This window comes from Eutrigla gurnardus, assembly GCF_963514095.1.
Source record: "Eutrigla gurnardus genome assembly, chromosome: 12".
Lineage (NCBI taxonomy): Eukaryota > Metazoa > Chordata > Actinopteri > Perciformes > Triglidae > Eutrigla > Eutrigla gurnardus.
Window position 1 is genome coordinate 14,237,305 of NC_139926.1, and position 72,089 is coordinate 14,309,393.

The 72,089-nt window shown below is 41.9% G+C and overlaps 3 protein-coding genes across 5 annotated transcripts in view; 2 read left to right on the forward strand and 1 right to left on the reverse strand.

The window, feature by feature from the left end:
* The first annotated feature begins 13,938 nt into the window (after window positions 1–13,938).
* On the forward strand, window positions 13,939–25,099 carry ccdc138 (coiled-coil domain containing 138). 3 transcript variants are annotated; one of them, XM_084023128.1, is made up of 15 exons: window positions 13,939–14,246; window positions 14,647–14,725; window positions 14,941–15,055; window positions 15,150–15,250; window positions 15,727–15,890; window positions 16,065–16,202; window positions 16,486–16,614; window positions 17,115–17,192; window positions 17,435–17,554; window positions 18,121–18,273; window positions 18,408–18,524; window positions 20,095–20,308; window positions 21,390–21,563; window positions 23,713–23,851; window positions 24,739–25,099. In XM_084023128.1, exons 1-15 carry the CDS (start codon window positions 14,169–14,171, stop codon window positions 24,863–24,865), a joined length of 1,926 nt encoding a protein of 641 aa, XP_083879254.1. In that variant the 5' UTR covers window positions 13,939–14,168; the 3' UTR covers window positions 24,866–25,099. The 3 variants fall into 3 exon arrangements, with proteins under 3 accessions (XP_083879254.1, XP_083879255.1, XP_083879256.1); XM_084023129.1 differs by having other exon boundaries at window positions 16,495–16,614; XM_084023130.1 differs by having other exon boundaries at window positions 16,510–16,614.
* A 4,655-nt stretch (window positions 25,100–29,754) lies between these two features.
* On the reverse strand, window positions 29,755–58,509 carry edar (ectodysplasin A receptor). The gene is made up of 12 exons (XM_084022057.1): window positions 58,317–58,509; window positions 48,848–48,913; window positions 46,858–46,977; window positions 43,882–44,063; window positions 42,121–42,206; window positions 38,297–38,365; window positions 38,030–38,155; window positions 37,781–37,855; window positions 35,206–35,278; window positions 33,175–33,481; window positions 33,001–33,064; window positions 29,755–32,565 (listed from the first exon to the last, which is right to left on the reverse strand). Exons 2-12 carry the CDS (start codon window positions 48,896–48,898, stop codon window positions 32,180–32,182), a joined length of 1,539 nt encoding a protein of 512 aa, XP_083878183.1. The 5' UTR covers window positions 48,899–48,913; window positions 58,317–58,509; the 3' UTR covers window positions 29,755–32,179.
* A 5,526-nt stretch (window positions 58,510–64,035) lies between these two features.
* The window catches only part of LOC311021471 (E3 ubiquitin-protein ligase SH3RF3-like), a 79,570-nt gene continuing 71,516 nt past the window's right edge, over window positions 64,036–72,089 (forward strand). The window contains exon 1 of the mRNA XM_084022055.1: window positions 64,036–64,803. Coding sequence (XP_083878181.1) covers window positions 64,399–64,803 — 405 coding nt within the window. The 5' untranslated portion in view covers window positions 64,036–64,398. The remainder of the gene's footprint in view (window positions 64,804–72,089) is intronic.

Here is a 72,089-nt window from a genome sequence, read left to right on the forward strand (position 1 = left end):
ATTGAATTATGAGAAAGTGTATTAATGGCATGGCTGCTAATTAGGCCTCAAAAGAGAAAGAGCATAAATCTTAAAGCCTAGTTGTAGACTATTCAAGTTGAGAGTAAACTTAGCACCGCTGCCAAATTTGGCTAAATGCTACCGAGAGGGCAAGAGATGCATTAGGGAGCAGCAAGGTTAATCTGTGGATATAAAAAAAAGACTCACTTTAATATCCTCATTTTATCCATGTATACCTCCTCACAATACCTGTGTTACTGATAAACGAGTCTGCAGTGAGTTTGCTGTACTGTATTTTTAATTATTGCTGTCCTGTAATAATCTTTTTGGCCTTTATTTACAAATGCACTTACAATTACTTGGACTAATGGTCCATTTACAACATAATAATACCCTACAACACATACAATAATGTGGGAAATGTGTATGAAATATGTTGTATTTTAAACAAGATAAACCCTGTGGACCAACTCCAGTTGTTGGCAGGTTTCAACACTATGTTTGACAAGTGGTGCAATCAGCCAGCAAAGCAGACTGAGTGAGAGCCTGATCCTGTTGTCTCTGGTGAGGCACTGACACTCTCTGGCTCAGTGGTGTAACTACAGTGTTACAAGATGGGAACGGCACTCCATCCCTCAGCCTCAGGAAAATAAGTAGATCGCTTCAGGACATGTGAAAACTGAAAAAGATGAAAATGCCCATTAATAAGTCTAAGCCCAAGGCAGGGTTTAACTCCCTGAGGTTAATCAGCTTACTTACAATAAATATTTAACGTACTACTAAGAAAACACATCAGATGTTATAAGTAGATTACACTTACAGTTTTTCTCAGTCGCTTTGGTTCTTTTATCAGATCAGAATTTTCTCATAACTATTAGTTCAACCTCCACAACATTTAGTCATTTATGCACATCATAGTAGCAATTTCTCCTTCCTCTGAACAAATTGCAAATGCTTTTGGACATGAATTTCTCCTTCCTCTGAACAAATTGCAAATGCTTTTGGACATGTATCAGCTGCTTTCATACAATTCTCTGCGGTTTTATAACATTATCATTTGCTTATGTCATGTCAGTCAAAATGAACTATACTTATAGATGCTGAATAGTTGTTCCCAATAAAACTGCTGGGTGTCCTACTGGGTTCATATATGCTTGCCAAGTGAGGGTTCATTGATCCCTGAGTGACTGTGAACAAGTGGCTTGTCACTGGTAAAGAAGAAGGTATAAGGTATAAAGAAAGGTATAAAATTAGCTTGACAGAATTTGATAACTAGTTCAACAATTTTGTATTTAATGACTCAAGCAATGAAATGAAGACTATTAGTTTTATTGGGAACGACTTTTCAGCATCTATAAGTATAGTTCATTTTGACTGACATGACATAAGCAAATGATAATGTTATAAAACAGCAGAGAATTGTATGAAAGCAACTGATACATGTCCAAAAGCATTTGCAATTTGTTCAGAGGAAGGAGAAATTGCTACTATGATGTGCACAAATGACAACATTTTGTGGAGGTTGAACTAATAGTTATGAGAATTTTCATTCTGATCTGAGAAAAAAACCAAAGCGACTGAGAAAAACGATATCAATCACGGCCTCACAATGGCTGAGGCTGGTCGGAGGGTGCAACCAAATGTTGGAAGAACCACTGTGAATTCAATCATTCAAACATTTCGTAGGGAGAACAGGTATGGATCATATTGGATAGTTATCCAACATCTCATAATATCTTTTGTTTACTGTACATTACTGTAATTTTACTCTGCACCACATAGGATTGAAAGACAACCTCACAGAGGTGGAGAGGGCCCCTTTTCACCCTGCAGCAAGAGGAAGCCATTTGTGCAATGGTGATTGCAAACAATGCAATAAGGTTGAAAGAAATTCAAAGCGTTGTCATAGAGGATAACGATGTGTTTGGCAATATTGAATCTGTGTCAATTGCAACAATTGACAGAGTGCTTAAGCGAAATGAAATATGTATGGAAGCCAGGGAACCACTGCACACTTTCATATACGTTGATGAGGCGGGTTTCAATCTGGCCAAAGGTAGAAGGCGTGGAAGAAATCATATTGGACAGAGAGCAACCACTGATGTCCCAGGCCAACGCGGAGGGAATGTTTCAATGTGTGCAGCCATCTCAGACATGGCGTCCCATATCCCCCTTCTTGGTCCATACAACATCTGCTGATTTTTTAGACACGCTTTTTTCCCTTAGTTTTCAAATGGCTGTACCAGTACTGCTGTCTTGAGCATTTTCAGGTATACAGAGTTCTTACTTTTTTTTTTGCATTGGAAAACACTGAGAGAATGAAAACATGACAAAGCCATTTGAAAATCTTGTTCATAAACGATGGTGTCACGACTTCTCATTTTGATGACACTGGCAGTTTCATTGACATGATTACCTGCTTTTGAGGAATGGATGATCCATTTTGAGCAAGTGACGTGCTTTTGCAGGTTATCCACTAGGTTTTGCAGTTTGCACTAATTGTTTTAAGAAATGCACTCACTGCTGTGCAAATGTTAATAGTGATGTGAGAAAAGCACCAAAGCGACTGAGAAAAACTGTAAGACCTATGTTAGAAATGTACTTGCATACATTCTTGAATTTGAGTTTAAATTCACATATTTCAAAGGGCATTATAGGCATGACCATGAAGACGAATATGGACATGAAGTTACAGTAAATTCAGAACATTGTTGAGTTAAGTGTAACACTGAAATTATTCAACTCCAAATAAAGTGTTTAATTGACTTAGTACAACAGGATGTTTTTTTTATTTTAGCCTATTTACAGTTTTTCTCAGTCGCTTTGGTGCTTTTTTCACATCACTATTAACATTTGCACAGCAGTGAGTGCATGTCTCAAAACAATTAGTGCAAATTGCAAAACCTACGGATATCATCCCTTGCAATGCAGCAAGGAAAGTATCTCCTGGAGTGGCGAATCCACCCTCTGCATGACTCTGCTGTGATGTCGTCACATGCTTCATCCATGGCTGCTAGCAGGGCCATTTGCACATGTGGATGCCGGTCATAAACCTTCCACCTCCAGGCCGAGATAAACCCTCCTATTGGATTAAGGGATGGGGAGTAGGCAGGGAGATATTCGAACAGCATCCTGTAATGTGCTGCAAACCACTGTCTGACCAGATGTGAGTGGTGAAAACCGACATTATCCCACACAACAACATACCTGCTGAGTTGGCCTCCACCCCTCTCATTCTCAGGGACTATGTCCCTGTAAAGAGTGTCTAAAAAAGTCAGCAGATGGTGAGGACGCCATTGTCTGAGATGGCTGCACACATTGTTACATTCCCTCCGCGTTGGCCTGGGACATCAGTGGTTGCTCTCTGTCCAATGTGATTTCTTCCACGCCTTCTACCTTTGGCCAGATTGAAACCCGCCGATAGCCTCTTACCTTAAGTTAAAATAGACCTAACATACCTGGGCCAGAAGAATATTGCAGGGGATTTTTGCACATTTTTGTTGGGCCGCTGCCCACACGGTAAGCTGTGTTGCTCATTCCACGAATGCATGATCCTTACAAGTTGTACCTCGTTGTAAAGGTGACTAATCAGGCTTTCCAACGATATAAAATACAATACCAATTGGTATTATTAAAGGGGAGGAGTAATCGACTGAAATAACGTTTCCAAACTTTTTTTGAGGAGTTTATTTATATATACATTCATATATAGTAGCGCACCTGACCCCAGCGGTTCCTCCCACGGGGGGTGAGCCCACAGGATGGCTGAGGAGCGGTTGCCATGTCGCTTACTAGGTACTCCGTTGCAAGCCCGGCCACCAGGCACTCGCTGATGGGCCCTCCCTCTGGGCCTGGCTCCAGACGGGGGCCCTGGGCTTCCTCTGGGCTGGGTCACTCCTCTTTTTCCTCGATTATTCATGGGGTCTTTTGAACCATTCTTAGTCTGGCCCCTCACCTGAGACCATTTGCTATGGGAAACCCTCCCAGGAGCACAAAGCTCTAGACAACACAGCTCTCAGGGTCATAGGGACACACAAACCTCTCCACCACGTTAAGGTGATGGTTCCCGGAGAGGAGAAAGCAGATTAGCAGAGCAGCAGAGAAGCAGAGCAGCAGAGGTGCAGCAGAGAAGCAGAGAACAGTAGCAGGTAAGCAGAGCAGAGGCACATATTAGCAGAGTGGCAGAGAAGCAGAGCAGAGGAGCAGAGCAAGGCAAGGCAAGGCAAGGCAAATCTATTTATATAGCACCAGGGACTGATTTTGTTGGAGCATTGAATCGTTTTCTTGCTTCATCACGTGATTGTTGTGTTCAGAGCCTTGGGGTTTTTGCTGAACATGTCCTTCTGATTGTGTTTAATTGACTCTTCTGCATCACACGACAATTCCTTGACCTGAAGTTCTTGTTCCAGGTTCTGAGATGTTCTAAGTTCCTCCTGAACTTCATTGGCCTTCTGATTTTCGTGTTGCAAGTCATCACATTTTTGTCTCATGGCCTCTTTTCTATCACACAACTGTCTGTTGGCCTCCTTAAGTTCTAAAGTCAGGTCCAGATTTTGTTTGAACAGCAAATCTTTTTCTTGCTTTGTCACAAGATTCTTGTTTTCGGAGACTTTTAGTTGTCGCTGAACATTTCGGACCTCCTGGGTTTGTTTTTTCAAATCCGTCAGAGTTTTTTCCATGTCATTTGCTCCATTACGCAACTTTTCCTTTTGGTGATGGTTCCCGGAGAGCAGAAAGCAGATTAGCAGAGCAGCAGAGAAGCAGAGAACAGGAGCAGGTTAGCAGAGCAGAGGAGCAGAGCAAGGCAAGGCAAGGCAAGTTAAGGCAAGCTAAGGCAAGGCAAGGCAAGGCAAGGCAAGCTAAGGCAAGCTAAGGCAAGGCAAGGCAAGGCAAGGCAAGGCAAGCTAAGGCAAGCTAAGGCAAGCTAAGGCAAGGCAAGGCAAGGCAAGGCAAGCTAAGGCAAGGCAAGGCAAATTTTATTATATAGCACCATTCGTACAAGCAGCAAATCATAGTGCTTTACAGAAAAAATTAAATAAAAGAATAACATCATAAAAAAGACAACAGAATAGTCATACAATACAGGAAATAAGATTTTAAAAAAGCACATAAAGGTTTAAGATTAGGAAGTTAAGATTACCTGCATGTTGGGTTATGGGAAAGCTGCAGTAAACAAAAGTGTTTTTAGGCCTGATTTAAAAGAGCTGACAGTCTGTGCACACCTCAGGTGTTCAGGGAGCTTGATCCACAGGTGTGGAGCATAAAAACTGAACGCTGCTTCAGCCTTTTTAGTTCTGACCCTGGGTATACAGAGTAAACCTAAGACCTGAGGAGTCTGGGTGCTTCAGATCGAACAAGCAGCTCATAAATGTATTTTGGACATGCAGCAGTGGAATAGAGGAGGAGAGCAGAGCAGAAGAGCAGGTGTTTTTTATGCATTTTTGGATGTATTTTTGTATTTACGTTTTTTATATATATGTTTGAGGGACTGATTTTGTTGGAGCATCGAATCGTTTTCTTGCTTCATGACGTGATTGTTGTGTTCAGAGCCTTGGGGTTCTTGCTGAACATGTTGGAGGTCCTGGTGTTGTGTTTCAAGATCCTTCTGATTGTGTTTAATTGACTCTTCTGCATCACACGACAGTTCCTTGGCCTGAAGTTCTTGTTCCAGGTTCTGAGATGTTCTAAGTTCCTCCTGAACTTCATTGGCCTTCTGATTTTCGTGTTGCAAGTCATCACATTTTTGTCTCATGGCCTCTTTTCTATCACACAACTGTCTGTTGGCCTCCTTAAGTTCTAAAGTCAGGTCCAGATTTTGTTTGAACAGCAAATCTTTTTCTTGCTTGGTCACGAGATTCTTGTGTTCGGAGACTTTTAGTTGTCGCTGAACATTTCGGACCTCCTGGGTTTGTTTTTTCAAATCCGTCAGAGTTTTTTCCATGTCATTTGCTCCATTACGCAACTTTTCCTTTTCTTCCTCAAGTTCTTCATCCAGGTCCTGAATATTTTTGCACATCAACTCACACTTTTGTTCCATCTTGTGATTTTTCTTTTCAGAGTCTTTGAGCTCTTGTTGAACATTTCTGTGATTTCGCTGTTCTGTTTTGAGATCCAGCTGACTTTGTTTTAAGGTATTTTCTCTATCACACAACCTTTTGTTGACCTCGTCAAGTCTTTTTTCCAGTGCCTGATATCTTTGGACCATCAAATCGTTATTTTTCTCCCTCACGTCACAGTTGTTTTTGGATTCTTTGAGTTTTTCCTCAACATGTTCGAGCTGCTCATGTTGCTCTGTGAGATCCTTCTTATTTTGTATAATTGTGTCTTTTGCTTCACGCAACTTTGTGTTGGCCTCCTCAAGTTTTTCTTCAAGGATCAGATGTTTTAAGAGCGTCAAATTGTTCTCTAGCTTCATCTTGTCATTGTTGTCTTCGGAGACTTTTAGTTTTTCCTGAACATTTTTGAGCTCCTGATGTAGCTTTTTGAAATCCTTCTCATTTTGTATCACAGTGACTTGCGTGTCAAACAACTCTTTGTCGACTTTCTCATTTTCCTCTATCAGGGCCTGTTTTTCTTTGAACATGGAGTCATTGTTTTGCTTCAGCTCTTGATTCTGGCGTTCAGCGACTTTGAGTTCTTGCTGAAGATTTTGCAAATACTGGTCTTTATTTTTGAGAGCCTTCTGATTTCTTTTGATCGTCTCTTCTACATCAGCCGATTTTTTTTTGTCTGTCTCAAATCTTTCTTCCAGGGCCTGAATTTGTTGGGACGCAGATTTCTCTTTTTCCTCAAGTGCATTGTGGATCTGTATGAGGTTCTGCATTGCTTCTGCAAATGTTGTAGCACCTTTCTTGTCTACCTGTTCCATCAGTCTTCTCTTTAGCTCCTGAACCTCAGCTTGCAGACTGTCATTTTTCTGTGTCACGTCGTTTTTCCCTGCTGTGTTGTTTTGTCTCAGCTTTTCTATCTTTTGCTGAAACATTTTTTTCTCGGTTTGTAGGTCCTTGTTCTGTTTGTGGAATTCCTCCCTTTCTTGGGAGACAGTGTTCTTTTCACTGAGCAGCAAGTGATGTGATCTCTTGAGTTTATCGACTTGTTCCCGAAACATCTCATTCTCTATTTGAAGGGACCTCTTATGCTTGTTCTTTGAGTACTTGTACTTATTGTTGAGATCTTCAATCTCGTGCTCTTGGTCCACATTTTGTCTTTGGAGTTCCCTGATTTTCTCTCTGAAGCCCTCAATCTCATGACTGAGACAGCTGCTTGTGTGTGGCTCCTCTGAAGACATTTTTTTGTCTATCTATCTATCTATCTATCTATCTATCTATCTATCTATCTATCTATCTATCTATCTATCTATCTATCTATCTATCTATCTAACTCTCTGTCTGTCTGTCTCTCTCTCTCTGTGGTTACTAGTGATTTTCGTTTGCCACTGAGTGATGGTGGATCTCTTTTATAGACTACCTGCCTCAGGGAGGTGTGATGTCACGTGTGACGCAGAAAAGCTTTGATGTCATGACGTCACAAAAGCTTTGATGTTCCGAGAAGGGGGTCACGTGACTGGCTTGACAAAAAGGTTGGTTTAGGATTCCGGAATCCGCCATCTTGTCCCAACTCTCCTATTTGAATAGTTGATCCCACTATTTTTATTTTATATATATATATATATATATATATATATATATATATATATATATATATATATATATATATATATATATATATATATATATATATTAATTTATTAATAAATATATATATATAGAGAGAGATCTTTTAAACATTTATTCACAAATATGTTCTATTTTCTGCCAGCCAGTCCTGTGCACGTATGCAAATTAGCCATGTGCGCCACGTCAGCTGAGTGCGAACCAGGCTTTTCCGTAATAACGGACAACCAGACGCGCAACAGGTTAAGACAGCCTGTCTTCACTTCTGTTTGTGGACCTCAACGGACCTCCTCTGGAGGAATTTACTGTGAATTTACTGTGATCGATGTAGACACAGTAAATTACTGTGAAAAACGTTAAAACGTTAATTGCGCTTTAACCGTGCTGCATTGTGGGATCAAGAAGAGGCAAACTGGTGGATCAATACCGGTCTCTTCCATGGTGGATACTGTTTGGACCCGACACACATACCATAGAAGAACTCAAAAGTAAGGTTAACATCATTGGCCTAAAATATTAGACAGCTTGTCACAACTGTCTATTAGTTGTGTGAGTTAGTAAATGAACTATCTTTTGGATCAAGGTAACTCACTTTATGCTCCACTTTTTTGGCTGTTAAGTCATTTCTAAGCTGTTTTTCTCTGCTTTGCCTCACAGAGAAGTATTTTACTTATATCCTTGGAAAGTTCAAATCATGTGTATTAGTTTAATGGTCTCCGCATGTCGTTAGGAGGTATAGTTTGTGAGTTATTCGACCGGGAATACGCGGCGTTTTCGCCGCGAATTAGCATGGAAGTCAAAGTAAGCTAACGTTAGCCTCCAGCTGCAGCCACCAAGTCATTTCAAAGCTGTTTTACTCCGTGAAGCTCTGCCTCACTGATAAGTAACTTATATCCATGGAAAGCTCAAATTTCATTTGGTGGTCTTTGCATATCGATAGCAGGGATATGCATAAGTATTTGCTTGATTACTAATCTCTTCCACCTTAAAGTATATGATCTGTCACTAATTGCTCGCCATTCTTTTTCAGAGGCAGTTTAAACAAGGACAGTGACAGTGACCCGTGGAGCAGGCTGTTTAGGTAAAAAGAACACATACCCATAGGGGCAAAAAACTGTAATTAATCTGAGAAAATCAAGTTGTTCTCTTTTTGATATTGGGTGATAAAAAAACAGGCATGGGAAGACATAGCGAATCAACTGTATGCTTCTCAAGCCTTCTGCCATCGGTCACCAGCTGACTGCGAGAAGAAGTGGTATAACGTTCTCTCGAAAAGCAGAACTGAAATTGCAGCTTTCAAGGCCTGCTCCATGCGCATTGGTATGTAGTGCTTCTTTTTAATTTGCTTGCATGCCACCCTATTCGCTCATATCTAATTCATTTTTATATTCTTATGCAGGCGGAGGACCACCTGGCAAAGAGTTGAGCGCAGTTGCAGAAGTTGTGCAGCGCATACTTGGAGAAGATAACCCCAGCATCTCTGGGTTGGAGGGAGGCCAGGATCCAGCTGCGATGAAGCTTGAGGGTTGTTTACAAATTATTCCTGTTACAACTCTATAGGGATATTGCGCTGCAGCCTAGGTGCGTTTTGATGAGAGATACGTGCGTAATTGTTGTTGGATATTTGCCAGGCTACTGTTCAGTAAATGTCTAAAATGTGTGTTTGTTCAAGTCATAACCATAACAACAATAGAACCATTTCTGATATTTCAGCCATATTCTTTATTTTTCAGTTTGGATCGAGATGCATTAGAGTCTCCTGTGTCCCGGGGCATCTCCGACGCTCACTCTCCCTGTGCTTTTGACACGGTGCAGCCAGGCCAGAGCACTTCGTGTGAGGCAACGGGCATCAATCAAGTGGTGGGTGAAAAAGAGAGAGAAAAAATCAACTTAAGTTTATCACATCTTGAGCATGCCGTCTCTTTTGTTCTTCAGGCCGAGGTGAGTGATTGTGGCCCTGCAGAGGAGACGGATGATCTGCAGGCACTGCGGAGACAAAAAATTAAGCAATAACAATTCTGCTAACTGATGGTTGTGATGGCCCCAAATCATCAGCGTTACACTGTTGCATTTTCCCAGTGGCGAGATATCTAAGCATTTTTGATGACCTTTAATTCTGCCGTGAAAGCTCTGCTGCGTGATGTTGCTGATGAGATGATGCCCCTTATTAAATCTGTGACAAAAATAATACCCGCTCTGTCTAAACGATACCGTTTGATCAGCTGCTCGTCATCAAACAAAGCCAGGACATCCTCCCGCTCCCGGAACGTTCGCGCACGTCTTTCTCGCCTCAGTGCCATCCCCTGCTGGCAACTCCTAACCACTTAGGACACCTCTGGAGGTCTCTTAAATATCTGCGAGAGTAGGAGTGATTCTTAGACTTAAGAAAGTTGATAAATAGCTTTTATTCTTAAGTTTCAGAGTAGGACTAAATTTCACAAATTCTCAGGACTTAAGAGTAAAATGGCACTCTAAGACGCTTAATAAATACGGCCCCAGATCTCTACCCATTCCCCCACCCACCCCCTCCTCAGTGAATATATTGCCGATCAGTGATTGTTCAGCTGACGGTGGCTGGTATAAAGTTTCTGATTGATTTTCTTTGCTGATAGCCGTTGTGTATTTCATGCCCTGCTAGCCGGTTCATTTTATGCATCTTGTCAGTCAGGTGAACAATGTTCCTCTGTAAATTTAATATGTGTGAGCATGTGTCTGAGACTGTTTTTCAGTTTATTCAGCACACAATGAATGAATATATCGGCAAAATGAAAATTCATGTTTATGTTGTAAAATTTTGTATTTAATAGTTTTTATTAAAAAGTTAAAATTAGTCTTGGCTTTGTTTGTTCTTGTTTTGACTTTTAATTTAGCAAATCCAAAGCATGTTTGTGTGGTAAAATCACAGTTAACAAGTCAAATTTGCAATATTTTACTGTATTTAAATTGTAAATTAACAGTAAATTACTGGCTACTGAGTTGCATTACTTTTACAGTAAAAAAACAATTACTGTAATTTACATACAGCAATATACTGTAATTCCATAGCTACATACTGCTATATCACAGTAATTCCATGGGCATGCCAACTGTGAAGTTACAGTATATATCTGTAGTTGCATTGTATTTTACTGTGAAATATCGACAGTACATTATTGTGAAACGTGCAGTACATAACTGAAATATTTATAATAAATGACTGTGAAATTACTGTAAAAGTAATGCACCTGCATTTATCAAGATCTTTTAGAAGCAATTTAGATCCCAACCAAGTCCATTCTTCCTAAACTGCCGCACGCACACACACACACACACACACACACACACACACACACACACACACACACACACACACACACACACACACACACAACATACATCTTCATTAGTGTCCAGTCATATCTCTTTTCTGCTCACACTTTGTGGCTCCAGTTTCTTTGTTTCTACCCCGTGAATGTTAAAATCTCTGAGTATTAACACTCTGTCATATTTGGGCATAATGACTGAGAGATGCTCAGAGGATTGTTAAGTTATATTTAATCATAGTTATGCTCAGACAGAGAGAGAGAGAGGAACAATGACAAATAAGACTGTATTTCCTGTAATTGCAATGAGTAAAATTTCTGGCAACAATTTTTCCGGACTGATCTCGAGGTTGAAGGCAGATAGCTTCAGCCCCAAATAAAAGATGATCTCTGTAAATATGATCTTCCAAATCTTTTCAGCTCGAAGAAAAACAATTATAGAAAGTTAACATAATTCCATATTTTGTAATCTGTTTGATTCCAGTCGTTCTTCTCCACAGCCTCTTCGTTATTATGAACACTTCCTCGGATTCTGTTTAATCAGAAGCCGCTGTATTTAGCAGCCATTGATCAACTCAATGCTCTCTCCTACTGTTCACTGCTGCACACATTTCCTCTTTAACACAGTACAATGTCGTGAACTGACCTCAGACTTCTCTTGGAACGGAGTCTTCACTCAGTCAACCGCAGGCTAGCTAATTAGTTACCGGGCTAACTGCTGTGTTTGCCCTTGAGGTAAGGCAGCGGTGTAATACCAGGGAGTGAGTGCAGATTTTGGGCAGAATGTGTGTTTTCCTATACATAAGTGTCTGTTAATGTGTGCACGGTTGAGTGTATAGCAATGCAGCCGAAACTGCTACTGACAGATTGTGTGAACTTAAATACGTTTTAGTAGTCAAACTAAAAAATGTAACTGTTGGCTGTTAATAGAGTGATGAGTTCAAAGGTCAATATAAACATGCTATTTTATAATCCCTGTACATTTTAGCTCCACAGTTGTTGAACAGTTAACGGCTAATGTTGGATAACAAACAACACGCTACTTCCTGTGGCTTAAATAAGCCTGTTTTACCTGCTCTAGTGTCCTTAGACTTTTTATTTATTGCCTATTTATTTATTTTGATTACATTTTCTTGGTTTTGTTTCTTATTAATGGGAGCAACAGTGATGGAGGCTCCCTTTGGAACATCAATTCATCAACCAGGTAGATTCTCGCCCACTTTTTACCCGTAAATTTCATAATATCTGGGGGAAAAAATAGCATATAGCCTGGCAGGTTGAACTTCTTCAGCTGCCCAGGAAGTACTTCCTCTGCTGTGTTTTCTTGGTGATGCAGCTGACGGTCCACATGAGGTCCTGGCTGCTGACTGTGCCAGGAAGCGGAAGGACTCCACGGTGTCGACTGGGGAGTCACACAGGTTGACGGGGGAGGGTGGGGCTGCGTTGACCTGAAGAACAGAAGTCTTAGTATAGAAGGTCAAAAAAAGAAGTAATAGAATCATCAATTACAGTTTTTCTCACATCACTATTAACATTTGCACAGCAGTTAGTGCATTTCTCAAAACAATTTGTGCAAACTGCAAAACCTAGTGGATAACCTGCAAAAGCACGTCACTTGTGTCAAAATGGATCATCCATTCCTCAAAAGCAAGTATTCATGTCAATGAAACTGCCAGTGTCATCAAAATGAGAAGTCTTGGCACCATCGGTTAGAACAAGATAGTCAAATGGCTTTGTCATGTTTTCATTATGACAGTTTATTCTCTCAGTGTTTTCCAATACAAAAAAAAGGGTCAGAACTCAGTGACGCTACCTGAAAATGCTCAAGACAGCACTATACACTACTTGTACAGCCATTTGAAAACTACAGTAAAGTTACACATTGCTGTAGTTAGGGGAGTAAGGGAGTACAAGACACAATACGTACGTTTCACATTTTTACTGTATATGTTCTTTGCAATTCTACAGCATTGTGCAAAAGAAAAATACACTACAGTCACTTATTTAGAACAAACAAGTAACACCGTTTTGGTAGAGCTTCAGTTCACAGTGGTTCTTCCAACATTTGGTTGCACCCTCCGACCAGGCTCAGCCGTGATGCTGTGATTGACAACATGGTCCACAACTGTAGCCCTAATTTCATTAGGAATCTGCCGATGTATTTGGCCTCTTCTCCCTCTTCCTCTGTTTTGTCCCCTTCCTCCCCGCATCATCACCCCTCTTCCATGATGCTAACCTTCCATTTCTGTGTCACAGAATTGTAGAAATGGTACACACTATGTCCTGCTCGGTTCATATATGCTTGCCAAGTGAGGGTTCATTGGATTGATCCCTGATTGACTGTGAACAAGTAGCTTGTCATTGGTTACAACTATACTTCACACACCTCCTCCTGAGTGAAAGCTGAAGTTCACCTGAGAGCAATTGTTCAATTTAGGAGACATTTCCAGGAAAAAATGATAAAGAAAGGTATAAAATTTGCTTAACAGAATTTGATAACTAGTTCAACTATTTTGTATGTAATGACTCAAGCAATGAAATGAAGACTATTAGTTTTATTGGGAACGACTATTCAGCATCCATAAGTATAGTTCATTTTGACTGACATGACATAAGCAAATGATAATGTTATAAAACAGCAGAGAATTGTATGAAAGCAACTGATACATGTCCAAAAGCATTTGCAATTTGTTCAGAGGAAGGAGAAATTGCTACTATGATGTGCACAAATGACTAAATGTTGTGGAGGTTGAACTAATAGTTATGAGAACTTTCATTCTGATCTGAGAAAAGCAGCAAAGCGACTGAGAAAAACTGTAAATAGCCACCAAATGTAATCAACTATTAGCCGCAGGCCTCCCCGCTAGAGGGCGCCACTCGAACGTGCTTCAACGTCACATGATCATAAATCCGCTAAATTCGGATTGTGTTTTGTTTCTACGTTTTGTTTCCGTCATAGCCTGTGAACTATTCGTAGTTTGGCGATTGCAAATACCAAACAAACAAAAGCTAAACTATCCACATTCATCACGACGTGGAGGTTTTAATTCGAAAGTTTTAACCGGAAGTGTGTTTTGTTTCGTGATTCTTGACACTCGTGTGGTAGTTTAAGTAGCAACGGAGACACAAGTCTGCGGTTTTTCGACAGTAACTTGGGCTTTAACGTCAACAGCTGACGTTAGCGACATTCGCTATGAACCTGCAGATTCAGGACACCTCTGCTCAAATAATCGAGAAGCTTCAGCAGAAATATCTGGGGAGGAGGAAACAGGTTTGAGTTCAACGACAACTAGTATTGTAACGCAGACTCCACGAGTTTGTTTGATAGCTTCATGGTAACGCAACTAACGCTAAATAGGACACTTTACGTCAAACTTGAATACAACTAAAGCACGCCTTCTTTATAAAGCGACATGTCTACATTTCTGCTTATCACTTCGTGTCAAGTAACGTTGAATGAATGCAAACCTAAACCCCGCTGCTCGATTGCTGTCATCGCCTCAGTTAATAACACAACAAACTTAAAAGTGAAATCTATGGCAGAAAAAGCACCAAGCATCATCAACGTTACTCGACAGATAATTGTACACGGTTGTGACATCCTCTAGTAGAATATAATAAAAATGTCAAATGGTTTCTACGCTGCGCTGAAACATGTCATGATTTTTCAGCTGCCACCTCCAGAAGACGTTGACGTCCCCTCGGGAACCAGTGATGCTAACTGCAATTCACACAGGGTCTCCTACTCGGGTAACCAGGGGTTCTTGATTGTATTCTAGGGCTTCTATTTACATACACTAATAAACCTGTAATGGGACGTGAAGGGCAACTTTATAAACAGACAGGGTTTGTTTCAACTGAGAATTAAACGAATTAATCTAATCCCATTTATAACTGATGACGCTTGATATGTAAACAAATAACACACCTGTGTGCCTAACATTGTGTTTTGTTCTTTATTGTAGAAGCAGTGCAAAGACTCACTTTGGCCAAAAGATCCAAACCGCCAAGCAACGAGTTAAAATGCTACAGCAAAGCTTTACATGAGCTGTTCAAAGCAGTCACCAACCACCCTGACCAGTTAGTCTAATGAGATTACGCTTACAAATACAATTTTTCATGTTTATCTTTCAGTATTGTGCCTTGGTCAAAACCTGTTTCTGTGTTCTCTAAGGTTTGGCAGCGATCACGCGCCGCATTGCAGTAGTGAGGACCTGAGTGGGGACTCTACAGCTGCTACACTTCACGACTCTCATGTGCTATTTACAGAAACAGGTGTGTGTGTGTGTGTGTGTGTGTCTGTGTGTCTGTGTGTATGTGTCTGTGTGTCTGTGTGTATGTGTGTGTGTGTGTGTGTGTGTGTGTGTGTGTGTGTGTGTGTGTCTGTGTGTGTGTGTGTCTGTGTGTCTGTGTGTGTGTGTGTGTGTCTGTGTGTGTGTGTGTGTCTGTGTGTGTGTGTGTGTGTGTGTGTCAGAGGATGCTGAAATAATTTCAAGGTTGACACCTGAAGCAAAAATCGTTTTGAAGTATAGTCACTGATATGATTGCAGTTTAAAATGAATGACTTGACAAGATAATGAATCACAAAATAGGCCTCGGTAATTCATCCTTGGGTTTCAGCTGACTTCTTGCAATTGATTTACTCACTTTCCTGTTATTGCTGAAATGTCTGGATTTTACTAACAACCTCTTAGGGGTGGATATAATGAGCTAGCCTTGGGCTTACCTGTATTATACTTCTGTATGTCCAGATGTGACCTTGCCTTCCTGTCTGGATGGTAGCCCTGTCTCCCAGGAAACTGAGACTGATGGGGAGTTGCATCAACCTCGCCAACTCCCTGACTCCTGCCGTTCCTCTTCCTTAGTACTGGCAAAGGTGTACCAGGAGATGATGACCATCTATGGACAACTAAAGGTGAGAGAGCAGAATCCTTGTATCACAGTTTATTACTAAATCCAGCCCGGGGGCGGAGAATGTGACTAGGTATACGTTTGCTTTTTTGTTATGCGAGGATACTTAGATATGTGTGTGTACACCAACTTAAATGCAGAGACTATTGTGATACAATGGATGCATGTGTATATACAGGCAGAGCGACAAAGCCAACAGCTGTGGGAGAGGGAGCTGCAGGAGCGAGAGAGGAGGCTGAAGCAACAGGAGGAAGCTGTTGGGAGGCTGGCAGGGCTGGAGGAGATGCTCCACATTCAGATACCAGCTGTAGAGGAGGTCAGGCATACATAGACTCCATCCAATCACATCTAATACAAGTTCACCACACCTCGTACTCTTTCCTTCTACCCTACCGCTTGTCGTAATAAACTTAAATCATACAGCTAGTCACACCTCCTGTCCAAGCTCTGTGTAAATCTGCATTTTATGCATAGGAATACAGATGTAACATTATGTGTTTTGGAGTACAATAGACCAACTATCTATAAAATCACAAACTCAACTAATGTACATCTGAAGTGTTCAAGCCTTGTTCATTATATGTGATTGTGTATATAAGTTTCACCAGAAACACCAGTTAGAGGTGAGTCAGCTGCAGGATCTTCTTCGAGAGAGGAGCAAGGAGAACAGGAGGCTCAAGTCCAGCTTTGACTCCATCAAGGACCTGAATGACAACATGAAGAAACGGGTAAGAAGTGACCACATACAAACCATGACGGTCTGTTTGCATTTTGTTGGTATTTTCAGTTCACAATATTCTAAAATCACATTAATACGTATACAATTTGGTTGTCTGATTTAAAAAAAAATAATTGTAAAAGTTTGACTGAAATTTCCTTTTAAAAACTAAAGTGACCAAAGGTGATTATATCTTCACTTTATTATCGGTTTAGTAGTATCAAGGAACTAACTGTTTGTATTGAACAGTTAGCGCTTGGACCACAGGAGGGCACTATTACATAACTTTCTTGGGTTTTGAATAATCCAACAGTGATGTAAAATCACCATTATTTTCTTGGTACAAGTGTCTGGAATTTTAAGTGTTTTTGTGGCTTTTGAATGAAGCCCTCCTTGCTTCAAATGTTTCTCAAAGTGGGCTGACTTCATGGAATAAAACAAATTAAGGAATGTTTTTCTGGACAGCAGTCTTGTTTAGCAGATTGACATTCAGTGTTTTAAAATCAACAGTTGAATGAGATCAATGAACACAATAAGAAGTTGGAGAGCCAATTCAAGAGGGTGCAGGCTCGGCTTGAAAATCTACAGGTAAGAACATATTCACCGATGCACGGAGGGTCATTGATTTACATTTGTTTTTTATAACTAGAGAGAAGGCAGTTTGCTTTCGATTGCACTTTAAAGTTTGGTTTTTATTGTACCGTGATTGTCTGAACCCTGTCCACCCCAAAAACATTGGGGTGTTGCAGCATTTGTTACAGAAATTGTTAAACTTAAATCTATTTTTAATGTCTAATATAATTGGTTTAAGTTTCTTTTTTTATTAACAGAGGAAATATGAGCAGAGCATAGCCCAGAGAGGCTGTCAGAGAAATAGTGTTAAGAGCACAGAATGTATTAATCCACCCAAAAAGGAGAAACCTGCTGCTTCTGGAAAACTCGGCAACAAGGTAGTTTAACAACTCTGTGTTTTTGTTACTGATGATTCTGTCAATCAGTAGGATTTGCTGTTATTGAACGGCATTATGTTATTTGTTCATGCGTTTATTGAAAAAACACTGTGCACATCATAGTTAACACACCCCTTTACACTTCTCCAGAAACCACACTCATCCTGCCAACTGACATATCATAATTTGTGCGTTTGTAATCATCCCTGTCGTGGATGAAGATGGATGTTCGGTGGATACAGTTGCACTTTTCAGTATTCAGAGAACACTGACTGAGCCAAACGTTCATGTTCATACTGCTCTGGATACACCAGAGTATCCAATGGCTGAACTTCAAAAATATATAGATATAACTTCCAGCCACGTTGCTGTAAATGTTGCCTTCGTAGATGCTCATTGTGTTCCACGCATGTCATATTATAGAATCCAGATCAATATGAGTGACGGAATTAAAACTAGTCAACAACAAAAACAACTGTAGTCACAATTTGATAAGAAAGTAAGTTGCAGATGACTGCTTTTGCAATCGAATTTAACCCTTTATATTTTCACCCTCCTTCCTCCAGGGCAGCTCTAGCCCCGCCCCTCTAAAGCTCCTGGCCCTTCTTCTGGATTGGGTACTCGATGGACAGACATTCTCATCAGTAGAACGAAACGAAGGGAAAGGTGCCAGCCAGTGTCTGCCTCCAGAGGTCGTACTCAACGAGAGATGCATTAAGGTGGCATGATAACTGTGATCTCTTGATTCTATTATTATTATTATGTCCTGATCAAAAAATAGCATCAAGAAGCATTATACATGCATTTTTTTTTTTATCACAATCAAAATAATAAATTACTTTTGGTTCCCTAGGTGTTGCCATTACTAGCAGATCAGCTTCATAACACTCCTTTGTCTGAACCTGACCTCCTCCTCAACCTTCTCCGCCTCACCCACTGGGCTTTAAGACACATGGACAGTTCTACACAGGTAAAGATGAGTTAAGATTGTCCCTGTGGGTAAACTGGGCCACTGCAGAAAGTTGTCACAGGATGCATCAAAGAACATACACTATGACTATAACATGTGGAGCATGTGGGCTCATTGTTAAGATTTTCACCTCAGAATATCTGGATGTCAGGAGTCAGGCTAATGGTTGAAATGAACCATTCAAAGAGCAGTGTGTGTGATGTTCAGGCAATGCTGAAAAGAGATGTATGGGTCGTTAGATATAATACAACTATCTCAAAACAGAAACGGGGAGATGTGCTGCTACTACTTTATAATAAAAAATATAGGTGGCTGCCTTTTCAAAAAGGGGTCAGCTGTTCTCACACATGGGTGCCAGAGGGAGCATCGAAAAGAAGGCCGATTTATTCCTGAAGTTTTGGGGGGATATCCACCTTCTTCTGTAATAGATTAGAGTGAGATTACATTCCTTAACGAAAGGCTGCACACTATTTGACCTGCACCTTCCTTAGTTATTTGGTGTTTGGCCTTGAAAGAGATGCGTGTTATTGTACAGAAAGCTGCTGGGTCACTTTCACAATGTCATTGCAGCAGAAACCAAACCCGAGAGCCATTTTTCTCTCAAGACAGAGCCACTCACCAGAGACGTACACATCCACTTCTAGCAGGGATCCACTTTATCGCTCCATCTCCCTTAACAGCATGGTGGGTTTTGATGTTTGGAGGTCCTGTCGAGTTCCATCTTGTGTTCAGATGAGAAGCCTGCTTATCTGAAGTCCCCATGCCTGTCTTGCGTGTTGAACATAGTCTAGACAGGCTGTGTTTGTAGCTTTGATAAAAGCCATGAGCACCTCAAGAGCTGTGAGCTGTTTCTGGTTAAAGGGATGATGTGTGATAGGACAATTTTGCTCTATAGTCCAATCCAACTTTGTAGGGATTCTCTTATTGTGAAGGTCAAATACCAGCCTCTCCTTAACGCTTACCTTTAACTCTCGGTCCAATCTCCCAATCCCAAGTCTGAGCTATGCTCCAGCCTTCACCCCCTGCCCTCCAGCAATTCTCTACCCACTTCAAAGTGTTAGTCCTCCAGTCCTGCTGCAGGGAGCTAGACATGTCATATCGGCTCGGTGATATGTTTGATGTCCAACTGAAATCACATGCTCCCTGATTGCTGCAATATGTGTTCACCTTTAAGACAAAAACAACCACTATTGGGCCACAATGCGTCAATGGAAGACGGGTGTTAACTTCAAATCTATGGTCTCTGTGGAGCTGATGGAGACATTGGGGAGGGGGAGTAGTAGACGGGGAGAGAAAGGGATGTTGTGTGTTTTAAAACCACCAGCGATTCCCTTTGGAACTCCAAACATTTTGGATAGTAGTTACTTATTACTGCACTGATTTATTGCCTCCATTATTTAGTTTAGCCCTGTCAGGCTGAGCTTGTATTTTCTACACTGGTGTTTGATGAAGATCATTGTTAATATATTATTTATATCCTAAAAAGTAAAAAGTAACTGACTGCAGACTGGGTCATGAATTCTGGCAATAACCAGCGGTTGTGTGTCTATGTTTGTATTTATCTGCACAGCATGTAGCACTATCTGCCACTCTGCGGCGGATAGGAGAGGAAGTATCTAAGCCCCCAGCTCGGTTATTGGTGCCTCAGTCTGAAGATGCAGAGCTGCCAAAGTCCTGCAGCGGGGCTGCTGGTGGATCCTGCAGGAGCTGGCCCTTTTACCGCAGCCCTTGTGCTCACACACGCATCCTATCCACCCTCATCACCCTCCGCACCGTCAGACAAGGTAACCAAACCCAACACACACACACATACCGAATCAACCATTTTATTTGAAAAATGCAAACGGACTGTAAAGTGTCAAAAAAGTGAAAAAAATACCCATAAGTAATTCCTGAGGTGACACCCTTTGTCTGGTCAAAATCCAAAGATGCTCATTTTACTACAATATGAAACAGTGAAAAGCAATGCATCTTCACATTGGGGAAACTGGAACCAGCAGATCATTTTTGCTTGCTCAATGACTAAGCAGATCCTCTGATCTCCTCACATTTCTTTAAGTGCCAACAAGGGGTTTATATTTTTTAACCTACTTGACTCCTTTTGGATGGATTGCATACTGGGGCAGACAGCCAATGCTTTGGTTTGTAACCAAAATACCTGCAAACTCCCATATGCACCAAACGATCTTTGGACTTTTTATTATATATTATTATAGATATATTTGAAAGGGGCAATGCGCATCTGGCTGCATCTAGATTTTGCTCCCTGGCCTTCCACACTATGAATCTTAGTGTGTGCAGCGTATATATCGTGGCATATTTTATGAAACTCCTCTGAACTGACCATCCATCTGCTCTTAATGCTCAAGGGCTCCATCTTTATGCCTATAGAGACTATTTTATGTCAATCTGCTCACCAGGTTTTCTTTCTTACCTTCTCTGGATTGATGGGAACCCAGATTGAGTTTTTTTTCCCTCATATGTGCTGTGATTTTACACATAATGGGTACCATTCTGAGAGATAGTGAGGCAAACTCGGTCCAGAATTAAACGTTTTTATCCCTGTGGTGGAAATTGGTGTATCAATTCCTGATAGAAATAAAACACTTTTCTGACAATTCTTTAATGAGGAGCAGATAATTTAATCCACAAATTCTCCACGATTTGTTGTTTACATAGAAGACAAACCTTGTCGAAAGCTGTGGGGGCCAACTTTGTAATCTAAAATTATGTAATTTAGCATGTATTCTAATGATTTAGCTGACTCATGAACAACCATGTCAGCTGATTTTACTGACATTAAATATCAATTTAAAACCGAATCAAGTATCTATGTATTTATGTCTCCCTCTGTCCTGTCTACAGCTGATGTGCTAGCCCAGGCCCTAGACAGTCTCCGTACCGAGCTGATGTCTGAGGAGAGCCGGGGCCTATTCATCCGCTACGGAGGAGTGTGTGTGCTGCTGTCGATGCTTCAGGCTGGCCGTGGAGGTCTGCACACACTTGTAGAGACCTTCATGCAGCTGACTGAACCGTCCCGTAAGTAGCAGTTTAGAACCCATCACACTTGTATAATTGTGAGCAAGAAAATGATACAACACATTTGAACAATTTCAAAGAGGGTTCAGGTACAAGCATGATCAGCTGAGGAAGAAACATGCCAACGGTAATAACTTTCGTCCTGTTTAAGTAACTGGTGAAATAATGGTACTTACCTTAGTTAGCTGGCTTATTTTAGATTACGAAAAGCACCGAGTGAGTCCAAACAAAGTCCAGGTTTGAGCACTTTTTTGGAGTTAGGAACTCCACTGTATTAACACTACTTTAGCAAAAAAAAAAAAAACCGTTGCCACGTTGTCTGGAAATTTAAATGTACTTATTCACTACAAAATATTTTCCGACCTGCTAAGCAGCACCTCACTGGTGACCTCAAGACTTTCTTTTTGAAACTGCACAGTTCACCTGGGGAATCGTCTGTGGTCAACGTGAAAGCTGCTGTGATCACTCTTCCATCCCAGATTTATTGAGTGTCTTTGCTATCACTAGTAACTTTGATTTATGCCAGCTCTTCCTGCGGTATCATCCCCACATAAAAACCACATGTGAAAAGTAACGGTTGGTCCGAGGCGAGCTCACATTAATCACACGCACCGGTCATGCAAAAGATTTAGAAGTTGCCATAAAGTCTTGGTCCTCCACCACCTCCAGGCTCTTTTATAGAAAGACGAAAGACTTGACAGAGGTGGATGAGGGGAGAGCACAGCTGCAGTGTGCTTCCATGGAGGGGCAAACCATATTATGAGCCATATCATTTAAGATAGGTGTGCTACAGTAATACGCAGCAGAGCCATATGCTGGCGGTGACTGGGGCGTGTGTGTGGGACGGCATCACTTGTGTGTTTCCAGGGGGACTGTGAGTCGAGCAAGATTAGCTAATTATTGTGTTTTACAAGCAGTAATGAGGAGCGACGGGAAAGGGGTGGGGGGCGAGGGGGGGAAGGGTTTGCACCTGAAGGTTGCCAATAAAACCAAACAAAACACAAAGGTCAAGCTGCACACACAACACACTTACAGGACGTCTGTGGTCATGTTGCAACAACTCGACTGTTGATATAATCAGTCAAATACAAGTTACACAACCAACACATTCATGGGATCCCAAACACTTCAGCATGCACGGGTTTACACAAACACACTGAGTAACGATGTTTTACTGGCTTTGACTGACTGATCGTCTGATAAACAGTTAACTCCCAACTGCTTCTTGCAGTGTATTTAACTTCCCAGTCACAGTATTTCTGCGAAATGAGTGTGTCGTAGACGTAGACATATATGCATATACTGTAGCACGCATTAATATTACGAGGTACATTTATTTTTATTAGGAGTCTCATAGCCTGAGGGACTGTAGTCTGGTGGTGCAGCAGCTGATATTTCTGTATCTCTTGTCAGATGGCAGCAAAATGAATTATATTTAGTAGTTTAATAACATCGAGGTGAGGTGATACAATTGCTGGAATTAGGCTGACCAAACTATCCTTTCCTCCTTTCTCCTCCTCATATTATCAGTCTCTACCCATCTTATCCTTTCTTATCTGAACCTGATCCTATTCTTCCCCGTCCAATCCTCTGCTGTGATTTCATGCCAGCAGAACCTCTGTACCAGCCAAAAACAGCTCAGATTGTATTCCCTTGTCCATGGTCAAAGACCGTGGAGAGTCTGTGTTAAAAGGAGCAGGAATGTGACTTCAGTAGAAACAAATGTTTGTTTACTAGACATTGACTAATTTAAAGACTTTATGGGGTCCACATTTGCTTTTTATTAAAACATGTGCAGCACCTCTCTGTGTGGAGTGGTGCTGTCCGTCCTGTCTCTGTTTCATCTCTGTGGGTGTGTATGTGTGGTTACGGTCACGGTTAACAGTGACAATATGGAAGCCCTTCCAAATACAATCATGGTAGTCTTTCTGACCAGCGTCTGTGTCCCCGTCCTACTCGGTTTGATTGCTAAAATCTCGTCATGGTTTGTTTGTGCATCCATGTAGTTTTCATTTCTATGCAAAGCTGCTGTTGATCATTTGAATCTCCTCAGAAGTTTGAACATTGAATCTAAATGTGTTGCTCATTAGAGAACTTATTTTGATAATGTCCTTCCCTCTTTGCTCTGCTTGTGTTTGTGTGCTTGTAGGCTATTTAAATCCCTTCCTGGAGGCTTGTAGCTGTGAGTTATTTTTCCAAACGGCCTCCCAGCTTCTTAAAAACCCTCGCGTGGAGCTCCCGACACTGGAGAAGCTGTCCATCCTTCTGCAGAAGCTCTCCAACATCAGGTAGACGCACTCCTCTCCAAACTGATAATATCACACTGAACAAGGATGAACTTGATCTATGATCATGGGTAGTAAATCCCTGCATGCTTGGACAAATGCAACCATACATTCTCATATCATTTCTTTTATGTGTCTGCACAGACAGATTGTCTGACAAATACTCTATCTGGAGCCAGCTGTAAACTCACTTATGCACTTCAAACTATTTATATTCCTTTCCCAAGGTTTGGCAGTGACATTAGACTGTAATAGTGGTTCCTAACCTTTCCGGCTCATAAAATGTTTGTAGTAACTCACAAGAAAAGAGCAAATATTCACAGAATTTCGTAACCACGTTTTATCTTGTGGCCCCTTGGGAGCATCTCATTAGGCCAATTCTAACAATAGTTTGGGTTGCAGATCATTTCGAAAGTTGAAATAAAGTTATTTCATGATTGTGGTGGTCATTTATTTCGTTGTTCTTTCTTTGTTGAAGTCATGTTAAATCCGCACTTTCACTTCATTCACACTTTGTGGAAATATTGGTTGGTCGGTCAACCTTTTTGGTCCTGACTTATATCCATATAATGCATCAATGGTTCCCAGATGATGAATCCTAAATACTTCATTGTTCCCTGACTTTTCTTCAACCGCAGTGAAGTAGTGTGAATTTCCTTGACTCAACAGGCCAAGTGTGTGTTTAGTCTTTTCAAATGTATTAAAATTGTATTTGTCAGTTCTAGCATTTAGACTTAATTGTTGGCCTATTCAGCCAAGAAGTGTAGATACTTAAAGCGAGTTATAACTAGATTATACAGCCGCGATACACTGGTCTGGATGCTGACTGACTCATGGGGCTATGTTTCACTGACTGGTTGGTTGTTGTGTATTTCTTTGATTTCATCCAGGAAGAACCGTCGTCTGTTTGAACTGTCCTCCCTCCACCTCCAAATACAGGAACTAAATCACAAAGCCAACCCCACACACACCTTCCTCTGCCTCAACTTCAGGTCCATCCTCCATAACCTCAAATAAAACACCCATTCACATGTTTTTCTCTGCCTCACCCTCACCAAAACACATTCTTTCCTGATATAGTGATGTGTTTTTGAAGTTCCTTTGTCCGTCAGAAGTACTATTAGTTTAGGGTTGTGTATGTTTTGCACTTTGTCTGTTTTTCTGCATGAAAACGTGTCATGCTTGCCAGTAGCTTTAATGGGTGTCTGATGTGCTCGGAGGGAGAGAGGCTGTGACTGTGAAGCTTTTTAATGACAATAAACAAAAAGAACTGAAGGAAATTAAGAGTGGACTGCATAAGAAACGCTGGAATCCATATGTTTTGTATAAACTTGTCTTATTTGTTTGTTCCAGAGTATTGGTGCGTTGATGGGAGTAATGTTCTCAGTATGGGATACCCCAGTGGTGTTGGTTGACAAAGGCGGGCAGACTGGAACAATTACAGCTGATATTTAAGACGTACTCGGAAGTGCTTGGCTAGTCTGAATTTGAAAAGGGTACATCCAATTTTTTCTGAATTCCTGAATTAACTACATGTTAGTTATTGGGTCAGGGTTGTAGAATATTTAAGACGGCATACATGCACACTGGTCGTCTTTAAAAGGCCCCTACATTGAATTGATGAGTGTCCATGATTTGAAGAAAAGCATTCCTAAGAGGACTAGTCTCTTGAGATGCATCATCTGTGAAGGTGAATGGAAAGGGAATTGAGAGCTTTAAACCACCTGCTGAGGAAAACATTCAAGGACAAAGATGTTTCAAATGAAATGTTCTGCCAAAATGACCGAGACCTGCTTTAGATATTTGAGTAATAGCATCAAGTAGTTCTGTTCCTGGAAATGGTGACGCATGTAAAAGTATTGTGCAGTCAAACTGCTATGGGAAATATTTCGTTTTGGAAATTTGACACATTTACAACATCATGCATCCCTAAGTTCAGGAGGGAGCTGTAGCTCATATTTAAAAAAACATTCATGATATGGAACCAAATGACTTTGGTTTCTAACCACTTTGGTTATCACATGGCAGGCACCAGAGCACCATTAAGGACAATGTTGAAACAGAACTGCAAACATTTTATTTTTGTGCCCGTTTAAAAAAAGTATTGCTGTCGTATGATTTTAATCTTCACTGTGTGAAACTACATTGCCAGGGCATAGATGTAGAGCCCGAGAAGAGAGAAATTTCCATCCATCCTACGGAGCAAATCTCACTAATTCAATTTCAGCCTACTGTATATTCCTTTCTTGCTTACATTTTTACTACTTTCCCAACTGTCAACAGCCGTATGCAGAGGAGATTTTATTAAAGATAAAAGAGGAGGTCACATTTTATTTTGCTTTCCATTTGTAGCTGTTGTGAATTGTGTTGCATCTGGATGATATCAAATGGAAACATCAGGCTTTATCATCAACAGCGGAACATTTTCTGCACACGGGCGGCCACCTAAAAACCTCATTCTCCCCCCAAGCCACCCAGGGTACATACGCAGGTCTGCCCGACACCGAACCCTCAGAAATCCCCAATTCTGTTTTTCTTCTGTCACTTCGAGGCAGACGCACTGCGCTTAATAAAATCACCCCGTCGAGATCATAATATTATCATCCACCATTTCGTCAGCATCCGTTCATTCTGCCTCAAAGCATGTCAGCTCTCTGGATGGAGAACAAATTAATTGAAAACTGGAGCTCACTGTGAAGCCGCTCATTTGTTTTTCCTCTTCATCAACTCATCTTATGCTTAATTTGTCAAAGCTGTAATTTGGAGCAGAGCTGTAACACATGACATGCAAATCAGAGATGCGTTATTTACTGGCATAACGAATGTAATAATGTCAGATTATTATTGTTAAACAATCTGGTAGTACGTTCTAGGTAGCGGCTGTAAAAAGGTTTGCAGTTTTTCTCATTTAGGCAAAGCTGTGGTCAATTTGAATATGCGTCAGTTGCAAATACTTTAATAGTTGCCTCATACAATAATCCACATCACCTTTACTCAATCCATACGCTCGATAAACTGTATGACGTATGGAGCTGGGTCCATCTATGGATCGATCTAGATCTTTCTATCGATCTGGATCCGTGGATAGATTACATTTTTTTTCTTCACAATATTCACAATATCACACATTTTGTATTCTCAAGGTCAACACTGACGCTACAGACTAGTACCTCCTTCAAGCTACATTCCTATAAGATGCTGGACCTCACACTTTATGACAACTTGTGCAATCAATAATGACATAATGTTATTGACCGTAACTGTTTTAGCTGCATACCCTTACCTACCTTCTCCATAGTTATATCATACTTGGTTTTGCAACTTCAGAAGTAATATTTTGGCAAAAATATGACTGGAACACACTGAGCACATGTACAGTGGAGATTCAAGTTTCTATAGTGTCAAATTTTTTATTTTTTTTTACTGAAGCTAAAGGAATCTCCAAACGTCTTCCAGCTGCTTTTCAAAAGATTTGATACTGGTGTCGGTTTTGGGTGGAGTGACGGTGTAACAGGGTATTCTTGCCTACTCCAGGACCTGTCAACGGCTGATTTATTTACTTTCATGACTTCAGTTAAGTCTGGTCTGCACTGCAGTCAGCCTAGCGGTGTCTGGACCGTGTTTCCTAACACGCTTTACTTTGCCAGTCTACCCTGCACAGCATCACCCACACGACTTCAAATGCTGATCTTGATTTATGTTTGCTTTTTTTCAGTGGACCAAAAATTCCACAAATTACCCCAAAGAGTCGCCCTGCTCTGGTCTGGCTGGTAAACCTCATTAAAATGTTATTTGGTCAGTGGGAGGAGGCTAGCAAGGGGGGAATTATTAGCGGTTCCACTTCAGCACAACCATAAAGTCGAGTCAATCAGGGATTTGACATGGCAGACCACCAAATGTATGTTATTTCCACCAGCCGAGATATGCATACATACGCTGCTTGTGTAATGCAATAAGCACATGGCGGTCCCGGTTATATACCTGACTGTAAATTAGCTAGTGTGTGAAGGAGTTGTGAGTGGAAGCAGCTGTCAGGGGTCGTTTATGGTGGACGGGCTCGGATCACACTACTTCCTAACCTCCAAATTTTTTTATATTTCTTTTTATACTGCTTTTCTATCATTTACAAGGACTAAGAGGTTGCACTTATGGATAACAAAGGGATTGTTCAACCTTTTGGGAATTCCATTTTCTTGTTCTTGCATAGAATTAGATTAGAAAATTGATATTTCTCGTCTGTGCCTTCAGTGTGGTGTTTGAAGCAGCTCTAAAGTCCAGTTATTAGTACATTGTTTCTCAACAACAATACATTCTTTTATGGAGAGCTAATGAGTGTGTTACTATTATTTTGTTATTTTGTTTATCCATCTGTCCAACACAGGTTTATATGATACCGCCTTCTTTTAGTCTTTATGCTAATCGCGTCCTGCCTCCCGTTTTGTACTTGATGCACAGTAGCATCAATCTTCTCATCCAACTCTCAACAAGACTGCAAATAAGCCTATTTCTCAAAATGTCAAACATTTCTTGTAGGGGTTCAAACACATGCTCACCCTCCTTGGACTTAAAAAAAGAAGACAGAAACCGCTTGCTCCTTGTTTTTCATCACGGCTGACAGTTTATCTTAATGGTATAACTGCTGTAAAAGCAAGGTGCATTGGTGTCGGATACACCAGTGTTTCAGTGGATATTTCCTTTAAAAATAGCAGTTACAGAATTGTACCGCAGCGATGGGTGGTGAAAACAATGTAATTACTAAGAGGGCACACACAGTTCATCCTGCAGTCAGACAGACACAAGTTCTGACACCTGACTGAGGTCTGGATGGGGATGGGGACGGGTGTGTGCATGCAGCTGCTGTGTTGACAGTGAATGTGTTACTGACTGGCAGAGGTTTAATTAGTCACATGGTTGACACTCCTTGCCCTGAAGTGGCTTCATCCTCATTTTAAGTCGAGCCAAGCTCTTAAGGCACAAAACACAAGGCACGTCCTCAAAACACAAAGACACCCGTCTTAAATGTGTTTGTTATCAGACTAAATGACCTGAAATTGTGAAACATGAAAAGAGAAAGACCTCATTGCTGCCCTGATGCCCCACAGCAGCATCACTGGCATTTCCACTGCCAGAGAGACCTTCTATGAACCACGTTTAAGAGCCGCAGCCAGCACATATACACAACTACAGTGTAGCTAAGGCACTGGGAATCTTGGCACAACTATGCACCCACATATTGAAAGCCCGATGACGGAGTGTGCAGACGTGACAGCTGCCACCTTCTTGTTGGTGGGGAAAAGAGTTTTATTTATAACAATGTCAAATACAAAAATGAATGGGCCTGAATGACGTGATTGTCTACTAATCTTGTCCTAGGGTCTTATTCCAATGACATCATCTCTCACCTAGTTAATGTCCCATTGAATTATCCATAATTAAATGTTGAATGAAATGGGAAATGTGATTAGCGATCTTCCATGCCAGTGTTGACGAACAACAATCTGGGATGGACATATGGGATCATTTACTCTACAGTTTAGCAGTTTCATTGACCTCTGACACGATTTATATACCTCATTACATTTTATACTATACAGGTACTATACTGGTGGTGGTTTGAGAAGTCTGTTCTCATGAAATTGATTTGAATTCTATAGATTTTTGTCCCAGCATACATGTAGACCGTAAGCCTTGTCTTGTCTTACTGGCACAACATCAAAGTCCTTAAAATGGTACTTACAGAAGCACAATTAAATTGCTCCACACTCTTTGGGTCCTGATGTTCCAATCCACAGTCACTCGTCTCAAAAACAAAACTCCTTTAAAAAGATAGCAGCTCATATAAACTGTAATAACCATTTTTATACTTTATCAGGGAGTTCTTAAATTATACAATTCAAATCCAAAGCCATGTTTGCCATACATCTTTATTAATGTATACATTATGTACAATAATAAGTTATATATACAGTTATACTTAGGTTCTGTGATGAGTTAGGGTGTGTTTTCTATGTTCTACTGTACTGGGTATACTACTGAGGTAATAAAATCCATGTTTGGCTTCTGCATGTCAGCCGATCAACATATTTGTCTGAACCCAGGGCATGGGACCATTTAATGTTCAATTCAATGCACCAAATTATTTACAAGACATCATAGATATAACAAATGAAACCTGTTTTGAAATGAATCGGTTTTGATGCTATTACAATACAGTATATTTAAACACAAGCTTTTTTTTTTTTGCTTTGAGAGGAGATATTAAACAAACAAAAAACAATCAGAATACATCTTTGATAAACATGCACATTCATTAATTTAAAGTACTGGAGTCCAGCCCCGTAGTTTGCATCTAAAATAAGAACAAAAAAAGCACTGGAAAAAGAACTTGGCAGGGGGTGATGTGCTTAATTTTGTGCAGAGCGATCACGGGATATACTGACAACATCAGACTTCTGATAAAAATCAGCCCTATTCCAAAGAAAAGTGTTCAAAGTGAGTCTTTGCATTGCTTGTCAAAGTTGAGCTTTGGAGATTATTGCTGAGTTTTGACGTTAAACTGCTCAGAAAAGCATGACATGGGCCTACAGCATTTTAACTTCTAACATCATCACTACTAATGGATTGGCATTAATGTGGCTATCACAAAGTTTTACTTGGAGATATCGGAGCTGCCCTCATTCTTTGCATGCACAACACTTTAACTGGCTTCCGCTGTATGCAGAGGTGGACAACCCACCCGCTGCATATTGTTTTCATTTGCCATATTGGTCCCATAGGGGAGAGGAGACCTTAAATCCTGAGCATGACTGAGCCGACCACAAAAGCTGAGTTAGGTCAGACATTATGGGACGACCGTAGCGCTGCTTCAACCACGACCGGCTGTGTTGGGCACCGTTCGGCCTGCAGCAACCCCGGGGCCAGTTAGTCATGTCTCTGCCATGGCATCTTTCTTTTTTAATGCAGGCTTTTTTACAGCTTTTCCACTGGGCCTTCAGTGGTTAAGTGGCCTTAAATGCTTAATTGGGTGCTGGAAATCACAGGCACTTTGCACCCGCTCTGTAAACCACAACACTTCAGACTATTAGTGGCCTGGGGAGCCACACGCCAAATAATTAGGGCTGGCGGCAGCACTAGACCGCAGCATTGGGGTAAAAGGGTAATAAGGGGGGAGAGGAAGAATTATGTGGGGGGTCACGGGCTGGGTCACTGCCGAGGAAGTCGTTGCTCTGAGAGAGTACGCTGGTTTTTGTGTGTTAAAGTTGGGGAAAGTGGATTTAGATAGAACGTGATTAGCAGAGTAATGCTGTCTTAATGCACCATATGGGATTAACACTGAACACGCGTATGGTAACCAATTAATGGAGCTGAGTTGGAGTTTTAAAGGAAACATCATCACAGAATCAACATGACGTAAAAACAGTTTTAAGCATTTAGTTCAACATACCAACATATGGTCTTTAGAAAATACTGTTCTGCAATGTTGACTACAGTTGTGTGTGTGTGTATGCTGGTGAGATCATGATTCAGCAAAAGACACAGGGGGGGGGATCGCCAAATGCCTCAAAGTTGTCAAGCAAAGTTTACCAGATGAAAGCTGATCTGAGTGACTTTAGCATTTCCAGCTGGGCATAATGATTGCATCTTAAATTGGGAGCTCGTGTCTGCTGTCTTTGCTGTAGAACATCAGCACGGCCGAAGGCACAGTTAAAGTATGAAAGTTACCTCATGCTTCGGTCGAACCAGGTCGCTTTCTTTATGCAACGTAAAGAAATCTAGTTCCATCAGCTGGAGGGTTAACCTGAAGGTTTTGGTTGTGATCAGAAGGCTCAGTGAGAAGAAACGCTTCCTCATTTGGCACGACTGCAGTGAAGCTGCTCACTGACCATTGCATCATCTTTATTTGATTTTTCTTTTTTTGAAACTGCATACAAAGTTTTATATTAAAACGACTGCAAAAGCTGTGATTGTGTTGCGTCCAGCGCACACTTAATCTAGCTTTTATTTCCACTAAAATGATTTAGCATTGAAATAGAGACCAATCTATTAAAGTAGAAACTAGTTCTGATTATTTTATGAGAAAATGTCTGATCTAGAGAATAATATTAATCTTTGGTTTGATTTTTCTAGCACTTTGGAAAGAAGTATTTCAGATTAGTAGCTTCTTGACAGAGAAAAGCCATAATAGGAGGGTTGATGAGGCTGATTCTTCATGTGATTGGGGGGGGGGGGGGGTGTATACTGTATATGTGCTGTCCTCTTTGTCAGAGCAGTATCTGCCCCTACATACATGTATACTTTAAGGCATCCAAGTCTTTCAAGTCTCTACTCCATTTAAACGCTGGCACAGCGCTGGGATGGAGACGGGCACGGGGACGGAAGCACCAACTGGCTGTGAAAACTGCTGTTGCCCTGCCGTCCGGCAGCCGCCGCCATCTCGCTGCTGCCCAGCACATCGGAGCAGAGCGACTCCACCGCGTCCAGCCTCTCGATCTGCACCAAGCGGGTCAGGAGGTCGGGGATGCTGTAACCCGCCGTGCTCACTCTCTCAAAGAGCTGCAGGCCATCGCTCATGCCGCCGATCTCGTCGCGCTTTAGCCCGAAGCTCTCGGCCAGGTGCCTCCACGTCTTCACCACGGCCGCCTCGCTGCTGTAGGAGGAGCTCAGCATGCGGCTCGTCTTCTCCAGACAGTCGAAAGGAAGCTCTGTGGGGCTCAGGCCTGGAGGGGGACAGGAGGGTTAGACGTGGCGCAGCGTTACACAAACTATCCCCAGAGGATACCCTGATCATTATTCTAGAGGAGTCTACTTTGGTTTATGACTAAATACTTGCACGCTACTAAACGCTGCAATTTGTGTTTAACGCTAATTGTCAAATGTGAGCATGCTAACGCGCTAAAGTGAGATTGTGCTAACTTGTGTAAAAGTATGCTTGTAGAGTGAGGTAATGACTTCTTTCTTTGTCAGTTTCACATCCTAAAGCAATTTTCTTGAAAATGACAATCCCATTCCTCACTTTAACACAGTTCATAAAAAGAGCTTGTCTTCAGCCGTGCATCTGAAGTCAAATGCCCCCCGACAGCGTTGGCAGAAATCAATTCTTTATTCCACGGCTCGGCAAGATGGATCTGTTCATCTCTGAAAGAGAGACTTACCCTCTGTCACATTGCAGGCTCTGGCGTATAGATCAAGGATCTTTTTCCTTCGACTTTGTAGCATCTGTGAGGTTAAAATGGGGAGGAAAAAAATAAAAACATGACTATGAATTCCAGATGAAACTGAACCGAGGCTCTGTTCACAATCTTTTTACTCTGGTAACGTCTTCTTACCCCCGGGGTTTTATTGTTATTGTTGATTGCGTTCACGCTGCTGATGTGGTTGGTGCTGGCCATGTGGTTGGGACCCGGGATGTTATTGGCCTGTCCGGCTGTAATGGTGGGGGCCCCGTTGCAGGCTCGGTCCCGTTCCAACAGGCCCAGAGAGAGCAGGCATAGGTCGGGCTTGTTTCCCAGGTTGACGAGGCACAGGTTGGGGTTGTTGGTCTCGGCGGATCCTTGCTTGTCAGACGCCGCCTCCTCGTCACTGTCGATGCTACGGCTCAACAGCTGCTCGTTCTCTGATGATGCATCATTTTCACTGCAAACACACATTTGAATATATTTACATGTGAACAGGCTCATTGGTATTCCATAAAACACATTTCTTTTCAATGTCACTTAGCTCACACTACATGATACATCCATGCACACGCACTATTTCTGTTTCTATTAATCAAATAACGCTGCAGAATACCGTTTTTTTTTGTCGTACTACATAATTAAATGACGTGATTGATGACTCATGTATCTAAGACTTAACGGGACCATTGTCAAATAAAAATGAACCGGAGAAGAATGCTGTTGCTATAGCTGCTGGTGTTTCTAAGCCCTGTGATTGACTGAAATAGCCCTGCGTTTTACAACATGATACCGTGTAATATCATTTGATTACCCGGCCTCGTCCTCGCTTTGCCTGCTCTGGATTTTCTCCCGAAAGCACCTTGTTGACAGAGATGCTCACAGAATGCCATTGTTTCGCAGTCCCACGCTCCTTTTCGCGAGCGCGCACACAAAATGGCATTGTTTCCCGGACATCTAACACCCACGCTGGCAGCTAAAGCAGTGAGTTAGCACATCCTCTGGCATGCTGCTATACCACACTGTTTACTGCCATTGATGCTGAGGTGTGTGTGTGTGTGTGTGTGTGTGTGTGTGTGTGTGTGTGTGTGTGTGTGTGTGTGTGTGTGTGTGTGTGTGTGTGTGTGTGTGTGCGTGTGTGTGTGTGCGCGTGTGTGTGTGTGCGTGTGTGTGTGTGTGTGTGTGTGTGTGTGTGTGTGTGTGTGTGTCTGTGTGTGTGTGGTGTGTGTGTGTGTCTCCCTTCCATATATTGGAACAGCACATCAATTTACACATGTTCACTACAGGCACTGTAACATTTGAGCACAATGGCTCACTGTAGATTCGTGTGCAATATGCTATCATGTATTCCCACACTTCCCTCTGCTCATCACTACCACCTATAAGGCAGTATTGTCTGCACACGGAGGACTCGATGTATGCAGAAAGACGAATGTGAGAAAACCGTTGTTCTTTTGTTGTCTGCCATGACGTGCTCTCACCTGGTGGTGCTTTTAGGCGAAGCCAGGAATGAATACCCCTATCCATGTCGACAACTACCCCCCTCTGTCCTTCTCGGTGTATGCTAGCCCTCGGGGGCTCATCTATGCTCCCCCCCCCCCCCCCCCCCTCCCCACCTCAAACCCACCTCTCTGCCCGCTCCAAAGCCACATAATGGTTCTCTGCTTCGTTTAAAAAAAAAAAATCAACTGAACTTGCTTTTTACATGCCACACACACACACACACACACACATATGTAGAAACAGCAACACCAACAAAAAAAGGGGCCAGCAGCAGTGACGCTACTACTGCAGTGACTTGTTCTGTGGTGGCTTAATTACGGGCAGATGCTGAAAAAATGATAAAAGCTTCTTTCTGTTGCGCAAAGCCTCTGTGACGCCACGTACGAATGCAACCACAGACATTTCTAATGCATACTCAAGATAAGGCCACAGTGGTGTAACATAAGTAGTGAATATAAAGTATTCCACAGTATATTCCCCATACAATTAGTACGTGCACAGTTATGGAGCATAAGATGCAGTTATTGTAGACACACAGATGATGATTAGGGTTAATGTGTACTCATCATAGTAGCCGTTCTTTTGTTTGGTGTGTGAATCCCTTTCCATGTCGGTGGATATTATTTATTTTGTGTCCTTCAGTATTGCGAAACTCAACTGAAGAGTAGATGTGCCTCTCACCTTTTCACCGTCTTCTGAGGAGGAGCTTTTAGTTTGTCGAACTCATCTTTCTCCGAGTAGATCACCACATTGTCTAAGAGGGAAAGGGAGATGACATAAGAGGTGTTTTTTTTCTCACGAATACAGAATACTGGAAAGTCAGTAGTATCTCACAGGATATTGGTCTTACACGTCAGTCAAAATAATGACACATTATACCCAAACATCTCTCTCGGGGTCTCGGGGATTAGTGTTGATTTCATGCGAGACTCATGAAGACTTTTGCTCAACAGCGGCCAATGTGGCCACAAGTAGCAATTACAGAAGAAGGGCAAATAAAACGTCCGTATTTCTTCTTTCAAAAGTGAAACATTCTCACTTTAATTATCTAATTGTGTTACACCGAATCAACCAAACGGATATGACGAATACAAAAATGACAAATGTCACTCTCTGTGCATATATTGAAATAAAAGTACTGCATGGTGGTTTTATGTCAAAAAATTGCGAAATGAAAGGTCTGAAATTGAGAAGTGTCTTTTATTGCAAAGTAAGGAACCGGCTTAAATCCCCATTATTGTTGACGGGCGCTGGCATACGTTGAAGTACACTCAAGAGAACGGGTTCCTGGGGCTAAAAAAGGATGTATATCCCGAACGGAGGAACTGCAGTCGGAGCGATGTATAAAATGATTACAGTGACTATTATGTTAAATTACAAATACATCATGGATACTGATGGGGATAGACAGCCTAATGAGTGAATACCTAAGTGGAACAAATGCTGCAAGAGAGAGGGAGAGAGAGAGAAATGGAGTGATTTTAAGTGTCTGTGTCTTTCATCTCACAGCCTTATTAAATGGGTGTCTACATGAGTGACGGCTAGCTCCGGTAGAGCTGCAAGCAATTGGGCTTTTCTCCCAAATACACACACACACACACACACACACACACACACACACACAGTATGTAACAATGCAGCCCATTTATTTTTTTGTCATACTTTAACTACTTTATCATGTTTTTTTAGCTATTGCTTTATTAAGTCCACAAACTTGTACCACATAATGGTTGTGGCCGCAGAGACACTGCGTGTGTGTGTGTGTGTGTGTGTGTGTGTGTGTGTGTTCGCATCCACACCACATGTAAGCGGTTAGTCAGTCAGTCTGGGAGTGAAATTGAACAGAGCATCATTGTCAAGAGAAATGGCGCCTAAAGCAATGTATGGCTTTAGCTTTGGAAGCTTCACATTCCACCATGACGCACCCATCATACTGCAGGTCTGTCAGCACGCACAAACACACACACACATTTGCATACGTTATGCTACAAAATATGCACACAGATAGTGGACTGACTGATGTGGAGCCAACGCTTTTAACATTTCAGATGCGATTCAGTTTGTTTGCTTGCATATTTAATGTAGGCTTATCCACGTTGCATTGGTTGTTGTAGGGCAGATCTTAACATGAAGTTTTCCATAATTCATACATAAATGCTGCTCCAGAGACTGGTTTGCAAAAGTACAATTCTGAAGGAAACTTTTTTCCAGTGTGAAAATGTTGAAAAATGATTATAGCAACAATAAAACATGTCAGCTGAGCCCAGAGCTTGACGGGAAAGTGTTGGAGTAATATTTTTTGGCCTTGAAAAATAAGCCGAACATACAGTTATGTGTCTGATAAAGAGGACTTTGCTGCATGACAGTGTTCCTCTAATCACTGCTGGGTGGTATCGTGCCTAAACTGACTCTTAAGTAAATTATGTGCTGTGTCACTGTGACTATTTTGGAGTAATTTCATAGTTGTTAAAGCTGTGCGTAGGAAAAAAACTAATTATAGTTTGTTTTGTTACTATAATTATAGCTTTGTGGGTCTTTGTACAGTTTAGAGTGTATTTTTAAGTAGTTGAAGTTTAAACTACATCTGTTACTTATTGAGTATATATTTTGTAGGCTCTCTCTTGTGCAAAGAGAAGTTTATGGAAACATGCAAATGATCAGTTTGTGAATGTTGGCCTGTTTATTTTTACAGATATGAAAACACTGAGACTGTTAGAAAGGAAAGAACAGATGGGCTGCACATAAACAGTCGCTCAATTGTTGTGTGTTCATGCTTTACTTGGTTTCTGCATTTTGTCGTTTTACTTTTGGAATTACAAAAAAAAAAACGTACTTTTAATTTCAAGTACTGCTGGCTTTTACTACCCACGCTTGGTTGAAAAAGGAAATAACAATTTGTTTCTTACAATTTTCATGAGGTCCAAAATTGTGAATATGTTGAAATGTTAAAAATCATGTACTAAAAGATTTACAAGATTTCTTATGATTCATGTAAACATTATATCCAGTAAACAATCAAAACCAGGATAAACCTTATAACCAAGATAATAGTGTGCATGTAAACAAGATTATGTGTTTTTGTGTGTGTGTGTGTGTGTGTGTGTGTGTGTGTGTGTGTGTGTGTGTGTGTGTGTGTGTGTGTGTGTGTGTGTGTGTGTGTGTGTGTGTGTGTGTGTGTGTGTGTGTGTGTGTGTGTGTGTGAGTGAGAGAGAGAGAGTGTGTGAGTGTGTGTGAGTGTGTGAGAGAGATGTCTCACCAGGGACATCCTTCTTGTCTTCCTGTTTGTTGGTCTGAGCTTCCACTGCCTTCACAACTTGTCCCGAACAACATGCTGTAGACACACACACACACACAATTAACATCACACACAAATGCCATCCTTTAGTGTGTGTGTGTGTGTGTGTGTGTGTGTGTGTGTGTGTGTGTGTGTGTGTGTGTGTGTGTGTGTGTGTGTGTGTGTGTGTGTGTGTGTGTGTGTGTGTGTGTGTGTGTGTGCACGCCTTACCCTGACCACTGGGTTTGGCCTTCAGGATGTAAAACATGATGATGAGGACGATGGCGATGGCCATGATGAAAATGGTTGACATGGCGATGATCAGAGCCGTTGCCAGGTGACCTTGTCCGGTGGGATCTGAAACATGAAGGCAATGATGTAATGTGTAAATGATGTGTGTGTGCGCGAAATAGTGCAAACATATAGTGTATACATATATATATAGTTATAGATAGATGAAATGTGTCTATATATTTCTGTGTGTGTATTTGTGTATACCTTTTTGTGGATGAGGGAACACAGTCGTGCTGCCAGGATCAATTACAGGTACTCTCGGCCCCTGTTTGCCTGTGAAACACACGGACACATATCTTCAATCCTTGTTCATTATTTGCGGATTTGTGAAAACATTTTTTTGCTCATACATCCATGACCAGCAAAACCTTAGCGGCTTCACAGGGCTAACACACACAATAGAGACAGTTTGGGGATATTTGTTTATTTACTTTCCTGCCGAGAGTCAGATTAAAAAACTACCGCCAGCAGCTGGCTAGCTTAGCTCAGCATAAACACAGGAAACATGTCCGGAAACAGACCGCTAAACAAGAAACAACATGTAAATTAAAGAGATTTGGACGTGCTTGTAGGCTGGTTCTTCCACTTGATGACAGAGCCAGGCTAGCTGCTTTCCCCTGTTTCCAGTCATTATGCTAAGCTAAGCTAACTGGGTGCTGGCCGTAGCTACACATTTACTGCACACACATGGTGGTGCCATCAATCTTCTCATTTAGATGTCGGCAAGGAGGTATATAAGCGTATTTCCCAAAATGTCAAACTATTCTTTTAAAGTAGGATGAATGATGCATCACTTTCTTCCAGAGATTACACAGTTTCACAGATTGGTTGAGGGGGAAAGCACCAGAAACGCTGTCACTGGTAGAGGCGCTATGCTATTTGTCACTGGTTAAGGCACGTAGCTTTGGCCTTGCATTTTATTTACACCACCCCATCACCCACCCGCAACGTTTGCAATTGAGGAAGCTCTCTGAACAAATTTCTTTCTCTTTTTTTATTTATTATTATTCATCGACTGTTTTTCCTCTTTCCTAATGAAGCTGTAAACTCCTGGCAGCTCATAAATCAGCCCTTTTAATCAGTCTTTTATTTCACCAAGTTGATACACTGTAGACCTCTCTGGCATGTGCCCCTCTGCTTCCTGTGGTCTCGAAGCCTCATGTCATCACACACACGCATACACACACACACACACACACACACACACACACACACACACACACACACACACACACACACACACACACCGGTGCCCTGTGGCTGCAGACATTAACTCGGGGTATGTGTTTACACTCTGGATAAGGATATGAGCCTGAACTGGAATTTTGTTTAGCGTTTTGCGGTTTCTTCTCTTGATCATGTCTCTCAGCCTGAACTCACAGTGCAAAATGATCATTCTGCAGGGCAATCTGGTTACTTGGGTCCAAACAAACAAAGAGGAGGAGAAATACAGAGCAGCGGAGATCCAAAAAGAACGAATCAAAGCATTTGTGCTAAATACATCTGTGTGAAAATATGAAGCTACGTGGGTCCGATGTCTCTACGGAGGACAAATGATTCATAATGCTGTCACACCTTTTACAATGTATGATCTCTGTTAATAGTAAGTATTCATGTGTATTGGTGCAAAAATGGCGGCAAAAGGGAATAAAAATCAAAAGGTGACAATGGAAATTGAATGACAGACTGGTAACGTTTGCCTGCCAAAGAGTAGCATCAGCGCAAGCAGTAACACGCTAATCATCTTTCTTTCTTTCACATACCCACTGAAGTTTTAATTATCACACACACAGAGCTAGGCAGGAGCCAGGGCAATTTACAGATTACATGGCGAGTGTCAGCCTGCCCTCACCCTGAGCAAGTAGAACTCCCAGCGTTCAGCCTTTTTTTCATTATAGCTGTAAAGTGCATTATTATTATTATTATTTTATGTTCTCTAACATCTAAAGCGGGTTTAATTCAAATGTATCACAGCCTGACTTTACACATATGGAGAAATGTAGAATGCTCTAAGTGATTTAAAAAAAAAAAACAATCTGCATTTACATTGAAGAATTTTAAGTTATAATTGTTTTCATATCATTGTCTCCCTGTCATTGATGGACTAAAAAACAACATCTAATTAAGGCAAGAAATTGTCAGTCTATTATTTTTCTTTTCTGTTATTCTTCAACAAATAGAACTGGGTAAGCAAGCACTAATATCCAAAAAGTATGTGTGTCTTTATGCTTACACCAGGTACTGGCGGTATCCTAATACTCAGTCTTCTCATGTAAATCTCTGTAAGGGATCAGCGTTTTTTCCCCAAATGGCCAACTATTCTTTTAAAACAAGAAACCTGAATGATGAAATTATGTCGTCACAAAAAAATTGCCACCCCAAATAAGTTTGAATCTGAATGCAAGATGCAATGACTCGCCACGCTAGTTGTGTTACATCATTCTATCGCTCTTATTTGCACTTCTTCAGAGCACCATTCAATCACTCTTTTCCATGCCTGGGAGAAACAATTAGGGTGCTGTTGAAAAACAAGTGTTAATTCACACACACACACACACACACACACACACACACACACACACACACACACACACACACACACACACACACACACACACACACACACACACACACACACACACACACACACACACTGCTTTTTGGGGTTTTCATCTTCCAAAACACACTCATTAAATATGATACAATAACAATATCATTCATTTCCGGCGTCTTCAATTACTCCCAAAGTGGGATTTGGAGCAATTATGGGCCCATAAATATAAATCCCATAGGCGTGTGTATCTATGAGGGTCGTAAAACACTCTTCCCTCATTCATGTCAAAGCAAGACATTGACATTATCCACCTCCAGTTCTGCAATAAATACTACTAAATAACTAATGGTTTGATAATATGGACATTTTTTAGGCCGTGATGACTTCTCTAATCATATTTTATTGGGTTGAGGTCTTATCTCCTTATTTTAATGGTGTTTTTTTTTTTTAAATATAGCTGTGGCTTTATTATCTTGAAATACACGAGGACAATTAATTACATTGATATTTTCCCCTCCTTTTCTTAAGATTTAAAGAATGTGTCAAACTAACTAAAGATGTAGAGGTGCAGGTGAACTTAAACCAGTGATAAAAGTTATTAATACCAATATAATGGAAAAAAAGAATGAATTAGAGCTATTTGCAATTATATATAATAGTTTGCATGTTAGTGAGATACCTCAATGGAGACATTGGTGATAGAATGTATAATAAAGTATCATTCTAAACCATTACTTTAGTAATGTATTCTGACAGACTGTTTCCTTACTGCAGCTAATGGGATGCAGGTTCATACCGTATCATATATATATGATTTGTGATATTCCCGTAGGTGTTACCAAAAACAGTTAAATATCAAATCTGCAAACTATCAGAAACTCAGGGTTTTACTTGACTGCTATTGACAACATTCATGCTTTGTGTTGCAAGTGTGAGGAAATATTTATGAACTGTGGAGACTGGCGGTGAATGGGAAACGGAAAAGATCTCTGGTAAATATTATGGTCCGGAGATGCGGTCGCAGCAACAGTCGGCGCCATGCATGCGCGTGCACACAGATGCATGTCCACACAGTGTCAGGTATGGAGGGTGATCAGTGAGGCAGTGCCAGAAGAGTAAAGCTTCAGGGGGCGGTGTGACCAGAGTGTCTGGGAGAACTCACCACGACCCCTGACCTCCGATTGTTCCCTCAAACTAAGTCCAGCCTTTTAACATCTGCTTTCGCACAGCACGTCCCCTTTTATTTCCTTTCCATTCACACAGAAATCTTTAATGTTTGGAAGCTTTGAATCCAGCGGAAACCAGGTCCATGTTTGGACGGAGAGAGAGAGAGCTGTGAAGATAAATGTTGAAAAAGAAAAAAAGGGGGAATTCGTAGTTGAAAAGAGAATAAAAAGCTTGTTGGGACGAAAGGTTGGAAGTGAGCGGAAGGAAGGGGAGGGAGAAAATAAAACGGCGCAGAGTTTGGTCTTACATTCTTTGGTGTTGTGTGGTGCGTTCAGGCAGGAGTGGCAAACCATCCCGTACAGGTTCCTGGGTCTGTTTTCCAGCATGTAATACCTGGGAGACATAAAGAACATGGATATAAACCAACTAGACTATATAATTATGCCAAACTAGACCTGGTGAAACAAAATAAAAACAATATCTGCATGCAGGTGTGTATACAGTACGTGGCCTCCCTGCCTTCCCCACATACTGTACCTACACGCTGCAGAAGTATGGGGAAGCAGCTGAGGTGAAAAGTTTGCCAGAGTGAAGAAATGTGCATAATTGTTGCCCTAAAGGCACTAAAGATTGCTCGGTACATATTATCGCCCTGAGTCATGAAGCGTCTATTAGAGGAAAGGAGAGGAGGAGTCCATTCTGTGAATGACTGGTGGGAGCATTAAATCATTTCGGCTTGAGAACGGGAGCATAATGTTTCTGACAAAACGTATGCAGCGTGCAGTTAATTAAGTGATGCCATCATATGTCAAGATGCAGCCAGAGAAACGGGTGCAATCTAGTGCTCGTGGGCACTTCGGCATCTCAAAGAGATGAGAATTCAGGCAACCTCTGATTTGTTTGCTGATGATTGAATTTAGAATTTCTAGCATTAGACGTTATAGTCACTGTTTTAAGTAGAACTAACTGCACAATTACACATGTGCAGCAGATGTTTACAGTTCAGTTCTTGGTTTGTCAAAAAATAAAGTTTAAAAAAAACTCTTTTTACATTTACATTTACCTCTACTTTACATTTGGTGGTTTTACGTACCTTAGTTGTATTACAAAAGACTTGGCAAACTAGAGGAAGGATAGCAAAAGTGCACAAACTCTTTTACCTCTCACATTGTATCAATTAGTTAAAGCAAAACCTCGTATTTTGTTGCACATGTGAACTCATTGCTTAATGGCTGAAACAGTTATTTTAACTGAAGTCGCTTCCAGAGAAAACAGCAGAAAGACGTGTCTGTCACAACAGACTCATTCTCATTTACCTCCAGGTCTTTTTACTCTGCTGAGATACACACTTTAATGTAAATGTATTGCTACTGTTCGGGCCCGTTCTGCTCTGCATCAAGCAGGTGCAAACGGCAGCTTACAACATACAGTAAAGCGCGTTCAGCACAGACATAGGCATGAACAAAGTCAGGGTCCCTGAGAAAAAGCAAAGTAAGGCAAGCAGGAAGGAGACCAAGTACCAGGCAGACCGATAACAGGAGGGGGGGACCTATAACAGGAGGGGGGGATTATGAAGTGATTATAAAGTGCCTCCAATCCATCATAAAAAATATGATACAAACAAGTTAAAAGTAAGAAGTTTAGTGTTGACAACGCAGGAGGAGGAGGGGGAGTAATGGATGATGGGAAGGTCGAGGGAAGAAGAGAAGAAGGTCTGGTAACGTTTAAATGTCCCTTATTGACTTCATATTTTTTAAGTGACGGGGGGGGGGGCTGTCATGTGCAAAAGAAGATGTTTAGGATTTAGAGTGTGTTTGCACACAAATGTATTAAAATGAAGACAAGAGGGTGGTCCATATATATCGGCACATACTGTACATTTGTCAAGATTTGTACAATCATGAAATGTCATAGGATGACACAAGAAGTGGCATCTTTTGGTAGAATTAATTTATATTCCTTAAGATGGTAAAAAAAAAAAAAATCAAACACATTTGCTGAGAAGCGTGTCATTCCTACTGCACAGTGAATGTGTTCTGAGTCTGGTATGTGTGTTAGTGTAGTTTACCCCTGTAGACAGGGTCCACACTCTGCGTCGCTGTCCGGAGTTCCCGCTGCACGGACGGTGGCTTTGTACAGGGCGTCGCAGTCTTTATGGCGTCTGCAGATCTCATACTTCCCTTTGGAATATTTGCCCTGTGGGCACGGCACGCAGGCGAAGTCCTCATCCTTCACACCGTAGCCACAGTTCTGCAAAACACACATTCATATCCATGTACATTAGCTTAATATTTCTCTACTAGGGTACATTAGATATGTCATTTTTTATTAATTCAAAACCCTTCCATCACAACTGTGCTGTGGACACACATTCAATAATGCACGCGGCCACATCGGTTTCTGTCCATGTCGTTAACAAACCTGGCATTACTGTTTTGAGATGACAAAAGACATTTTTATGTGTGTGTGTGTGTGTGTGTGTGTGTGTGTGTGTGTGTGTGTGTGTGTGTGTGTGTGTGTGTGTGTGTGTGTGTGTGTGTGTGTGTGTGTGTGTGTGTGTGTGTGTGTGTGTGTACAGCTTTCCATCCCTGGTAGTGTTTAAGATGACCAACTCATCATTCTGTCATCTAGCATCGACCTCCTCCCATCTCCATCTGTTAATTCCTATGCAGTCGGGAGGCCGGACAACAGTCTACACACACACACACACACACACACACACTCCCTGGCTTTCATCTTTCATTTCCCTCTTACTTTCATCTGTCTATTCAAACAAGCCCATGCCTCTTAGCTTTGGGCTAGAGCACACTGCATCTCAGAGAATCCTAATATTCCTCCCCTTCTGTTTGACGTCCGGAAGTCTCGCCGTGATTGTTTGATATAAAACTTCTTCTACCTATCGGCAGGATCTTGTCGCTTTTGGTTAAAGGTCGCTTTGGATCTTTTTTTCTTCCTTTTTTTTTTTTTTTACACAGTTAAGCCATGGCTCTGCTTCTGTTCGTTCTGGAAAAGCTGCTGCGTTTGATAGCTTCTTTCATTTCAATGCAAATTTGTCGCCCCTTTGAATTTTTTTGTATCCCATATCTAGGAGGAAAAAACTATTCTGGCTGTTTTGTCTTTTTACTTTGAAAATTCAACAGTGAAGGGAAACGAGGGAAGTCGGGGTGATGTCTAACAGCTTTCACACATCATGAAAAGGGACTTGAAACTATGGCCAATTCTTTCATGTGTCTTCACCTCACCATCCCTTTCATGGATCAATAAAAGTCAGGACGTCAAATATTAATTAAAAGTCTGACCCCAGCGTTTCTATTAATGTAATGCTCCATCACACACAATAAAAGCGTCCTTGGATGTCTTGTGTGGTGTCTGTGTACTTTCTGGAAGTCTCTGTTGCGAGGAGGAACCATGTGGTTATCCCGTGATTAAAAGGGTGTCGAGATATACACATAGCTGAGGGGAACAGAATAACACATGAATTACAGACCGTGGCACCGAGAGGATCAGACAGGAAGGAAAGTGCAAAGAGGGCTCTCATCTCGCTGATTAAACTTCTTTCTTCTCTCATGTTTCTGTCGCTCACAAACGGCCAAATTACTCTTCATGACAGAGCTCGGTGCTTATCAGCCTTAGCTTCTCGTTGCTGTCTCCGTCTCGGGCAGAGATGTTTTATAAGCTCCGACACATTATTGGGGATGCTTACTGAGTACGCTTACTTGTGAACACAAGGCAGGATCAGTGAAGCAGGATTGGAACGAACACACACTTTGCAGATGGTCATGTCCCCTAAATGATGGAACTAATAACCATCATCGGATAACTTTGTTCATTTGTCAAATAGCTTTATGAACAAATAGCTGCAAAACTAATGAACATCCCATCAGCCTCACTAGTACTTTGTGTTAATTAGCAACGGTTAGCATGCTGACCCGAGATAGCCAGGGTCAGCGTCTTAGCATGTTAACCTCACTAAACATGTTAGCATTGTCGCTATGACGGTGTTAGCTTGTTGGTGTTGGTGAACTTTGCTTAAAGCAACACTCTGCCTCATAGAACTGCTAATACGGATGTTTACTCGTATACAAATCTGATTCTGAAATTCATGTAATTTAGTCATTTTGGTTGTAAAAACTGCAAATGCTCATCGATATAATAACAACCCTAGCAAACTGGTTAGATACATTTGAGTATTTATTGTAATACTTTCTTTGTGTTTGCACGGGAAATGCTAGTTTTAGAAAAAATGATCCAACCAAAAAACACAGTCCAGTTCGGCAAGCTATTTTCCAATCAAAGAAGCTAGCGGGTCAATACCTACCCTTTATTAATGCAATACATACTGTAAAGCAAAACAAATCTGCCCGTACTAACATTCTAAAATCAACACGGCCATATGGAAGAAAAACTAATAGAATTCTGCTGCACTCGAGTAAATGACATGGATTGTAATTCATCCTGTTCACCCTTCACTGCGGCTGTCTCCTGAGAGGGTGTGGCACCCCGGGGTGCCAACTGAAGCGTTTACCATGGCTCTGTTTTCTTTGGCTGTCGGCAGACTGACTGACAGAGACTGGAGCACGATGTGACTACTGCAAGTCATTCCCTGTAGCCTAATGCATGCTTTCACGTCCAAGTCAATGAGAGCAATAAACCATGAGATATTGTTCACTTGAATTTAGACACTCTTCACTGTGCAGCTATGTGTGTCCTAATGTGTGTGTGTGTTTGTGTATGTCTGTGTGTGGTCTGAACAAAGCACAGGTTCATAAAGTCAGCTTTCAAAGCTATTTATCAATTTTACACGGTTGCAATTTGATGTTCAATTGGCCGCCTTAACTCAATCCCAACTTACTGCAGCGTCTGATCCTGAAATGTACTCAAATACTGTAGGTGCATGGAAAAGCTCCTTGGTTAAAGAGACAAACAATGGCTTTCGTGTGTGTGTGTGTGTGTGTGTGTGTGTGTGTGTGTGTGTGTGTGTGTGTGTGTGTGTGTGTGTGTGTGTGTGTGTGTGTGTGTGTGTGTGTGTGTGTGTGTGTCTCACCATGTGTGGCTCTTGTCCGGGCTGGCACTGAGGGCAGGCCTGGCAACTGTTACTGGTCTGATTGAAGAATTCGTATTCTCCACAGCTGGAATACTCTGCACTAGCAAACATACAACACACCTAGACAGATTGGGGGGGGGGGGATGCATGGGAGACACAGACATGGAGAGTGAGACTTTTGCATGACATATCAATAACATGTTGCATGTAAACAATCATGCTACTACTGTATAATGGAACGGTGTTAACTTGAAGTTGAATTGATTCCTACATGTTGGAAGTTGGAGCAAAATAATTCATACTGCAGCTGAGATAAATGACCAGATTGCATAATGGCTGATTTATTTCATGCAAACCAACTGGCTTAGAATCAACATTTTAATCGCCAAAATGAAAAGACACAAACATCCGATCCCGGCTCCTTCAACTGTGTTACTCAGATTAGTGGAGATCAGTGTTAGCTGTGTGCACATGTGCGAGTGCTTGAGAGAGTTTGCGCAATACCAGTATCTGCTTGTCTAATGTCTTGTATGGGTACTTTTTGTGTGTGGCATTGTGTCATTGTGGTTCATGTAATACGTAGCAGCTGGTATTTATAACTTTACCAGCACACGTTGTTCCTTTCCAAACAAACTAACTGACTTTTAAAAAAAAATAAAAAATCATCTGCAGTCCAGAAAATGATGCAGGAAAAAAAAAATTAGTGCATGACTAACTCTCTCCGTCTTCTCTCTGCTGTTTGAATAACATCGTCCTCTCTGCAATAATGATCTTTTACAAATGTTTCCCTCAGCTGGAAAAATGACAACAACCTATCACATCGATATTCTCCTCAGGACAAACATCTATCCCACAATGCTTTGCAGGGGATATTTAGTCATGTCCATAGCATAACATAGCAGCATAAACAGTTAGGGGTTCACCTCATGGATTGTTTTCCAAAACCAGTGATGGCAGTATTGAAATCGTACGCTGAGGTAAAAGTACTAATACCACGTGTTTAAATACTCCATTAATAACTAAAAGTCCAACTGAACATCAGGACAACGTCTGAAAAGTAAAATGGCCACACTCAATGTGGACACAAAATAGAGAGAGATTCAACCGCAATTACCCAGAGTTCAAAGCAGCATCCTGAAAACTAGCTCACATTTCATATACTGTTAGATATTTGTTGGTAGATATTTTACGATGCATCATATTTTAAAAGTTTTCATGCAAATTCTTGCTGTAGCTGACATATAAATGTGCAGTAAAATTATGATTTTTTCCCTGTAAAAGCTAATGAAGTAGAGGAAACACTCAAGTACATCAAATTTGTACATAAGCATAGTACTTGAGTAAATGTAGTTACTTGAAGCACATCATCCTTTCCCATATTGATTGCTTTTAGAATCGGTAGCAATACATTTCTAATGCCACTATACTTGGTAGTGTCGTAAATCGACACCATTGACTGAATCCACTTGTTGACTAAGTGCTCCATCGTCAGCCTGCAATAGTTCACATAGTGACTGATGGGAGCCTGTTGGGAAATCTGCCAGTGTGTTTCACCATCAAAACAGGCAGAGAATCTCTAGATTCCCCCGTTAGATTAGAAATATATCAGCTCATTGAACTCCAAGTCTGACTAATTGGTACAAGGGCTGCAGAGTTGTGGAAGGTGCTGGCACGTAACACTGAAAGTCTGCATGAGTGCCAAGTGTGGAGTCAACTGTGTCTGCGATCCATACCGATGCAATATGCTGGTGGTTTTGGAGTCATGCTACTGCTTGACAGTATATTAAAGAGGACAAGGGATGTGAAGCAGAGGTAGGCAAGAGAAGAACTGAGAGGAAGAGTGCAGTAAACGTAGGGAAATTAAAGGGGAAAGCTATGAATTAATGGAAATATGGTTAGTTTGGGATTAGTGAATGAAATGAAGGGATTAAGAAGAATTGAAGTAGGTGGAAATGGAAGAGGAAGAGACAGGAAATGAATGTAAACATACCAACAATGAGGACAGAAAGACGGACTTCTTCTGACCTCTCCTCTCTGACATGTTTGCGTCTTCTTCCTGAAGACCAGAGAGAAAGACAAAGAGAAAACAGTCATTCATTGTTATGCAAACATTTCCACCGATTAGTCACCTGGCACCAAACTGTATTTAAAAAACAGCAAAATCATGGAGCGTTCCTGTCATAGTGTTGTCAGGAGGCTCCGTGTGTGTGTGTGTGTGTGTGGCCCAGATGAGTCCGCTGTCCCGTTACCATCACGTCATCACCCATAAGCATGTAATAGCAACAGAACAGCCCGTGGCATTCTCCCGGCTCATAACTGCAAGCACACATCACCGTTGGCTAACCTCTGCTTCAATAAAGTATAGTGATAGCACTTAATAATTATCCACCTATTTCTCTGCTATGTGTCTCTGTTTTCGTCAAAACTCCAAACTTAGTTGAAACGCCCGTAATTAGAGCTTTCAAATCTGGTTTCACACCAGCCGGCAACGCTATTTCAGTTACACCAGAATGAGGTTAAAACACATTTAGTAAATGGCTGAGATGCTATTTCAAGTCCGCCACCCACAAAGTGGCTGTAACGCCGAAGTGGACGCTGCGGTTCACGGTCGTTATGAGAGTGCGTGTTTGTTTGCTTACTTGTGAAATGATGGCATGCGTTTGGGTTTTGCTTTTAATGCGATGCAACACTTCATAAAAGTGTGTGGCTCCGTGCCGCCGCGTACGGAGTTGTGTAATTACTTGTTTATTTCTTTGGACATCTGCAAGACGGTGCCTGCGATTGTATGTACGTGTTTGTCCTGCCTTGGCCTGCAATTGGAGTGGAGCGTGTGTGTGTGTGTGTGTGTGTGTGTGTGTGTGTGTGTGTGTGTGTGTGTGTGTGTGTGTGTGTGTGTAAATAATGTCATCACTGTAATTGAAAAGATATGTGCTGGATGGGATCCTCTGTAAAGAATCACCCCTTAAGCCACGTTGAACACAAACGACGAGCCCGGAATCATACAAAGGCTCAGAACAATTTGCAAACAAATAATACAAAAACAAAATGTAATCAGACAACACTGAGTATGTAGTGTAACGTGCTTTCTCAAAAGGAGAAGAAATGGAACAACCTTGTTAGTAATGGCAAATACCTTGATTATTACACATCACATTTTCTATCTTTTTTTCCTTCAAATATGTTTTTGCTATTTCGCAAGATGAAAGTGTGTGTATGTGTGTTTGTGTGTGTGTGTGTGTGTGTGTGTGTGTGTGTGTGTGTGTGGTCCCTGACAGCGTGGCAGCACAGATAAGAGCATGCTAAGTGAAAGCTGAAATACTGCGGAGCTGCCGGGTGTTAAACGACTCTTTCCAATTAAAATTAGCATTTTTTTTTTCTACCTCTTTTTTTTTTTTTTTTTTCTAATTTGCTTCTAATCTGGGAGTAATTACAAGGTTACATTCAATCATCTAACAAATAAACTCCACCATGTTGGTGTCAATAAGGCTTATAGGGAATCAAATGCCTATACTGTACCCTGCACCCCAGTGGTGCGCTCGCTCACACACACCCGCACACACACACACACACACCTTAAATTACTGTAATTGCATTCCTTATGGTGCGTCTCTATGGGGTGTTAATTATATGTGAGAAAGATGCAGGTTGAGGTTTTAGTGTCCATTTTCTTGGATCCTAGACGTTTGATGACCCGGTTTATTATGGGCCCCTTTGACACCGTAAACCACACCTGCATCACATGTTCACGCACACGTGATGCAGTCCGGGATGAGGTCAACACATAAACCTGAACTACAAATCAACATGAAGCTTTCGGAAGCAAGAAGTGTGTGTGTGTGTGTGTGTGTGTGTGTGTGTGTGTGTGTGTGTGTGTGTGAGAGAGAGAGAGAGAGAGAGAGAGAGAGAGAGAGAGAGAGAGAGAGAGAGAGAGAGAGAGAGAGAGAGAGAGAGAGAGAGAGAGAGAAGCTGGCATTATCTGCTATCTCAGGTCAAAATCTGTCTGGTTCTAAACTTCTGATTTCCCCTCTTCCATGTCTCAGACTTGAGTGAGGGAAAAAAAAAATCGGTTTGATCTTCGATGATGGCTAATTCCTGGCCCCGAGGGGTTTGATCTTGCTTAATTACACTTACACACAAACACACACGCAGACACACATTAACGCACAAATATATGGCTTCTGATGGCAAAACAGGCTTAATTGCACAAGTCCTCGCGGTAAGACTGCTGTGTGTGTGTTCGTGTGTGTGTGTGTGTGTGTGTGTGTGTGAGGGGTTGTGTGTTGCTGCCAAAAGAGATAAAAGGGTAGACAGCACTTTTTTTAAATCAGGAAATGAAGAAATGCCAAATGGCTGTGGACCCCCTCAAGGCTACTCATTATGGGGTTGAAGTGATGCACACACACACACGGCGCTGTGTTTGAAGACTCCCTGTGTCTTCTGACACTCTGTTCTACCTCCTTCCAACCCTCTCTCTGTCTCTCTTAACCTCGCTCTCTCTGTCGGGGCAGGTCTGAGATGAAAGTCAGCCCAAGTCTCTTGCTCCCCCCGAGGGTATTAATCTTCTAACGACCGCATAATCTCAGATAAATAACCCTTCTGTCTTTAGTGGTGTCATTACCAGGTAGTCTGCGAGGTTCTTCGTGGCACCTGTAGAACACAGCGATTGTGCCGGGCAGCTCCAACGACGAGCGTGTGAATTTCAAAAACACTGAGGAAAAAGCACTTTTCTTTTCTGGACAAATATCTTTAAAAGGCTTTATTTTTGTTACCCTCCCCCGTCATTAGTTCTGCGTTCATCTCTGTTTTTCATTCGGTTGCATCTGATTGCGCTTTTTGTCAACAGAGGAAAACCCAACATGAGATCCCACAGCTATAGCAACACAGTTCACGCTAGTTCATTAAAAGAATGCACAATAACAAACCCATTGGCCTCAAAACTCCATACAATGCCATTTTACGATCTTTCCTCAGTGTTCCCTGGCCTACAGGGACAAGCATAATGCCTTAATATCACAGCCTTCAAAGCAGATTATACAGATTAAGTCTGTATTGATATGGACTGCAGCTAAATATGACAAGTGATTATGGGGATGTTTAGACCCTGTGGGAGAAAGGAGGGGTTACCATATGGAAACTCCCATAGATCAGCTCATAAGGATATGAAAATGCCCTGCCTTCTGCAGGTCAGTCAGTCAGTTATTTATCATTGGGTTTTTATTGCTTGTGGTCCTACTTCAGACCTCACTGTGTACGCACATTGGGTTTTCATGTCTATAAACAGGGCATTAGGGCTACCCACTAACAGGCACTTGGTTCAGTGACTTGCATTTTAGGTGATTAGCTGTTTCTTATGGGAAATGGTCATTTCATCATTAGTCATTACTTGAAAATAATAGACACGTCTCTGGCACCACAGTCATACTACCGACTATGCTTTGGTCTCTTACATGAAGTGGATTTTCACTGCATGATCAGTCTGTGGTTGTTCTGTTTTTCCACCCTGGGAGGAACAACCCGTTCCCTGCACACTGCAGTCATTCCCAACTCAAATTCACAATATCTCCAAGATCCCACTCCACTCCATGTGGAGTCCAGGACCAACCAGTGGCAGTCGCTAATACGGCAAGATGCAACAAATCAACAGGCAAAGCCACCAACAGTACGCTACTGGGAGACAGTTACATTAAGAACAATAAATGAATATTATCTAACAATATCTAACAATGTGTACGTTGGTGTTGTGAATGTTTGTAATGAATACAGTTCTTACAAGAAATGAGCCTACTTCAGATATTCTTCATCTGCTAAACCTAGCGGCCACCATCTTTGTTTGGATTTGAGAAGCTCAGCTCAGCAACTAGAATGTGATGATAAAACCAGAGGCTCAAACTGGGGCTACTCTAAACCAGTTTAGTGCTCTAAAGGGGGCATGTTTGTTGTTGTTGCCGAGTTTAACTGGATCATTTAATAGAAAACACATGGTTAACCAGTGTTAATCATTGCCCATTCTGGCTCTTTTTCCTCATCCCATTGATTTCATTCCATTCATTCATTTCACTGAGAAATATAGAGCCAAATAAGTCTCTTTGTATCTTTCATTCAGTATGATTAGCCGTGGATTGTGTGGGAAACAGACTTTTTTTTTTTCACCATCAGTGTTTAACCCTGCTACATCTATCCATTACGCTGGTTGATAATGACTTCCTGCCCGATTAAGTAATAGGCCAATCAGTGGTGCGGAAACTCCGCCAAGAAGCAAACCAATAAAGCAGATGAAGAATACAGTTAGAGGCTGGTTTTGGTTCTTCCATGGCACTTAATTTCTGATGAGAATTAAATCAGCAGGATGTGGATCCAGGGGTCTCTGTCATCCTGGTTTTGGTATTTCTGAAGAAAAAAGAAAATCTGTTTTCCATTGAAATATTTCTCTTTCTTCTTCTTATTGTTTCTTTTCTTTCAGGCTTGTTTTTTTTTTGTCAGATACTTTTACTGGACTCTTTATACTAATATTGTTTGACTAAAGCTGCTGCAGCTGATTATTTTTGCAGGTGTTTGATAGCGTCTCAATTACTCGCCCTAAATAAAATATAAGTTTGGCCCCACACAACAGCTAACCAAGCCATTGCTCTAACCCTACCATGAGCACACCCTCACATATATTGTAATCCCTCTGCTTGCAGGCCACAAACAAGTTCCAGGATTAATCAATGCAATGTTTTATCCCTAAAAAACAAGCCGGTTTCTTTTACAAACTAGGGCTCAACTTGCCAAATCCAAGCATGATCTCGCAGCCACCAGCTTTGAGCCCCCGGGAGAAGAGGATATGTTCATCATTAGCTCCACTTCACATGATGCAGATGTCTTTCTAGAGAAAATTCTCCAACTATTACAGAATGTAGATCATTTACTGTAAACTTAAGCACTGTGTAATTTTAACAGCTTCCCACTTCATCAGGCCTGCACATGTCCGTACAACTTAATGCTAACGAAATCAAACAAAACGGTAGCAAATCTAAAGCCGCACACAGGTTACAATGTGAAACGAATAAATGCTGGGATTGTTATGATTATGACTAAGATTAATCATCTGAATTTGCCCTCGGTCATAAAGCTTCAACCAAGTGGGTTTGCAGATAAAACATGAAGCAGAAAAACCACTAACACTGTGGATTTCCCCTCTATCAAGTCTGTCTTTTACACCCCCACCGGCTCTGGTAAACAACCATATATTTTTATCTTTACGCTGGATGATCGAGCCTCTGATTCTGTCGATTTGACTTGCGAATTATGATATCATAATAAGAGCAGCTCTTCTTCCAATAGCCTATAATCATCAGAAGAAGGAATTAGTTGCCCTACCATGTCATTAACTGTACAGCAACTGTAATCATCTACCGGTGCTTCTGTTAACCTGCCAGAAAAGGTGAAAACACACCTCAGTTTGCTGAATTGTTCTGCTCTGATTTTTTCAATAATCATTGTGTGTTCAAGAATTTGGCCAATCCACTTTTAAGTAATTATAAGTGCCCCTACTGGGGAAGGAATTATGAAGGAGGAATGTGCTGCTGGGCGTTTGTCTCCTATGATTTGGAGGCAGCTGGAGAGTAAATGAGGGGCGGCGGCGGCGGCGCTGTCAGTCAAATTAGACCAACCGCTTTCACCTTCGGCTGAATCAGACCTAGAGTCTGTCCCTGTGTCCCTGATTGGCAAAAAAACAAACAGACTATACAGCACTATAGTTACAATGTACACTCATCATCATTATTGCATTGCTGGAGTTAAGGCTCACATGTTGCACTCGCTTGTAAATGTTCCTTTATCAGTGCTAAAGGAAGCCAAAGTCACTGAACAGAGCAGCCATCAAGGCCTCGGAACCACATGAGCCAGAAAAACACGAGTCTAATTTGCGAGATGATGACCTTCTAGGGTTGATGTTAAAACAAACCCATGATTAAAGTGGTTTCCAACGTTGGAGACAGGCGCAAAACCCCCGACAGCTGGCCCTCGAACGCCGACTAAAATATCAATTTACTCCAACGACGTCCAAACTGCGGCATCGTGGTTTATTAGTGAGAACTATTTCCACGGTGTCAAAACATGCTTTGCGGCAACTCGAATTTCCACAGACAAATCAGAGCAGCATACTGCTAAATGGGCCACACAAAGGGACGGGGGCTCAAATATCACCTAGAGTAGAAAAAGGCTGCGATTCCCTCATGGAAAAACTTTGGGTAAGTTACTTAATTCCTTAAATGACATGCAGATTTTTCCATCACACCTCCAACAACAAGTCACACATACATGGCCAGGACACATAGAAATGTGTGTGTTCTGGTACGTGCACATCTGTGTGTGATGCTCATCTCTCTTCATCTTTTGATTGCTTTAATTACAGACTTGCTGTCAGCTTCCCACTTTGTGCGCAGGAAAAACAAACTCTTAGGGCACATGAAAGGAAGTCACATACAGATACTCACACACACACACACACCTAGCCCAGCTCCAGTCAGTAGGCCCTTTGATTCTCTGCCTGCCGGTGATCTGTCTTTCATCGTCTCCTCTCCCTGATCCCTTGTTCCCCTCTTTAGCTCTGCTGGGGCAGAACACCTCTCCGTCTCTGTCTCTGTTTATTCTGCAGCGGCTAGGTGGGAAGTCTAATCTGTAACCAGGAATCTTATGGCTGTCCTCTAACTAACCTACGATAAAGGGATGGCACAACACCAATAAGATAATAAGATATTGTGATGAATGTCATCTTTTTCATCATCAATCCATAGAAAAAGTAATGACTTAATCATTTAAGCACTTACTTAGAGGGTTGAAAGTCGCCAACTAACGTACTTTCAACCTGCCGCCAGCAAGAAGGCGTAATACGGATCACACCCCATCTGCACAGGTGCCCCGGCCAACGAGACAATCCTTCACCAGCTTCTCAACTGCCAATTACACGTTTCACCAACCAGGCCGGAAAGCCCACAGCACAAGAGCTGCTCTTTAAAGCGACCAGCCGGCCAGCACGCAACCATTTCAGCTTCATCTTAAGGCACAAACTCTTTTTCTGTATCGTATAAACTGTGATTTTGAAAAACCTCACCCAGATTGTTCTGCTCTCGCCACAACGTAAGGCACGAAGTAGCAGATCTCCTGCCACAGAGCCCGTATAGATGGAATGGACGCCTAACCGAAGTAGGATCCCAACGCGGAGGACTCTTTAGTGGACACAGATTAGACCACAAACCCCAATTTGATTAAACCTGCTCCCCCGGGGCCTGCATGGAGAGATTTCTGTTGATTTAGTATTGGTTGAACCGTCTGCGGTGTGCATGGGGATATAATCGTGGTGAGAGTGAAACCCATGCTTAGTAGGGTTGGGTTTTTTTTGCTGGGATTATTGAATGTAAATTAAAATATAATGAAATGCAGCTACCGCCCTATTTTGCGGGGGACCTCCTGGAAGCCCCCCAGGGAGTCCTGAAGATCCTCAGTTACTTGTTAGTTGTCTGTCCTGGTGGCTGAGTTCTAAAGCATAACACGTGTATATTTTCAATTGCATCAGTTTGAGCTGCACATACTAGAACCTCAGCATATAGAATATACTGTAAATGTAAAGCCTGTACTTCATCAGGGAATGGTTTCTTTGCTCATTTCAGAAGATGTCAGGGTAAAATCCCAATGATGGAGGTATAATTCCATATACATTTGCCATACTTACTTCTTTTTTACTTGTAATCTTAACATACTGAAAGCATGAATTGAATCCTCTAAAACTGAGGAAGAAGAATTTGAGTGAAGACATTTTGGATTTTTTCCAGGTGACATAAAAAACCTAACATTTTAGTTTCTTTAGATTTACTGCAAGATTATTCCTATAAATCATTCACTGGGATATGAATTACAATGACACACTATCAACACAAAATGTAAAGGATTCTTGCACTTGGTCCTGGTTCTGGTTCTGGTAAGGCAGTTTGGATAAAAGCCATCAGCGAACCGTCTGGACATAAATTAAAGCTCCCCCCTCCTGAGCTCTCTTCCTCAGCAGGGGGGAGGATGGATACTGCGTGGATTGGAGTCAGCTGTTCCATCAATCTCAACAATAACACAAGAATTCCTTTTCTTTTTTTGACAACACCAGCCCAAAATAAATTAGCATTGTGTGCATTCTCGTAGCCAGGCAGCAGCGAGCAAGTCAACAAATTATCCTTTCACTTCCCTCTAGTACAGGATGATCATGACTACAGGCGCTGGCTTTGTTACTTTTTCTACCTTCATCCCTTTAATCCTCAGAAACCGTATTAGCTTCTTTTGAAGATGAGTTACACTCCCTCCCCTGTTTCTTCTCCGTGTCTCCTTTGCCTTTCTACCTGTGAACATGAAAGATTCAATGGCAGCGGAGACGTACTGATCTGGGGGCTGCAGGGGAAGAGAGAGAGAGAGAGATAGGGAGATAGAAAGAGGGAGAGAAAGGAGGGGGGGGGGGGGGAGTAGAGACGGATTGATTTCCACCTCCAGCAGCTACAGTTCAAAGCCAGCCAGCAGACATCAGAGGCTCGGCAGGACCCGGCATGTCCCCAGCCGGGCCGAGCTGCCTGTCTGCGGGCAGGACTTCCCCCAGGGGCCCCGGGGCCCGGGACAGTCAGGCGGCACCAAGAAAACAATTATGCAGACAGGGGAGAAATCTGTGCAAGGTCACACACTTTCTCAAACACCCAGCCAAAACTACAGTGTCGTATAAACACATCACACAGGATGGCTTATTGTATTATTATAACATCTAAAGGATTTCTTATCTAGGTTAATATAAAAGCCTGCACGCCTTTACTATTGCATTTAATTCCACTATATTTAAGCTCATGACCAACATCCTCAGAAGGGATTCAAACATCACCATATCGTCAAAAAGCAACCCAGGCCTCAAACCGAGAAGCTGATGATGTGAGAATCATTCTCGTTTATCTTCCACCCAAACAACAGGCATGGTTTAGCCTTCACACACTTCAGGATGCATTAAGGGATGTCTGTTGCACACAAACAGTACAAACATGTGTATCATGTAAATTACATTCATGAAAATAACAATATTGGCAACATATGCCTCCAGTTTCATGCACTTTATATCTTGTGATGTATACTTTGGCCAGTCGTAATCAGCCTGTCATATAAATAGAATGTCATCTAAAAGTAGAGAAGCATTGTTTGGGTTCACTTTTGCATATTTTGACACGCAGTTTTGAAATAGGTTTGTTTTAGTATTGTTTTTTGTGCACCGGCAGCGTTTCTATCTTAACTCCTACGTCTCCTATGCAAACACGGATAGCAACGTATACTTGTTTTTTTAGCTAAATGTGCAATAACACACATGTTTGTTTATCATCATAAGTGTTGCTCAGGAATTTCCCTGAAGTCTTGCAGCAGTCCGTCCCTGCATTCCTGAGAGCGGAGCCGCTCCGGCGTCTTACCTGGAGCTCGGAGAGGGGGGCACGCTGCTTCGCTTTCTCTCCGCTGCGGGGGGTTCTGCTCAGGCGGGTCCGATCAGTCCTGGTGATCGGTGATCAATCTCTGGCGCGGTGTCGTGTCAGCATCGCCGTGGGACTGGCTGCCTGTCTACGAGTTCTTTTACTCCACTCGGTCCGGGTTGTGTCTCAGCCTCCACCTTGCTGCATGTCGGTGTGTCTGCAGGCTCCTCCTTGATGAGCGAGAGGGAGAGAAAAAAAAGTTTTCTCCGCCCTGAATGAGAGACACATTAACGTGTCCCAGGTAAACTCTTGGCGGGGACAATTAACACGCTGCAGGCCACGACTCAACTCCGCCATCTAGCGTTCACATGGATGTAGTGGCAGCAGCATGAAGATGGATGGATGGATGGATGGATAGATAGATGGATGGATGGATGGATGGATGGATAGATAGATGGATGGATGGATGGATGGATGGATGGATGGATGGATGGATGGATAGATAGATAGATAGATAGATAGATAGATAGATAGATAGATAGATAGATAGATAGATAGATAGATAGATACCGGTAGATAGATAGATAGATAGATAGATAGATAGATAGATAGATAGATAGATAGATAGATAGATAGATAGATAGATAGATAGAATTTGTTTTTGGATATAAATAACAGCTCAATATTCATAGGTGGAGAGATAAAAGTTATGTCTTGCTATCCCTCTTAGAGTACTTGATATGAAGGCCATCGACACACACACTTCTTTCAGATGATAAAGTGTCTTTGAAACAGAAGCTATAAATTAGTGTGTGTGTGTGTGTTTTATGACTGGTGCCTGTTGTCTGGCTTGGACTAAAGCTTGGACTTTAGTTTTCCTCCTCCTTTCCGCTGCGTCTCCGTTTCTCAGCCACAGGAAGGGTGAGATAAAAGAGGGGCTTTGAAAACACTGGGAGTCCTGTAATTACTCACTCTCTGTCTCTGTCTTCCCCCCGTCCTTATTTTTCTCTGTTTCTCTGTATCGCCATCGTATTTCTCTCCCTTGGTCACTTTCTCTTTGTTCTTTCACCTTCTCTGTCCCTCTCTCTGTCCCTCTATCATCTTTTCCCTTCTCTCTTTCTCCTCCCTCTTCCCTTTATTATCTCTCTCTGTATCTGTCTGTCTGTCACCCTCCTCCTTTGCGTTCTTTGAGAGGCCCATTGATGTCGATCCAGGGGCTTCCTGACTGAAAAGGAGGATAAGAGGAGGAGAGACTTGATGAGAAGTGAGGATAAAGAGAGGATGAGGAGAGGATAACAAGTCGGCTGAACGTTCTGCTGAGAGAGTGATGGCTGTGCAGTCACGGACCGGACAAAAACACATATTAAGCAAAACCTGCATTTACTATGATGGATGGTCTAACACAAAACACATCCACGTGAATCTGAATAAGTGAAGCCATAACAGAATGAGATATGGTGAGATAAAGGGACATACATCATATGAGATAATACAATGAGGCATGTGACAAAAAAAAAGGTTAAAAATCAGATATGATGAGATAAGGGATTATTTCATAAGGCAATCATGGGATGACATACTGCATGATCCCTGTGGGAAAATGTTCTTATATTGATACTGAAAATGGCACAACAATGATTCAAGTGTTCTTTTGAATCCTGTGGGACATATTTACACATTGACATGTACGTTCATGTAGCTTTTTTTCTTTCAACACTAAAATTATGCATACTATGGAAGACCGTGACTTTCATTTTCAGTAAAAAAAATAGTACATTTCTAGTGCACCCAATATATTGACTTCCTGTTCTGCCTTCCTGTTTGGCTTATTTAATTATGGCTGTGCTTTTTTTTTTTAATTGTTTAGGTTTGGAGTTATGATTACTTGGTCCATGAATAAATCTAATCATCTACAAAATCTTATGGTCAACGTGCATTCACTCATGTTGCAGATCAGAGTTGATCCCCCCCCTCAACACCACATCAAAGTACTGTAGCTCAAAGAAGATAGCAGTCAGTGGAGGCCTAATTTGCAGCTTGCTATAATGAAGTTAGCCTAACTTCAGTTTGCAGCATCAATAGCAAACTTCCTCATGCTTTTCATGCACCCCAAGGCCCAAAAGCCTGCAAGAAGAAACCAAAAATATGGGGAATCATCAGGGATGAAATCAATGCAATATAGGAAGAAAAATGCAATAGTTAATATTTTTCTCCCGCTATTTCATATTTATCTAATTACCTCTCATGGAAAAGTGTACATTTAAACCACAGATCATTACATACTTAATGTATGAATAATTCAATGTTACATTCCCACTGAAAGAAAATGCAAATAATACATAAAACCCTAAAAGTCATATGCATCACATCACATGTAAGCAATGTCATATTGAGCAAAAGCCTAGCTGTTATCAGTCTATTAAACTTAAAAGTATCTTAGTTTAATTCTTTCTGGGATAACATGCTGTACAATTGACTCACCACAGGCTCCATGACCTTGTTACCCCCCCTGATAGTATCCCTCCCCATGCACATTGTCTGTGAGAACGCACATTCTCTAACTACTCACCAACAAGGAAGCAAAGAGCTGGGTTGCCATGGTAACTGCCGTGTCAGCTAACCTACTTTTGCATGAACGAAGGACATTGGTCGATGGGAGAGAGGTGCATGGTATAGGTACATAGGAAAGATACACACACACACACACACACACACACACACACACAATGCATATTCATTATATTTGATCATCATCTCAGGCAAACAAGATTTAATATTCTTCCAGAGCAGTCAAAGGGAGAATGCTTGTTTGTGGAGAAATGATGAAAAGAATGAGAATTATTATTGATAAAGATGATAATAATATTGGAGCATATGAAACTTTGGTGAACCTCGTAGGTAAACCAGGTTGAAGGAGAGGAAATAAGATGTGAAAATAAATAGGGTATGAATGCAGCGTCAGGTCAACTCAAGTTTATTTTCATAGCTCATCACAGGAATTTCCCAAGGGACAACATTCAATTACAAAATAATTACGTTGTTTATTGCAAATCTAGCAGTGCAGTGTTCAGCATGGTGAAATACAGAGCATAGAGACCTGAAAGCCCATTGGAAACACTTAATAGGCCTTAACTAACTCACGTTGCCAAGCCTTAAGCAGACACACTGACCTTCTACCCGTAGGAAGAAAAATAAATTCAATATCAAAATTTGAAGGGGGGGAAACTGCCCCCACAAGGCCTGCTTAGCATGCCATAATACGCTGGTAGGTGCTCACATTCATAAGCTGGCTGTGCTATTTGAAATATAATACAACTGAGTCGAAATAAAATGAAGTGTAAGAAAAAATAACCGTGTGTAACAAATGCATGATCGACATGACGCGATTACGACTCTCACATTCGCGTTATACACGTCGTGTTGCAAAGCATCGTTATCGGACAAATGTCCGTCTCAGTGACATCTCACAGAACGGTTTAACCCTTCTGTCTCCAGAAGGCTAGTTACCGAGCCTAATGGACCCGTCCGCTGATTTAACAGCAGCACCTTTTGTGTGTTATTGACAGCTCTCTGTCCTACAGGGAGCGCTGACTGTACCACTTCAATGGATTGAGGGGATTTTCATCCAGTAATCATTTTCTGTTCGCCTCTGCCTGCAATTCCCCTCAAACTCGGAATCATTGGCTGTGGAGAATTGCATTAAGCGGGATGAAACATGCTGGGCATGCGACATGAGTGGGTACGATAAAGAGAGAGAGGGACACTGTGAATTAGGGGCTTGTTGCCAGCACTTGTGCCAGTGAGGCATTCAAAATCAGGGCTTGACAACAACACACATGCATGCTTTTAGTGGCTGAATTGCTGTAGCATTGCAATGTTCTGCAGCCACGGGGCAACCTGTGAGAAATGCCAGGTCTCTGTAGATGGAATGCAAGAGGAGCTCCATCCCGCTGATGAACCGAGAAAGCATTAAACACGTCTTCAAGTCATTACTGCCACAAAAGACTTGACCTACATTTGATTTTAGATGTGTTTTTGTTTTATTTTTTGTGCCATTTCCAGCCACTAGAGAAGATTCAATTTGCGCTGCTTTGATTTGAGTAGCTGTACACCACACATAACCATAAACAGAGACTATAGGAGTAAATTGGTGAGCACTTCAGTCCCAATTCAGTTTAATCACCAGGTTTCATTATGTTACGTGCATTTCAGCTGTCGCTGTCTCAACCATCATTCAGTCTACATGTGTTTACATAAAGAAGGTGCCATTATATAATAAGCAAAACATTCACAATACTGTGACTTAGGCGCTTTGTTGTAAAATGAAATACAGCATACAACGTTTATCCTACTTACCATATGTACAAGTAAATGCTGTGGCTTACACACATCACAGACACACACACACACATACACTCCCTCTTTCCATTGTATGCCGAAGCTTTCCACCCTCTGCTTTTCACCGTGGGTGGTAAATAATGGGCCCACCCCTCTCTCAGGAAGGCGTCACTGTGTCACACACACTCACTCGCACACACACACACACGGACAAACGTACACACACGTTTGGCTCACTCCGAACGCCTTCAGGGTTGAATGTGAGAGCAGAGCAGGTCTGAACAGGTGGACAGGCAAAGCAAGCCTGCAGTCACGGCTGAGAAACAACACACACACACACACACACGCACACCCTTCTCCTTGAAGTGTGTTGTGTGTCCATCACAGAGCACATGACAGTATTTATGCTGAGGTTTTCACCTATATCTTAGAATATCTAACATTTCCACCACTTTTAAAACAGCCCTGCCTGTCATCTATAAATACATGATCGCTAATACTGCATATGTGAATGACAGCACCGTTTCAACCCTAACTGAAATTGATTATCCAATAATATCCTTATCACACATTCCACTGTGATACTGATGATACTTTATTCACATAATTGTGTTCCATATGGTTTTGCATGACGACAATAATCCAATAACCCCTGGGTGCAATGATAATTATTGATTTTTTTGTTGTTGTAAAATTGTGTCCATTTGCAACACTAATAATTCTAGGAATAGAAGTATTGAGTCTTGTAGTCTTTGTAGTCTATATAAAGGGGAATTACGGATATTTTTTTGTTTAAAAAAAATATGACACCGTTTTAGAGATTTAAACTGTCAAACCAGGAGAAACCACAAGTTCAGCTGATGTCCACCAGGCGTCGCCAAAAAACATTTATTTCCCAGAGCCCTGTTGTTCAGCTGGATGTAGTTAGTGAGGTAATGAACAGGGTGTCTGTGTGTCAGCCGTCAGCTGAGCATCACACGGTGAGACGCCACACTGATTCCTGGTCAGCTGAAGTTTGACACATAGGCCACCAAACAAGCTGGAATCTGTTCTGAAGCGTCAACCTTCCGTTTTGCTCAAACTTCTCTACAAACGGCGTCATCGACACACTGTTCGACATAGCTGATGATGTTGTGATTTGGCGCGCGAATCTACTGTTTAGTTTACGACTAGTGTGCTCATGAAGGCCTGACATCTTTCAGTCTTTGTGAGCAGTCGAGGTGACAGAAAACCTTTCAACAACCTCTCAGTTTTTTTTTTAGAACTGTGTGTTTTCTTTTCACGCAGTCGGTGTGAAGGTGTGAGGGGGGAAAGAACAACAGAGGACCGTGGACCTGCCTGTCTCTAGCTCCCCCCCTCTCTCTCTTCCTCACAGTCTGTATCAATCGCTCTCTGGTGCGTGAGCGCGCGCCGCAGTTCTGATCTGCGCGCGGATGATGATGATGATGATGATGGGAGCGTGACCTCACCGCTTTCTGCACAGCTGCTGGAGAGAGGGGGAGACGCACGGAGAGAACGGAAACAGAAACACGTTGAGGGAGATAGAGCGAGGCAGCAGCAGCACTACGGGAACAGCGGACAACACTCGCACAACACGGGGCAACTGCTCAGCGCGCGGGACCCTTGTCGCGGGGCGACCGTTGGCTGCTTCCCGCCGGCTCGCCTCCCAGAATGTTCTGTGCCGCCGCTTCATTTCTACGGTACAACAAGCAGTCGCCGCGGCGTCCCCACGGACACTGAAGCTCAAATGCTCGCCCTCTCCGCCGACATGGACGAGTCCTCGTCTCTGCTGGATCTGCTGGAGTGCTCGGTGTGCCTGGAGCGCCTGGACACCACGGCCAAGGTGCTGCCGTGCCAGCACACCTTCTGCCGCCGCTGCCTGGAAAACATTCTCAGCTCCCGGAACGAGCTCCGCTGCCCGGAGTGCCGCATCCTGGTGGACTGTGGGGTGGACGACCTGCCCGCTAACATCCTCCTAGTTCGCCTCCTGGACGGTATTAAGCAGCGGCCCCAGCGAGGGAGCGGAGGAGGAGTAGGCAGACAGTCCCTGGCCGGGGGCTCGCTGCAGGGGTACGCAGCCGGGATATCCGCGTCTCCCCCGGACAGTGCGATCAGAGAGCTGCCCGTAGCCGTCCGGAACTCCCCTGTTAAGGTTGGTTACCTTCCCACCGTGCATATGTGCCAGTATCTGTTCTCTAGGGAGCACGAGACACCCAAACAATGTTTAAATGTTTTCTATGAATCATTGTTTATTTACAAAAACACATGTCTTAAACCCTATGCGAATAGCCAGGAGCAATTCGTTAGGCTGTACACAAAACACAATAACAACTTTAAGGTTGCTTCCACTGTATACGCTGCTGCCCAGTAGCCTGACCCTAGCAGGATTTGGTGGAAGACTTTGAGATTTTGAGGACAATCGTTCATACCCCCCCATTGTTTATCTGTGATGTTGCTGGAGATCGGGAACAGTGTGTTCAGCATGATGCCTGCAGAGCTATCCAGCTGCTGTAATAGATGCAAATGTATAGATCAAGCTCTGCATATTCACACAGTGAGGCTGATTGCAGCATTAGGCTGTTTGATAACTAAGGACCAGGAAGAAACTTGGTAGCGGAGACCAACTGATGGGACATGGACACAGAGAAAGAGAGAAGAAGAACAGAAGTGCACTTCTGTGTCATAGACAGAGATATCCATTGCCTTGTATGTTTACTGATGCCTATGGTTGGTTTTGTTGAGTTACTAGTTGTGCCTGTGAAATTCCCTGATGTGACTCTACTTTGGGATCATAATGAGGGTGTCTCCCCTGTGTTTCCGCTGAGGTACAATCAAACTAAACTGAGTGTGCAAGAGAGGCGGACAGAGCGGGTCACCTCTCTGACACTGTTCTTGCCGTAGTCCTGGTGAAGCCCAGTTGCCCACAGGCTGCAGCAGTTTCATAAGGGAGAGGAATGGACAGGTTGTTTTCTTGCTATTCAGTGCATCCTGTGCATTGGCTCGTGGCTGTGATGTGAGACGTGTTGAAAAATGTGGCCGCATTGTGCAATTAGACAGAAATTGTGATGGCATCAGCACTGCGCTGCACAGACTGTTGGATCTTATACACACATTGTTGAAAGCGAAAAGGCAGTTGTAGTGAGGTGAGGTGGAACACCTAGTTTTGTTTCCAGTTTTATTTCGGTTTTATTTCCTAACAGCTTCAGTGTTATGAGGTGCAAAACCTAGGGCTGCAATTGAGAACTTTTATTTTGTAATTCATTATTTGATATCTTTTAACTTGTTTTCAGTGTATTAATGGATTTTTAACAGTAAAATTAAGTGTTATGCACTGTATGCACGCCTCGTAGCAGGTGCATTTGGTCCTTGAAGATATCATTCTATTGAAAATGCAAGCAGCTCCTCACATTTGAGGTCTCAATGTATAATAAAGGAGCACAGGATTCATGTGAAATAAAAACACAAAAGAAACAACAGTCATGAACTCAGCTTACCGCCAGCTTTTCTTGTTTTTCTTGCAAGAAAGACAAGATTTTCAGATCCAATACATCATGTTGTAACTTGTCAAGACGGATACACCGTATTTGTTTATGGCGAGCTTGTGTTTTGTGCTGCCTACTCATAATCACAGTGGGATTGAGTGTAGTTGTGGGCAGGTGTGTAATGTTTGCCCATTGCTGCCTTTTCTCCGACTTAAGTGATGTTCCCAATAAGAAGGACACACCGAACAATCATGCTAACAAAGGTGTTGCCATCAGCTTTCACACCCCCCTACTCAGTACAACACGACTTAACTGGCAAGGCAGCCATTGATTAAGGCAGCGGACCGCTTTGCTGTGATGAAGTGCGGCGGCAGTGAGCAGTCACTCATTCATGGAGATGAACAGGAATCCAAACCCCCAGTTGACATTTCCACTAACACTAAACACTCCATTTCAATTCACTCAATAAACTTTACCAGTCCCTGCAGGGCCATTTTGATGCCTAGTACATGAAGAAAAAAAGAGCAAACATACAAAAGAGACATGCTGCAATATAGGATGCTTTTTTTTTTTTTTAAGCAAATACTTTTTTCATAACTTCCTGTGGGGACGTCTTAATTTGACAGGTTTTCGGCCAGTCCTCACACTGGAAAAGATAGAACCAGAAAATGTTTGATATTTACATTATTTTTTATATATGATGAACATTTTCATTTTGAAGTGAAAAAGTGTCTGAAAGAGTGTTAAACTTAGAGGGAGGGAGTCCACATACGTGAGCACATGCACACACACACACACACACACACACACACACACACACACACACACACACACACACACACACACACACACACATACACACACACACACACACACACAAATATATAGAGTGCACACTTATGTTTTTAGTGATGGCCAGTCTGTGTTTGTTTTAGGAGCCCGTTGGGAGAGCACTTCACTGTGGACCTAGCCTTTATTGCCAGTGTGAACACACACACACGCACACACACACACACACACACACACACACACACACACACACACACACACACACACACACACACACACACACACACACACACACACTCTCACATATCTATAACCCATTACCCTCTGCAGTTCCCTGCAGTCACTTTGCCCAAGTCTCCTTGAGGCTCCCTGGGACCAAGGCTTGGTGATGAAAATGTGAATTAATCTCCCCTAAGAGTGGGGTGTGTGAGTGTGTGTGTGTGTGTGTGCGCATTTGGAAGTGCATCCCCCTGCACCCAAAGAGCAGGGGTCTTGTAAAAGGGAGTTAAATCTGAGTTTGAGTGACACACTAATGCAGTACCGCCACACGCACACAGTTATTAAAGGAGTCACACAGGTCAAACAGAACACTTAAGTCAGGTAATAAGGGTTTTAGATGAGAATGAATGTGTTGCTATGGAAATAGAAGAAGAGCCAGCCATGCTGAGTCAGCTTTTCCTTTGCTCTTTGAGCCTCTGCTGCCGACTTCCTGCTTTGACCATTGAGAGTTTATCAGGGCTGATGTTCTTTTTTTTTTTTGTCCCAAGCACTATGTGAACTGAGATTTTTCATCTTGATTTTTGCTCTTTTAGCCCAAATGATAAATGTTGAGCCTGTTAGCAGCTGCTGTCGTTGGCAACCCTTTACCTTGTCCCTCGGCTGCAGGGTTGTACCTCAGCTGTTGCAGTGATGACTTGCCACTTGTTCCTCCCATTACTACAGACAGCAGTGTAGCAGTGTCATGTAAACTGAATGATGGGACTGGAGACCTGTGAGAAATATTGTCTTTTTTTTTCAGATTTTCTTCAAGAACCAGTCTTAGTTCAGTCCATCAGTCTAATGATGCACCTTCATGGCACATTTTTATTAAAATACAATCAATAATGATTCTGATTGCAATGCTGCCGATCCATTCTGGTTTTCATCCACTCCACGTTCGGATTCATGGTGTGTGAGGAAGAAAATGAAGCAAAATACAGAAAGTTGATTGCAAAAACTTTACTTGAATGCTAGTCATTTGTCACGGTACAGTAGAGGGAATACGACATTTCCCTGGCATTTCACTGCTAAATGATGTGATCATTATCCAGGTTTCACATCATCGTCACAACAAATTCTGCTGCATAACTCCTGTAGCTATGGTGACTGTGCTCACGGTTGCCAAGAATTTCATTTTTTACAGTCCTGTTTGTTGGTTTTTTAGTTGAATGGATGTCCCATAAATGTGTCATCACGTCAGCCTTGGTGGAAGTATGTATGTAATCTGTAACTGCTTTCTATATGCTCAATCATGATAAATCATATATTTTAATTGCAGCTCCGTCTTTGTGCCATATCTAATCCTGCAGATTACTTGCCAAATCCTAATTTTGGACAAATGGAGCGAATACGGAGCAATTCATTTTACATTCATGGAAACAGGTTACATCAATATTGTCTAATTACCCACATTTTGTAGAGCATGAGCCTTTTGCATTGCTTCTTTTTGATTTGATAGTCGTTGAGAAGTGCAGAAGATATTCAACAGTGCACATAGCTGAGGCTTCCTAAGGGTTATTAAATCCATACCTAGTGATGACACTTGTTAGGTGGGAGGGGCTTATGGCTTAGTGACTAACCCAGGTTCCTGCTTGGTGTTCATAGCTGATCTATTTTTCTATTCATCCATCTGTCAAGGTACTGCATGTTTTGACAAGTGCCTGGGGAAGGATTTATGTTGCTCTGTGCTGAAAATATTAAACATTCTGATATAATGTTTTAACACGAAGAAGAATCTAATAAATTCCACAATGCTTTGACACGATACAGACCATTTTAATAGTACTCAAGGGCTCTGACGAAAGTGTTGTAATACTGAGCAATAATCAAATATGTCATCAAGCAAAGTGCGACATATTCATGCGAGAGACCTATTGCGATTTTGGTCCAGTTCCCGTCAAAGCAGCGTGTCATGATGATCACAACCCTTGATCTTCTCCCTTACCTGTATTTACCATGGGTGTCTGTGACGACGCCCAGGCTTACCAAAGCAACATACAGAAAGCAACGACACCTTCTGCTTTCATCTTTGGAGTGACATGTGGCTTTGCCCTGTCATTCCCACGTGTGTGTGTGTGTGTGTGTGTGTGTGTGTGTGTGTGTGTGTGTGTGTGTGTGTTGTTTCCAAAAAGGAAATAGTCTGTTACCAATCCCTGTAATGATCCTTTGAACCTGAGTCTTTTGTATTGTACCAAGGACACACACAAAGGTACACACACAAGTACACAACGCCTAAAACTCACTTTAATGTAAATCCAACTTAGAAATACAAAAGCACTGTATTATTTTTACATCAATACAGTGTGAGAAAGCCTCATTTTTCTCTGTTTCTTCTCACACACAAACGAACACAGACGTGCATGCACATTCATTCACATTCATTAGTGTTATGAACCGCCGATCTGTGGCAGTAAACAACAAGCTCTCAGTCATTACCTCCATATTACCCCCTCACTTCATAAATACTGAACGAAGGCCTGACACTGTACATGCACATGCACACACATGCGCGCACACACACACGCACACACACATTCATCTTCTCAAGCCTGAGAGTATCTCTCTGGACACATTTATCACTCTCTCTCATGTGTGTGTGTGTGTGTGTGTGTGTGTGTGTGTTAAAAAAAATCTCTCTACAGTCGCAACCTTTTTCAAGTCAGATTGTTAAATGAACACGCAAATGCACAAACACGTCTTTTGCCCCCGTCGCTCTTTACTCCATCTCTCTCATCTTCTTCTAGCTTTATCTCTGATGTTTGTGTGAAGAGAACTTAATTAATTTTATCGTTACCGCATAATAAAGCTTCGCTCCACACACAAACACACATGCATGTGCTGCCATTTAAGGAGTAGTTAAAACTAGACGACTATGCTTTGCACCTCCCGGGATCTCTTGGGAATTATGCTGTTTTGTACTGTGTGTGTGTGTGTGTGTGTGTGTGTGTGTGTGTTTGTGTGTGTGTGTGTGTGTGTGTGTTTGTGTGTGTGCGCCTGTGTTTCTGTATGCAAACTGTACGTCCATCTATTACCATGCACGTGTTTTTGTTTACCCGTTTTTACCATATTTTTCTGTAGTAGACAAAAGGCACAATCTGATGTTGACTAGTTTGCAATGAAGCTGCCCACAGCCAGTATTCATCATTTTGTAGTTTAAACCATTTTCATGCAAAAATGTTTCCTCAAGAAATGTGCTCTTATCTGCCTGAAAAAGCTTCTGAAATTGCATTTATTTTATAACAAGTGGGCCAAATATGATGACTACTACTACTACTACTACTACTACTACTACTACTTTTCTTTTCCTGATTTTAAGACCTGGTAATATCAACTTGTGGTAAAACTGGACCTGTGTTGCCAGTCACAGACATAGATGAATATTAGCAAGGAATAATCAGTAACAGTATAACAGTATAATCTCCAATCAGAATCCATAGACTGGCTATGTATTGGTAATAAAATATGAGGATACTGCCAAACCAAAATGAATGGGCCTCCTCCCCTTTGGTAAAAGGACATGTATTCCATCATATGTGCTTTCTTCACATATGAGTGTTGCTCTAACTACTTGCGTCCATGAATCCGGGTGATGTCATCTTGCATTAGACTCATCCTGCCATCGTCTTACTCATACACACATGGAGATGGAAGGAGGTCAGATGATGTATTGATGGATGGAGGCAGGATGACAGTCGAGGGCAGCTTATAGCTTGGGTGATGGTGTGATGAGATAGAGAGAGAGAGTGTGTGTGTGTGTGTGTGTGTGTGTGTGTGTGTGTGTGTGTGTGTGTGTGTGTTGTTTAGTTTTGGGGGTGGTTGATGTGTAATGGGTGTTAAAGCCTAAACAAGCTTTGGAGCTTGACTGCCATTCCCACGGGTGTGAATCCCATCAATCCCATCCCCCAGTTGCACAAATATGTGGGTACACACACACACACACACACACACACACACACACACACACACACACACACACACACACACAGACACACACACACACACACACACACACACACACACACACACACACACACATTAGGTTAAGGGTTAACCCCCTCACTCCTGGTCGTATTGTTACTATGGAGATGAGGGTGAGATGTCACTGGTCATTGGTCAAGTCAATATGTTTCAGACAGAGGAATGGTGGCATATTTAAAGGTTAAAAGTTAAATCTCAGATGAAATATCTGTGCGGATTGTTTTGACTGGTCCAGATTATATTATATTTTCCAAAAGATATTGGTAATATGGTCACTAAATGATATCCAAAACATCACATAACTTCCCCCATTCAGACAGTTAACCAGCTTGGGGCTGAGGTCATTAGCCGCTGCTACATAACATCTAGTGGGAATACCTGCTAATGTTAGCAGCCAGGCTAATACAAACAGCACAATAAGTCTATTGTGCTAATAAGTCTTCCTCCTTCAAAATGACTCTCTTGGTACATAATCTGCGCTATTTGACCTATATGAAAAAAAAGCTGAAAACAGTTTATATCAATATTCTTAGGCCCTATAGAGAGAACTGTGACGTTCTCCAGTCAGTTAGTGCACCACTGAAGCAGCCTGTCTCCTAATGTCTCCAAGCAAATATCTTTCAGACACTGTTGTGGGAACTGCCCAGTAAGAAGCCTGCGCCTGGATGCTGTTTCCATAAATGTGTCCAAAACAGTTCCATTCTCTTTTGAAAAGTGGAAAAGTATGCAGCTAAGTAGCTGCAGTGTCATTTAGGGTGCACTCTCATAGGGACAGTTAATCCGTACCATGCCGAAGCACGATTGCCTGTCCCCCCCTTTCTTGCACTCACATTGCTCCAAGCCCAACCGGGCCTAAGCACAGTTAACTCTTGTACATACATCATCACGTCATAATAGGACACATGCCTGGCTTTATATAATTTCCAAAAAG

What these genes read in the sequence shown, in the direction of transcription:
- ccdc138 (XM_084023128.1), top strand. Translation starts at nt 14,169, where the DNA reads ATGAACCTGCAGATTCAGGACACCTCTGCTCAAATAATCGAGAAGCTT. An exon ending in GTCACCAACCACCCTGACCA is followed by an intron (nt 15,056 to 15,149) that starts GTTAGTCTAATG and finishes GTGTTCTCTAAG; the next exon opens with GTTTGGCAGCGATCACGCGC. An exon ending in CTGGAAAACTCGGCAACAAG is followed by an intron (nt 17,555 to 18,120) that starts GTAGTTTAACAA and finishes TCCTTCCTCCAG; the next exon opens with GGCAGCTCTAGCCCCGCCCC.
- edar (XM_084022057.1), bottom strand. Translation starts at nt 48,898, where the DNA reads ATGTCAGAGAGGAGAGGTCAGAAGAAGTCCGTCTTTCTGTCCTCATTG. An exon ending in TGTGGACCCTGTCTACAGGG is followed by an intron (nt 42,207 to 43,881) that starts GTAAACTACACT and finishes TATGTCTCCCAG; the next exon opens with GTATTACATGCTGGAAAACA. An exon ending in AGCCTGCAATGTGACAGAGG is followed by an intron (nt 32,566 to 33,000) that starts GTAAGTCTCTCT and finishes GTCCCCCTCCAG; the next exon opens with GCCTGAGCCCCACAGAGCTT.